The sequence below is a fragment of the Acanthisitta chloris genome, unplaced genomic scaffold (assembly GCF_000695815.1).
Source record: "Acanthisitta chloris isolate BGI_N310 unplaced genomic scaffold, ASM69581v1 scaffold3259, whole genome shotgun sequence".
NCBI classification, from domain to species: Eukaryota; Metazoa; Chordata; class Aves; order Passeriformes; family Acanthisittidae; genus Acanthisitta; species Acanthisitta chloris.
In genome coordinates this window covers 7,785-69,977 of record NW_008689598.1, presented here as the reverse complement: position 1 = coordinate 69,977, position 62,193 = coordinate 7,785, and the positions used below count along the sequence as shown (strand labels likewise).

General features: G+C 37.4%; 1 protein-coding gene across 1 annotated transcript; it reads left to right on the top strand.

The window, feature by feature from the left end:
• Window positions 1–2,745: 2,745 nt before the first annotated feature.
• MCTP1 (multiple C2 domains, transmembrane 1) lies at window positions 2,746–59,817 on the top strand (the record flags this gene model as incomplete). The annotated part of the gene is made up of 12 exons (XM_009081464.1): window positions 2,746–2,825; window positions 3,371–3,479; window positions 12,304–12,342; window positions 27,292–27,462; window positions 29,023–29,153; window positions 39,998–40,184; window positions 45,083–45,176; window positions 54,655–54,757; window positions 56,889–56,991; window positions 57,355–57,456; window positions 58,008–58,082; window positions 59,692–59,817. Coding segments are annotated over 12 exons (1,320 nt in total), but the record flags the coding sequence as incomplete, so codon positions are not given.
• Window positions 59,818–62,193: the final 2,376 nt, after the last annotated feature.

The window sequence follows — 62,193 nt, the reverse complement described above, 5'->3', positions numbered from 1 at the left end:
TGGCAAGTGACACCAGGAATCAGAAACAGAGTATGTTTGGAGGGTGTTCCTAACTGGTGGGGACATGATCTTCCTATCAGAAGAGGAAGCCCAGGAATACTGGTGACCAGGGGTTTCCTAACTGTAAATGATGCTCATGAACCCTGGACCTTCACCTAGAGAGCTGTCTATTGGGCAGGAGATTTCTCTCCCCTGGAGGGGGGAGATTCCATAAATATTCCCACCTCAAGTGTGAAAAATCTGTCAGAAAATATTGAAGTAATTTGTCTTCAAGTCATGCATGGCCAGTGGTTGGTGCCATGTCAGCTATGCCCCATGTTTTTGCTTGCTAACCCTGATTTTATGACTCTACTCATTCAAGGACTGCCAAACTACTTAAAAATGTATGCAGTTCAATTGCAAGATCAATTGCGAGATGCATTAATGCCCCAAGGAGGGGTCTCTGAAAGGCTTCAGGGAAAACCTTTGGCTTGGGGAGAGGTGGCCCAGGAATTAATTAATTTTGGGAGGAGAGTGGACATTAACCTTGATACGGGGAGACAAAAGTCTTTTGTTGGAAGAATGAACAAGAGAAAGAAAAACCACCTTCCTTATACAAAACGCCTTGGTCAGGGAAGGAGTTTAAATCTTGGCAAAATGCACTATGGACTGGTGGGAGAAAAGAGGAGATATCTAGGGAGCTGATGGATGGGTTACCCACTGCCACTCAAAAAACTGGTACACAACTGGCCAGAAAGACAAGGGTGTTCTGGCAATGTGTCCTGTTAAATTTGAACTATTGTAACAAGACTTCAGAAAGATTCTTTCTGTTGTCTATAAATTTGTCTACTGTAATGCTTATTACCTGTAAGAGTTGACCGGGGGAACCCCCTCCAAAAACACAGTTTGTATTTGGTATTAGAACTTTGAATATAAATGTGTACTTGTTGCAACTACAATAGGACCAACACCTCATATGTTTCTCAGTATCATACCCTGTAGATGGAATTAGCCTGCATACAGAGCCACAAATACTTATCCGACATATTACTGACACCTGTTATTGTAAAATGGCAAAATATGTAACACTTTTGGGGTTGTCTTGAGAGTGTTCAGATAGAAAACGTTATTCCTATCTGACACTGGAATACCAGACTGGATTGAAATGTGGTGTTGGAATTCCTCTACTGTGTTCTATCAAGTGTTTCATTTCAGTACCCCTCAGAGACAGATGCACCTAGGCATACCCAATTATTGAACAAGGGGTACACAGGATGCCCACCCTCACGGAGGGGGAATACTGTGCTACCATCTACAACAGCACAACTTCGATTGAAGAGGCCTGAGCTTCTGACCAGTTGCTGACCTATTCCAATCAATGCAACCACAGGACTGATTTGATGAATCAAACCTCAGACCCTGGATTTGTTCTATTTGGAAATCTTTGGGACACACAGGGTGGGGAAAGTGGTTGGCACAAATTGGAATTGGAACATTGTTTGAATGTCTGTTTCTAATGTTTTGTTTGCTGTTGTGATTAGCTGCTTACTATCTTGTGCTTCCTTCCTCTTTTCTCCCTCTGTCTACTATGGAAAGATCACCATAGCCGAAGATGAGCCCTATGCCAAACCAATAGGAAGGAATATTTGACCCATGGGGTGGTGTTGAGGACCAGATGTAAACACATTGTGTCTCAAACATTCTGACTGTGATGACAAGTAAGATGTGATCAGGACAGAGGGTCCTGTGGAGATGGGGCAGTGCTGTTCTGAGTCATCTTCCTGTTTCACCTGGAGATTCCTGCTCAGCTCCCCACCCAGCCTCCCCCAAATCAGTTCCTGGAGAAGGGCTCAAAGGGCTGCTGTGCACGTGTGAATGGAATGGCATGAAAAATCTAGTTTACATAACAGGCTGCACCACGTACCTATAAAAACGAGCAGATCGGGCCCCCTCACTCTCTCTTTTTCCCACTCTCTCTCTTTCCTCTCTTTGTCTTTCACTCTCACACTTTGCCCCAGTTTCAGAACATCCATGTGGCAGGACCAATGGGGGATCTAAGGACTGGTGATTTTATGTATTAGTTCTCTCTCTTTTTTGTCTTTAGTGCTCTCTCTTGCTGTGCTTTGCTTGGGCAAAGCATGGCTATCATATTTTACCCCCAAACGTTTCACTGACATTTGTTGCAGCAGTGGGGGGTTTGTGAAAAGTGGTGTTGTGGCTTGTGAGCAGCACCTCTGCTTGTATGTTGTGATTTGTGAACCTGCACGTTTAAGAGGTTCTTTGTAGGAATTGAGAAGTTACTGTACTGTACTGTATTGTATAAATTAAGGGCTTGTTATCCTCTGCCGTTGTGGAGGTCTGTTGTATAAGTTTAAGAGCTTGTTTAGCACCTTTTGGGTGTAAATATTGGATTGGTTGCCAGAGTTATGGTGACTATACAATAAAACCTAAAGTTCCCTGACACGTGGTCCTGTGTCTTTGTTCAACCAGAGGATAATTGGTAACAAACATCATGCCCCCCACAGGTGGATCATGACATGATGTTGTTCACATATGTAGTTGAAACAAGCTGTTTCTGCCTGCATTTTCTGACCAGAAAGTTTCAGGCTACTTTTTGGTAGTCCAGGTTTAAGAGGTGAGAAATGTGAAGCTATAAATATAAAAGCTATAAAAGGTGTTTCAAGAACCATTAATAATATCAGAAAAGCTCAAAAGGAACGATGATTTCTAATACTGAAAAATGCTTTTGTCTCTTGTACATCTTAGGTCTTTGACTATGACTTTGGACTTCAAGATGACTTCATTGGTTCGGCATTTTTGGATCTCACTTCATTGGAATTAAACAAGTATGGCACCAACAAGCCGATAGAATATTTCTATATTGGTATCCGCTAATGTCCTATTTGTGGAATTACAAGTAGAACATTATGTTGGAAAATAATTATGCAAACCCACACAGCATAAAACTAGGCAAGGAAGCCCACTTCTGGATAGGAAATTACTGTAATATGAATGTTAATATATTAACTGATTATGCACATTTTTGTAGTGTCTATGGAGAGGTTAGTTTTATAACCACTTTAGTCTTGTTTTTTTCTTCTTCTTTTTTTTCTTCACAGCATTACCACCTACTGTTTTACTTCTTTTTTTTTTTTTGTTTTTTACTCCATTAATGTTACAGTTCCTATTTAATTACTGCAGTTACATATAAGTGCTTACCACACAGTACATATGTTAGACAGGAATACTTAAAAGTAGAAATAGGGCAAATTTGTGACACTGTTTTTAAGTAGTTTCATATAAATGCAGATGCCCTTAATTCTCATGATTCAGAAATTTCATTATCTGAAAGCCTGAAATCAAAATACATGCATATCTTTTTCTCTCCTAGGAAAACAGATGTTACCTTGAGTCTGAAGGATCCTCACTACCCTGACCATGATTTGGGAAGTATATTCTTATCAGTTCTGTTGACTCCAAGAGAAGAACATCGAGACGTGGTAATTTTAAATATTTTATTAAGTGTCATCTCTCCTGTGATTGTTCTGTGGTTGAGTGAGTTAAAGCACAAGAGTAAATCACAAATTCTGAGATTAATTTGATTTTTCCAGTTTTTAAAATAACACTGAGCAGTGTTTCTGGTATAGTACAGCATACTTCATCTGAGTTGGATCCTCCTGGGATAGTATTGAGGGATCGAGGTGGAGCATAAATGTTTAGCAGTTTCAGATAAAGTCAGTTGCAGGTGAATGGTGCTGGTCAATCAGTGGTTAAGAATTTTGGCCCTAGTGCTGCTATATCTGGGTAAGAATATTTGAATCCTATTCCATGCTGAAAATAAAGTTGAAGAATGGTAATGTTTTGACTTTTTGACATCTGGTGATAGTTGATGTTTTTCAATCTCTTAGTTATATTTCTGTTACAAAATAGTGTGATTTTCTAGTTTTTTTGTAATTTCTTGATCTTAGTTTTCCAAGGTGTTTAGTTGTAAGTAAAAATAGTTTCTGGTTTTCTAGGTTCTCTTAGTTGTGACAAACTCTGTCTCTAGTTGGATGTATTTTACTAGATTTTTTGTGAGTTGACTTTTGACATGAGCAGTAGTAATAGTAGTACAACTCTGACAGAAATAGAAGAGATGACATTTCACTCAGAGGCTGTAAAATAATGTGGCTTCAGAGAGGCCATAGCAAACCAATTGAACCTTATGGCTAAAATTTGGCTTAAACAAGCTGATTTTGAACTAAAGGAGAAAACACTGTTAAGATCCTGCAGAAGTAGGGTAGCGGGTTCTTTTTTTAAAATGTTTGTCTCTTTCCATCACTGCACAGCTGCAAAACTCAGAAAGTCCACTCAGAAACTTTGTTCAGAAACTTTGTCCAGGCACACCTGGACACACATTCTCACACACTCACTGCCAGAATTCCAGAGTCTTCCAGAAAGAAGTTTGCACATGCCCAGAACTACCCTGGAAGGAGGTAGTGGGATGTTTACTGGAAGAACCAGGGTTATAAACCTCCAATTTTCAATGTGTACATGAGACCCAACCTCCGATGGACCAAGACTGTGTATGGCAAGCACAGACCAAGATCAGCCACATGTCTGGAGCCATGGGTGGTGATACCTTTCTATATCTTCTCCTAAGCAACTTTCTTGAGCAACTGAACTCTTCCTTGAGCAACTTTTTTTTTGTGAGCAACTGATATCATCTACCTTGTCTCTAGATTGGAGAGGCATGGATTTGATGGGTGGACCACTTGGTGGATAAAGAACTGGCGGACGGTGCCACACATAGAGTTGTGGTCAGTGGCTTGGTGCCCACGTGGAGGGGAGTGAGGAGTGGTGTCCCTCAGGGGTCGGTGCTGGGGCCGATACTGTTCAACATCTTTGCTGGTGACATGGTCAGTGGGATTGAGTGCACCCTCAGCAAGTTCACTGACAACACCAAGCTGTGTGGGGCAGTCAATATGCTGAAGGGAAGGGATGCCATCCAGAGGGACCTTGACAGGCCAATGCAAACCTCATGAAGTTTAACAAAATGAAGTACAAGGGCCATAGAAATCTCAGGCACACATACAGGCTGGGTGGGGAAGTAATTGAGACCAGCAGTGAGGAGTGGGGAGTGGACTTGGGACACTCCACTGGTCTTGGGAGTGCCAGTGGATGAGAAGCTCACCTTGAATTGGCGGTGTGCGCTAGCAGCCCAGAAAGCCAATCGTATCCTGGGCTGCATCAAAAGGAGTGTGGCCAGCAGATCAAAAGAGGTGGTTCTTCCTCTCTACTCTGCTCTTGCGAGACCCCACCTTGAATACTGCATGCAATTCTCGTGTCCTCAACATAAGAAGGGCATGGAACTGTTGGAGCAAGTCCAGAGGAGGCCATGAAGTTGATAAGAGGACTGGAGCACCTCCCCTGTGAAGACAGGCTGAGGAAGTTGAGGCTTTTCATCCTGGAGAAGAGAAGACTGCGTGGAGATCTCAGAGCAACTTTTCAATATCTGAAGGGCCTACAAGGGACCCAGAGAGGGACTCGTCGTTAGGAACTGCAATGATAGGACAAGGGGTGATGGGATCAAACTGAAGGAGGGGAAGTTTAGATAAGATATTAGAAAAAAGTGTTTTACTGTCAGGGTGGTGAGACATTGGAACAGGTTGCCCAGGGATGTGGTAGCTGCCCCGACCCTGGTGGTGTTCAAAGCCAGGCTGGATGAGGCCTTGAGCAACCTGATCTAGGGGGGAGGTGTCCCTTCCCATGTCAAGGAGGTTGGGATCTGCAAGGTCCATTCCAACCTCTAAAATTCTGTGATTCTATGATTCTTTATTTTTCTCTTTCCAATTTTCCTGTTGTAGGGTGTTCATACACCCTGGGACAGCTATACACCCCTTTTCCAATCCGTTGCTTTTTTTTCCTGTTACGGTTTCTGATCAGTAGTTCTAGTAAAATTTGTTGCTATAGTGTTTGTTTAGCATTATTTTACTTAAATCCACCCTGACGGATCTATTAACATCGAACCTGGCTGCCCTGCCTCAGAGGCATGCCTCAGAGGCAGGTAACAACAGAGGCAAAGAAAGAAGTATTAATCAGATGAAACTTTCCATGGATATGGTCAGCTACATCATTTTTGTAAGAACATGTATGTTCTGGTATGCTGCAGTGTGAGACATCATCCTGTTGCATACCTGAGGAATATGGGCATGTTGCAGTAGTGTTCTTTTTATGCTTTTCTCCCAGGTAATATTAAATAGCCTAATAAGTCAGTTACTGGAACTAGATGTTTGGTATTTGGTATGACAGAGGTGTAGAGTTTTGACAATAGGTTTCTCCTTTGTTAATTTTCCATATGACATTCTGTTAGCAGTTAATAAACATAATGGAATATGGTAGTAATGTGCAGGTAGCTTATTTAAACAGTGTATTTGTTCTTTAGCAATATGTTTGTCCAGACAACTCAGGATTCTGTCTGGCAAATCTGCACCACAAAAGTGTTTGTCACTTAGATGAAAAAACGTTTTTCATTTTGGGTTTTTTTTTGGTGCATTTGGGTAAGACCAGCATTTCTGAGTTAGCTGGTAATCGCCCTGTTATTTCAGGTGGCTTTGGCACTGTCCTGCCATAATCCTAAATCATACAGCAGAGAAATACTTTATTTTTATATGGTACACCCATTATGTGGATAGCGTGTTAGTTTCCATTTTTCATCATACAGAGGGGATAGCTACTGTGCTGATCCCTGTTGTCAGCTATTATCCAGAGAGTGGAATTTAGGCACTACATACCTTTCATGTGGGTGTTGGTGAATTTATGACTGAATGTCAAAAGGTTTCAAAGCACCATAGACTTGCAGGGTAGCAACTTTTTTCATGTTCAACTGACTGGTTGTAATGGGAGGAAGAATATGGTTTGTGTTATTACGTATTTCATGATTAGCTTTCGTATTTTAGTTTAGATCATGTGACCGAATGTTCTTCCTAGATGTACTCTTATATGGGACTTCATTCTGAAAACGCTAAAGATTCCAATTAAGAATCTGATTCCTAATCTGAAGCTTAATATTTATTGTTAGAAACCAGTCTCCCTGAGATACGGATCTCTGGGCAGTTCTGGCAAAGTTGCAGTGTAATCAGAGAATTCATATCACAATGCAGGGAAGATGACTTACAAAATTAATATTGAATTGCTGTATATGAATGTCTTATGGGTTTAATAATTCAAGGTTCAATTATCTTCTATCAATTACCACATGCACTTATTTATTTATTAGATTTTATTTACTCTCTAAGGAGAAGATATATTATAAAACATGTCATTTCCAATTAAGCTGTCATGTTTGGTTATTTTTGAAAGGCCTTGTAATAAGGATAATTTTAACAGAAATTAATATGGTTGAGATCAATAAATATTCAAACGTTATGTTAGAGAATCAAGACTAATTCCTGAAATGTGCATGATATAAAGTAGCAATTACAGGAACTCCTGCTTTCCCAGTCTATGTACCATACTGTTTGAATGATTGCTGCTCCCCCTCAACTTGGATATCTCTATATAGGTAATAATTCAAGTATAGTTGAAATATATAGATAAAAACTGGTAAGCACCTTTAAATATGCTTTAATGCCTACTCCATAGAAAACACAGATAAACTGTCTATTCACATCATGTGCATTTTCTTATTAAGTCGTTGCAAATTTGCTTAAATCATGTTTGTTTGATATACCTATATAGCTTACATTTCAAAATCAAATTTTCTTCTGAATATGTTTTACTTTGCTCAGGTGATAACTATTAAACTTCTTGCAATTAATAATTGCAAGTAATTAAGAATGAAGGTAATATTTTAGACCATTTGCATGTCACACATAAATGGTATAAAATGGTTAAAAGATCAAGTTGAAGAATTCAGGAATTAACTGCTAGTACTTAAATTGCAGGTGCTTTAATTGCATATATTTAAAATGAGAGTGTTATAAGTCCACGGGAGAAGTAAAAAAAAAAAAAGAAACAGCTTTAAAAAAAGAAGTATTAGTTTTCCTGTGTAGCCATAGAAGCCATGCTGTGTGTTGATCCTGTATTTTGGGCAGGTCTATAGCCATATTTCAAATTGTGCGCTGTTGAACAAGGCTTGCTCTTTGTGATGTGTAGTTTGGTAACTTTTTGATGTGGATTATGCTTTCCAAAGAGATCCTTTCACTGCCTGAACTGCAGCAACACTGTTTTAGAGGTCATAAATTGATGTGCAGGTAAAGGGAAAGTCTTTTGAGGATGTGTTTGTGTGGCTGGAGGACAAGTCATGTAGCAGAACATTTAATTGGCATATCAGAAGAATGTAGCTGTATGTTACGGGAAGATGCATCCTGTCACACTGCATAAGAAATATTGATGCTGCTGGAGGATAAAATGCTCCAAGTGGGAGTTCAAAGTTAAATGGGACAAAATTTGGGGCCTTGTATATTGCCACTTGTCTGTGAGACAGATACGATTTTTAAAATAAACAGTTAGTTTGACAGAGTAATAGATCACTTTGCTTTGGAACCTTGAGGTGTGAAAAGAGACGCAGAAAGATTTGTTCTACACAGGCACATTTTCTTCCTTTTCCTTCTGAAGAAATTCTGATGAAATTCAGACTTTCTGTGTGCTGACTGATGAGATATTCTTGAGAGTTATAGCTGGAAGGTCCTATTTCCCCAGATCAAAACATTACATCCTTGGATTCGGAGATCAATTAAGAATACTAACATATACATTATGAATGTGAACATATACATATGTTCCTATAACTGTATTACACATTGAAATTATATTACACTGACTAGGAGAGGAGACTATTTATTTTTGAGTCCTTGTGGACTGTGAAAAATAGTGCTTAAGTAGTTTTTGATTGTGTTTTTGCAAGAATATTGGGCACACTTTCAATTAAAGGAGATTCTGTATACTAGTTACATAAATAAGAACACAATTTTTTTATTTTTGTGGTATGTTTTATGTGAAGAAAATGCAGAAATAACCTGCAGTTATTGAATATTAGTGTTGAGTGTGGGCAGGTGAACAAATCAAAATTTCTAGCAAATTTTGTCTGTAAGTATCTTTGCCTTTTGGGACCTAGTGCTTGTTTTAAAGGCATAAAAATGTAAACATTTGAAGTAATAATGTTATAATGTCTCATTCAAACTATGCACATGAATAGAATCATGGCATATCTCAAGTTATTAGACATTCCATTTTTTTGATTTTTGACAAATGAAAGCAGTCTGATTTGTTCTGACTCTTGAACAGTCATAAATTGTCACTCAAAATTGGTTAATGAATCATTCTTATATGACTTTAAAAATTGAAATGTTTTTACTGTTTGTGAAAAGTGTAATCTATTTCCAGCCTAACACAAGTTGCTGTAGCGCTTGTTCCAAGAATTCATTTGCGTTTCCTCTGTGCTCTTAACAGCACTGGTCCTTTACATTACTGCAGCATTTTAATTACGTTGTTTTGAGAGGACAGATAACTTAGGTAACTAGTGTAAACTAAGAAGATTGAAAATAAGTAAGTATGGGAAAAGTATGTATATATAAAAATGTTAAGACCTGTGAGCTATAAAAATTCATTGATTTTAACCCTATTTATAATAAATAATGTGTTATAATATGCTTTCTGTATTTCTCATCAATTTATCCTTTTAATGACCAGCTTAAAAGAAGTCCAAACGGAATTATTTGATTCTTTTTTCTTCAACCTGCTCCAATAAAGCTTGTTTTGTTTATTTAGTTCTGACAGTGTTCTATTACTATTTCTCTCTGGATACATCTAGTACCACGCATGCCAGTGTACTGTTTGTAATTGCACGTACAGGCTTCCTGCAAATTCTGTTTGGTGTTGTAGTCATGGGTGCACAGTGCATGTCAGTTTTTCTGGCTCTTTTGCCAGCAGTGTTCAGTGCACAGATTTCACCACTGGAGAACTTGCAGTAACTGTAAGTTCTTCCGAGCAGCATGTCACATGTGTCTTCGCGACAACAGTTGTTTCCAACTTGGGTCTTACAGGTAATTCCTAGCTGCAGGGAATTACAAAGTTGATGGTTGGATAGGAACTGTTGCATTGGAACTAGCAGAGATTGGAGACTACTGCTAGCAGCCTGAGAAGCAAAGAAAATGGAGAAAAAAAGAAACATATGAGTGCTACTTGGATGTTATTATTTACTGAGATTAAAATTCAAGGCATTATTTTTTTTTCCTAAAATGCTCAGTCTCAAATGGTGCTTAGGTTTTTTTTGCTTCATATGAAAATACTGACAACATTAATATGCTGTCAGTTTATTGGATGTCTTAAATCTTATAATGCACTGTTACTTTTTATTTATTTGCTTTCTGTTTGTTTGTTTTCCAGAGGAATAATAACATTATAGAAAAGAAATTAAAAGGAGAGATAGACTCAGGGCATGGAATATTTTCAGATAAAAAGGTTCTGTGTAGATCATCCATCCTGATATGCCTTATGCTGTATATTTGGCTCAGGGGTATGATAGCTTTGTTTATTTCTTTCCTGCTGCTGCTGCTGCTGCTGTTGCTGTTGGTGCACTCTACAAGTATGGTCATATGTTTCTTAGCTACTACACAAACTGAACTCGCCAGCGCTGACAGAATCATAGAATCATAGGGTGGTTTGGGTTGAAAGGGACCTTAAAGATCATCTAGTTCCACTGCCTTCCACTAGGCCAGGTTGCTCAAGGCCACATCCAACCTGGCCTTGAACACTCCCAGGGATGGAGCATCCCCAGCTTCTCTGGCCAACCTGTCCCAGCTCCTCATCACCCTCACAGTGAAGAACTTTTTTCTGTTATCTAATCTAAACCTACATAGTTCATCCAGCTATTGGGCCATATTCTTTTTCTTGCTTGCAGCCTGAAGCAGGCTGCAGGCAGGTCTGAAGCCCCATGAAGGTGAGTTTGTGCTCTGACCTGTAGCTGTGTAGGATTCAGAAACGATGAGGAGTGGAGGAGCTCTGCTGTGTCGGACAGGTCCCAGGAACTTGGGTGTTTTCTCCATGACCTGCTGTGGGCCTCAGGCTACTTAATTCTTATGTACCTCTCCTGTAAAAATTACTTAAGTGACTTTCTCCAGCTTTATAAAATATTCAGTATATATTTAGTGTATATTTTCCAAGCCCACAGTGCTACAATTATCATTAATTACAATAGAGCCTGTAAGATTTAACTGTCCATAGCAACTTAAAACCTTTCCTCAGCAGATAGTTGTCCTTATTATCCCAAAAAGCTTTGTCTGTTTGGAGAATTTCTGGATATTTAAAAAATATAAACCCCACATATTGTCTCCCCTTTTAATTTTTTTCCCCACATAATAATTACATTTCTTAGCAAGGAAAATGTTTGCATTTCAAAATCTATATCCATCATCCAAAAAAGAAAGTGGTTTTGCAATAGTTAAGAAAACAGGAAAATTATGTTTGCTTTTCATTATAAAGTTTCAATAGAAATTAATAGCCTTTAATTAATTCTTGCTCCATGTCAATACAGGCTGCTAAATGTTATTAAGTTGTATTAATTAATTTCTCTGCATTTCCACAGAACTGCTTTAAGCAATAGTTATGTTCACAGATGAATAATTTTCCCCAACCTGCTTGACCAGGTTTTATTTAATGATTAAGAATCTGTGTCGGTGAGCACTTTGCCTCCCAGCAATTCAGAGCATGGTGTCTAGCAGTGCCAAAGTTTTACAGATTAATGGGACATGGCAACTGAGATTTGGTTTTTTTTAAGGAGTGAAGGTATGACTTTTTTCCCTACCTTATGTACATAATTATCAAACCAAAGAGCTATTTTTTACTGCTGTGAAACAAATCAGCAGTGGTAACCTTAAAGATTTTGTAATAGATTCATGTTATCAAAGGAGCCTTATGCAGGATTTCTCTTTTGTGGTTACACCTGTGAGTTAAAACAGTAGTGCTCCAAAAAAATTGTAGTATCTAAATGTTAAAACCCCCTACTATTCAAGTATCAGTCAGAATTGAAATCACTGTCAGTAATGGCACATTATTTTTTTTCATTTGCTTATCAATTCTGTCTTTTTGTCTTTCTTACAAATTCACATAATGCATTGTCTCCAGAAATAAGGCTTTCATACCATCCAGAAAAGTACGCCTGGATGTGCACAGTGCCATTACTTGACTGGATTTATTTTAGTCTTGCGTGTCTGTTGCTGGAGTGTATATGTTGCTGCTTCAGTTGTAGTGGTAGTTAAATGTTAATTGTGCTGTTGTAGACACTTGGCCTCCTTTTCTGTATTTCAGAGAAAAGATAATTAAAATGCTCTATTTTATTTTCAGACAACGCTAATGAGGAAGAGTTGGAAAAGATCAAGTAAGGTAACTTTTTTACTTTTAGCATGTGGTCTTCCGGAGCTTTTTTTTTTTAAGAACAACAATGATGTTTTACTAAACATGTCATCTAGGATGGAAAACTTCTGGCACAGGACTTATTCTCCTTCAAAATGTGTTTTAATGACATTGGGTTTTGTTTCATCAAATCAAAATCAACAGTAGAGCTGTTAATGTAATCATAAAACCTCTCAACTTTGATACAGCATTTTAACCTATCTTGAAGTCATCTAGTGACTTCATGTAAGTGGCAAACACATCCTGATTCCTTTTCTAAAACCTTTAATTTCTCATGTATAAGCAATTTCCTTTGTTAGTGTGAACAAAGAATTCATGCCAAAGGGTAACTTTCATTTTGTTTGTTACTTACGCCTCTTACTGCTTAGAGTTTTGTGGCTGGAGTTTTCACGGTGATGCTTCTCAAAGACAAATTTCCCATATCACTGGGTGTGTACAGGTGACAGTCATAGTCAGAATTCACAAGAGCAGAGTGCTTAAAGAATCATTCTTGGCCTCCACCTGTCATGGTTTAACCCCAGCCAGCCACCAACCAAGCACCATGCAGCTGCTAGCTCACCCCCCTGCCAGCAGGACTGGGGAGAGAATCAGAATGGTACAAGCTAAAAAACTTTGTGTTGAGATCTGTTTAACAGAGAAAGCAAAAGCTATGCACACAAGCAATGTAAACCAAGAAATTAATTCACTGCTTCCCATGAGCAGGCAGATGTTCAGTCATGTCCAGGAGAGCAGGGCCCCGCCATGTTACTTTGGAAGACAAACATCATCACTCCAGATGTCCCCCCTTCCTCCTTCTTCCTCCCACTTTATATACTGAGCATGATGCCATATGGTGTGGAATATCCCTTTGGTCAGTTTGGGTCACCTGTTCCAGCTGTGTCTCCTCCCAGCCTCTTAGGCACTCACAGCTTCCTTACCAGCGTGGCAGTATGAAAAGCAGTAAGGGCTTTGGCTCTATGTCAGCACGGCTCTGTAATAACAAAAACATCTCAGTATTATCAACCCTGTGTTCAGCACAAATCCAGAACATAGCCCGATACTGTAAAGAAAGTTAACTCTACCCCAGCCCAAACCAGCACACCACTTTATAGAGCTCTTTAGATACCTTTTCAAGTAAATTCAGTATCTGGCTTTTCGATGCATAGGAGTTATGGGAGTGATAAAAAAGGAGCAGTGTATGCTCTTTTCCACTGGGGAATGACAGAATTTGGATGCAGTGGAATACAACCCATTTTTAGCTTTTTTTTCTTTATGGGTCTCCAAAAAAATTAAGATAATATGTATAGTTTCACAGTAGTTTTCTGGCCACTCTTAACTAATGCTGCTGTTGTGTTTGCAAGTTTAAAGACTTCTTACTATTTGCATTGTTAAAAACAGAATTAAAATTTGTCAAAATCTTGAGCTGGTGTGGTAGATCTGGGTCTTTTGAGATATTACCAAGTGTTAAAATAAGAAAAAAATGTAATAGCTATGTGGGGCAATTCACTTATTTTGTAAAGTTATTTACTTTTCTAGCATATTGATGCATAAATTTAAATAGAAGGTTGTTAATAAACTGTTATTGCATATTGTGCCCACTGACAAATATTTGCACGCTCACCTGTAAAAGAAAAAGAGAACAATATTCATAATTCTTGGGTTATGGATTTTTTTTTACAGTCTGCTTCTGTGATGCAGGACAGTACTCAATCTCTGGTCCCTTTTTGAAATTTGTGAAGCAAAGATGCTTGGTGAAGTGTTGGTGTGTAGAATTTTGATTCTCATACAGTTTAACTTCCTGAAATATCTAAGATGCTCAAATTTATGAAGAGATAAGGAAGAGCTGTGAGGATGGTGAAGGGTAGAACTGTTTTGCATCATGAAAGCTATGTGTTAACTCATGATGTGCTAAATATATTGGATGACAGTTTGTCCCCATACTTCAAATGGCAAACTGACAAAACTATGAGCTTCAATAATCCTGAATGAATGGCACAACATGATAGCTGGAATTCTTCAGAGCTCTTCAATGAGTTACTTATCCTTGTTCTCCTTTGTTGCATTCATTTGATAACATTTCATTTAGTAGTTGTCATTCTTGCAAACTTGCATAGCAAAAGATTTGGCAAACAGTGAATGTATGATTTTTAATATTGTGTTTTTTCTACGGCTATCTCAGCTGAAGTAATAATTAACCTAGAGTTGTAATGCATGTATAATATCTACATACAGAAGTATCTCAGTTAAAACATAGGAGCTCATTTGCCTTGTGGGGCTGTTCCAGAGTTCCAGATCTTTGGTTTGCTGTCAGGAAACCAAATTCAAAGATCTTTTATTTACAAAAAATTCCATCAAAAGAGTTACTGTTCTCTGGGGTGCAAGGTAATCAATTAAATAAGATATCATTTGCTGATTAAAAAAAAAGAATGTCTAAAAATAAGTGCTTAATGCTATTAGGTAATAGAGAAAGTACCCTATTTGAGAGCGTTCTTCAGGAAACGTTACACTCCTGAGAGCTGAGAAAAAAGCAGAATAATAAAAAATTTTAAATGCATACTTGTAAAATTTCCTAGGCCTATTTTTTTAGCTCTATAGTGGCTTTGCAATGACAGTTCTAATAAATGAATTTGCTTTTACAGATTATGCCTCTAATCTTCACATTTTAAGGTCTATGTCCTTGAAGTCTACCTTTTCTGTAACGCAGGTAGCTTGAAGTTAAGGTATAAAAGTACAGACCATTATGGCATTCCTTGTGTTTATGGATTGCATTGTTGGTGCATAGTTCCTTGGGCATGTTTAGTAGTTGTTAAAAGAACAGTAACTAATCTCAATTACAAGGTTAACATGTTCATGTACTTGAAGACAAGTATTTTGGCCAAATTCTGAGTATCTACTTTAAATACTGCTCCCCTTTGAAGTTGAGGTGTTATGAAATAATCAGGTCAATGCAGCTGTGTATTTTATCTGTGTGTAAACCAGTGTTTTCAAACCCACTAGTGTTGTAAACACTTGTTGGTGGCATTGCAAAAATGAAACAACACTTATGCTTTTGGGGGGTTTTGTATGATTTTTTCCTTATGTGGCTGTTATTTTTTTTGTGTTTTAGTTGTCCTTGTCACATTTGCTTTATACCAGACGTACTCTTTGGCAAAAGTCAGGGGAGCTAGATCAATTCCTGTGCTCTCTAGGTTGGAGTACTCATCTTCCACTAAATCTAGCAAAAAATAAATTTGAACAATTTTGAAGTCAAGGGCTTGTTCTGTGGAAGGGAAATTCATACCTCCTGTCTTCCATGACCTGCTGGGTTATTGGGAAATAGCTGTTAATTTTAAAAAACCCAAAACATCTGCTGGGAAGATGCAATTTGCATCAGTTTTGAATTGATTGTTTTGTTTCATTCACCACAAGCTTGGCATTACATTGAAAGAAACTGGTGACTGGTGATTATGACTTGGCAGGTTGGGCTCTTTGGTACATGGTCTGGAAGAGGAAACATCTCCATTTCTACCACTGAATCTATACTAGGATCCATTACACGCTGAGTAAAGGTGGAAGCGAATTATTCAATGTTTCATGTATTATTATTTTTTATGATCCAAGTGTTTGCTCAACGACCTCAGTGTGCCTGTGCCTCATTTCCTGTGGTTTAGAGTTCAGTTTGTTAGGTATTATGTGGGTTAACGGAAATCAAAAGAGTCCTTTATGATCTAAATAATCAGTTATTCATTTTAACCAAATAGACTATCTATTTTTTTTTCTAAAAAAGCTGTTGGAAAAACCTTGATCTGTGCAAAATGGCTTTCCTCTCTGTGTATGCCTTTGAGTTCTTCTAGTTTCGTGTTTCTGCACCACAGTTTTCCCTTAGGGCAGATTTTCCTTTTTGCATTAATTCCTCTGATGAAGATGCAGACTTTCCTAATGGCTCTTATCCTTTGGGTTGAACAAAAGAAAATTCCTGCTTCTCTCTTGCTTTCTTAACTGTTTGGATACCAAATCTAATTTGGTAAAACAATTGTTGCAGTCCAGGCAAAAAAAGAGCACAGAACAGTCAACATTGCCTCTGACAGTGAGATGAATAGTGATAATTTCTGAAGTGATTTCCTTTACAGAATCCTTGAGATGCAAGCTCTCTGTATGATGAGAAATAAAACATTGCGATTTCCAACATGAGCCATTGCAGCCTATTTGGCAGCAGTTGCTTCTTACTTTATTTTTTAAAAAAAGAACCCACAGCCTGTATTTTTTTAGTGTTGTCAGGTTATTCTTTCTGCACTTGACAATTGTTTGCATTAACTCAATTGGAAGCCTTTCTTTGGATGCTTTCTCTCAAAGACAAATTTCATTTTATAGAGAACAGATTGACTTTCTCTGAAGAATCTGTGGACACTAGTAAACATTATAGGAAAAATCATCTGTTCCCTCTGCTTCTGTACAATTTGCTGTGTGATTACAGGAGGTTAATTCAGAAAAGCATAAGTGACAATGGCTTTAGGTGGTGCTGTTTATTTACAGGGTAATGTGCTCAGAGCTTGCTTTGGAAGTTTTATCCTTGCTATGCTGAGTGGGAGGAATGGAGGCAGAAAGGTGTGAGACAAGGACCTTCAGAAGATACCTGGAATGTCTCTGGAAGATGAGGCTGATGGCAGGACAGGTAGTATTTGTGGACAGACCAAACCTTGCCAGAATTTCAGATGTCTGGGATGTTTAAAAATCTGCCTGTGTGAAGGCTAGGTGTGAAAAAGACACAAAAAACTGCCTGAAAAGTTGTGTTCTTACCCTAAAATGGGAATAGTGACAGCTAAACTATGTTTATTAGGTGTTTGTTTAATCTGTCCTTAAAATTTTCAGTAATGGATATTTTACAGCCTCCCCAGAGAGCTGGTTCCAGTTCTTAAGTATCACTTCCATTAAAGGCTGTTTTTTCCCTAGTGTCTGACAGCATCTTCTATGGTGCAAATCAAGCTAATCTCTCCCCACAACACAGATGGATATGTTTTATTACAGTGATTAGGGCATAATTTATATACACATTTTAGAGTGAGTCTGAAAAAATGATCCTTTGAAATATATATGTGTGTATGTACCACTCAATTCAGAGGTAAGTTTTGGATGCTCAAATACTAATAATTAGGAGCATGTAAGAGGGAACAAAACATTTGGAATGAGGTTTTGTGGTGACCAGACAACATATTAGAATGAATAGTGAGAAGATGGGAGAAGTTAACAGGTCTGGTGGGTTGAACTGAGCCAGCACAAAGCCTTAATGCTGTGTGAACACTGATCAGCAGTAGCCAAAATGTGGTGTTATCAGCAGTGGCTTAGGCACAAATGTAAAGCATGTCTCGCCTTTCTGCTGTAGCATAGAGGGGCTTGACACAGTGTGGATTTACTGGACATTCACATAGAAAAAGAAGTGTGACAGATGAATGTATTTTGGTTTCATCTGAGAACCTTCATAAGCTTCATTGTGTTCCTAGACATGCAGGACAACGAATGATGTTATCTAAGATGAGAGCACCAAAGTCTTGCACCTGCTGAAAAGTGCTGGTGGTTTATATAGTGTACATAGAGCGTGCTAGTCAAGGGAGCAAAATACTAATTTTTAGCACAGTAATTGAGAGGAAAGTGCAGCACCCAAGTCTTCTTGTCCTAAGCTTTGAGGGTGGAAAACATTTGGAAATTAGGCTTAATTTAATCAGTCTCCCTGATTTAATCCTGTCTCCCTTCTCTGCTTACTTAATTGACAAGACAGGAGTATGAGAGTGATCAAGCTCAGTCTCTATTAATTTAGGTCTTCCATACTGAAGATTATATGGTATCAGTGTAATTTTTGCCTTATGGGAATCTGTTTGGGAACTTGGATAATAACCCTATTTTCAGTAGACTGTACTGATGTAGTGATCCTATACATACTCCATAGGGAGGATGGGTAACCTAAAACCGTAATACTGGCTGACCAAGCTGTTTATATTCATTTTTTTTAAGTTCTGATGAAAATGACATTGTCCCATATAGAGATTTGATGGTGTATCAGGAAAAATTCTGACCAGCTCAGCTGTGTGAGGTGCTGTGCATATAAATAGTTTATTTCAACAAATCCTGCACTCCTGGAGGTAAATTAATATACTTGATGCCTCTGCTCACAATTTGTATGCAAAGAAGTGTTTTCCTATGTGACTATAACTATTTAAACAAAGCTATTTCAATAAAAACAGTACGTTTTAGTCAAAATGTACTGAGAGCAAACTCTGTCAGATATGTCCATTTCACTGAAATTTGTTTTCATCTGAATAAAGGTCTACTTTTTTGCCTTCTCACATCTCTGGGTGAATTGCCATTAAATTGAGTTGAAACACAATCAGACATTAAACTTTCTACGGTTATGGCCCATTAAGAAAATGTCAGAAAAACCTTTGAGTGCTTTAATTTAAGGACAAACAGGAAACAAGTGGTTTGGCAACTTCAGCCAAACATAGTAGGGGAAAAAGTATACCTAAGATTTATCTGTTATGCCCTATCAAATATTATTCCAGTAAAATCTGGAGGAAAAGATAAGCTGTCAACTTTTCTTCTCTTATACCGTCTCTTCTGTTTCATATTATCAGTGGTAAGTTAGAACTGGGAGCACTAGAATGCACTACACTATGACAATACGCTTAATTTATCCTGTTGATATGTGATGAGCTGTTTCAGAGTGGCATTGATCAATTTTAACCAAAAGTTCATTCTTCCCAGAAATGAAGATAAATGAGGCTGTTTTTGCAGTAGGCTATGTGTAAACTAAGAGAAAAAAATATATTATTATCCCAAAATCATAGAATCATAGCATGGTTTGGATTGGAAGAGACCTTAAAGACCATCTAGTCCGACCCTCTTTCCAAGGACAGGGACATCTTTCACTAGACCAGATTGGTCAGAGCCCCATCCAATCTGGCCTTGAACACTTCCAGGGATGCGGCATCCCCAGAGTCTCTGGGCAGCCTGTTCCAGTGCCTCACCACCCTTACAGGGAAGAATTTCTTCTTCAAATCTGGTCTAACCCTACCCTTTGTCAGTTTGAAGCCATTCCCCCTTGTTCTATCATTCCATCCCCTTGTCAAATGTCTCTCTCTAGCTCTCCTGTAGCCCACTGTAGATACTGGAGAGTGCTCTAAGGTCTCCCAGAGCCCTGTGTTCTCCACACTGAACAGCCTCAACACTCTCAGTCTGTCTTCATGCAGGTACTCCAACCCTCTGAGCATCTTTGTGGCCTCCTCTGGGCCTGTGCCAACGGGCCCACATTGTTATATCGAGGGCCTCAGAGCTGGGTGCGGTACTCCGGGTGGGGTATCACCAGAGGAGAGGGAGGGAATTAACTTCCCTTGTCCTGCTCGCCACACTTCTCTTGATGCAGCCTAGGACACAGTTGACTTTCTGAGCTGCAACAACACATCAGTAGGTCAAGCTGAGCTTCTTATCCAGTGAAACACCCCCAAGTCCTTCTCCTCAGGACTGTTCTCAATACATTCTCTCTGCCCAAGCTGTATTTGTGCTTGGAATTGCCCTGACCGATGTGCAGGACCTTGTACTTGGCCCTGTTTCACTTAAAAGGTTTAGCTTTTCTAAAAATATGTGTTCCAGTTGCAGAAACTAAAAACTATGGCCTAGTAACTGATGCTTTTATACCCGACTCAAAATACTTAGTTTCTGTGACTCCTGATTTGTATTTTACTATTATCAAAAGCCTTATGGAGCATTTTTTGCAGTTTTGCAATTAAAGTGCTTTTCCAGTAGAATGAGATGCCTCTTGAGTAGAGAATAAAATTGGAAATAGTAAATTGTGGAATAAGTATTGCAAAGGTAAATATAAGCATAGATTTGTATATTTCTTAATTGAAGGAATTTACAATCAGTTCAATCTTTCAACCAGAATCTTTCAGCCAAAGCTCTGTGGAATTTTGGATAGATGGTAGAATTACTGCATTTGGGATTAATGAAGAATATTTTAAGACTGAAAATACTCTGGTTTTGTAAGACATGAGGTTCTAGATGTCAGTTTATCAGCTGTGCATAGTGCTGGAAGGAGAGCTGCTAAGTAACAGAATAGAAGTAAAACACTTCAGAATAGATATGCTTGTCTACTAGACATTTGGTTATAAAAATTATGCAAATATTTGGTAAGGCTTATATTTGCATTAATTGTATGAGTGATAACAGCTGACCCAGTTAGCAGCCAAAACAGCAGAGTCATATTTCAGCATGGGGTTTTCTGGGTTCAAGTCTGCAATTCCAAAAGCACAGGAAGTTTACACTAAGTCTCGGTGTCTGCTGTCCCTCCATGTGTCATATTCACATCAGTGTTAGGACTGTGGTGACACTAGTCATCATGGGCAATAACAGGATCAGAAGGAGACCTGTTGGCTTTCACATATTGCAGCCACAGTTTCCCAGAGGAATTAATGGAAGAGAGGCAACAGAGAAGCTTAGGACTGTACTGGCACAGCCTCTGTGACAACTCTTCTGCACACTGTTGTCCCATATAAATATTTCCACCCTTTTTCAGAAAATGCAAGTCATAGTGAGTGTCATAGCCTCCATCATACTACATTTGAGCTTCAGGAAGTGCGCTTAAGTATAATGCAAAATGATTCAATTTAGAAAGTCATAAAAATATGTGAAATGCTGCAAAAGTATCAGCTCTCATTACAAATATTGTAAAAAATTGTACAAATGCCGCAACATTGCTCTGCAGTGTCAGTATTGAGTTGTTAGAGCAAATGCCCTAAACCAGATTTAACATGCCAGAAAACACACAGGGCACAGGGCAGTGTAAAAAATTACAGAAATTTAGATTGGCTGCACCTAAAATTAAAATATCCTAAAGCGTAAAATATAGTTGACAGAAAATTAAGGGAAGTGTTCCTTCAAATTGCAGTAATTATGAGTACCAATCCATTTACAGAACTTGCTTAGTCACAATGAGCAAACATTAAGAAGGATCATTATGATCCCATTGAGGGCATTTTTGTAGCTCAATGTCTATGTGTTGATGACTTCTGCAAGGTGTCATACTTTGTGTAGTTTCTAATAGAGGAAAATCATTGCAAATGCATATGACTGTCTCTTGATTTTTCCATTGTGTGGTACATAGAACTAGCAGCTGTATCTATTGACATTCTCAATCTTTAATTTTACGTATTTTATCCAAGCTGTGCAAGCATCCTACAAACTGGAGAGAAGAATTCTGTTTACTTGAATTTAAGCAGTCATTTACAATACTGGCTTTGATTCACTTTGCTGTATTTGTACATCTGTTCTCTGTTCAGTGACGAAGAGAAGTATCATTATTTCCTACATTCTTTCATTAATTTCTTGATTGATACTTTATTTAAAGCTTCCAAGCCTAAGTTATTCTTTAGATAGGGATGCCTCTGCAGGACATATAGTGCGTTACTGATTTGCTTTTTACAGCTATTTTTAAAAATAAGTTTCTGGTATGCACGCTGTTCTTTTTCTGTTTATTGATCAGCTATTCCTGAACAATAGATTTTGTGTTCAAGGATCCAGAGAAGGAATGCGCCCTAGTGGTTTGTGTAACAAGGAGATGTAGTAAAAGCAGAGTCTGTTTACACAAGCACATGCCAGCGAGAGAGGTGGTGCTTTGCAGGGCATGCGGGCTGATCAATGAAGAGGTGAGGTCAGGCTAGGGAGGGGACAGAGCGTGGGGATTCTCCAGCTCAGTAAAAACTAAAGTTTCAAGGTCACTTAGATAGAATACACAATGATAAATGTAAATACTTAAGGGATTTTCGAAAGTACCTACTAAATGCATGTCTTTTGATGAAAGTAGCAGTGTGGTCTTGATGAACCAGGATAAATGCCCAGATTCTGGCCTTGATCTGGTTTCCTGACCAGTAATGTTACCCAGTAATACCTGAACACATGCAGAACATGATAGAAGATCATCTTTCAGCTCTGACATTGCATTTGGCTGACTACATTAATTGTATCTAGTAGAGGATATGGTTCTATGTCAGAAGATTGTCTGCTGTTGGCACCCCTAGCCCACCCACTACTCCACATTTAGAATGAAAAAGTGCAACAGAAATAAAGGCTAAGTTAACCACATAAAAAAATGCTGGGTTTGAGTGCTGTTTATCGTAGAAGCATTAAAGTCGTGTATGGATATGAAAATATGTCGGGTTTTTTTTCACAGGCAGCTCTGAGCATCCTTTGACATGAAAGATGCCTTTTAAGAAGTCTAATTTTAATTTATATTTGGGAAAAGATTGAGGAAAAGCTTCACTTCCTGTAGGCTACAACTTTCCCATCCTGGCTCTCCCTCTTTGGGGAGTTTACAACATGTATGGTGGGAGTCATCATGCCTGTATCCTGCATATCAATGCACAAAAATGTGAATAATAATCCACTGTTGGTTGTAGCCTGAGATCTTGACCTTTCGTCTTTCCAAATTGTATATGAATTATGTAACTTCCCACCTATTCATGGAGAAATGAAAAGCTGTGCAGTTTCTTCTTGGTCTTTTTGTGTTTGTGGCAGAAGAGTGTATCTGAGCTGCAACACACATGACGTGCTTGCTGAGGGAAAGAAGTTACTTAGAATTAGCCTTGAGAAACAGTCCTTCATAGGAGAAACTGAGAAAGACACATTCTCATTTCATTTTATTCTTTCGCTTTCCCTTTTGACTTTGTAGTCACTGTTGGCTGGATTTTACTGATATACCTAAAAATGCACCTGCCACGACCTACCTGTAGGGCCATGATGTTCATTATCAATTCTTGTCAGGCTGAACAAAGACAGAGGACCACGTGTCAGGGAACTTTAGGTTTTATTGTACTGTTGTCGTAACTCTAGCAACTAACCCAATATTTACATCTGAAAGATGTTAGCAAACAAGTTCTTAAATTTGCCTTCCACAAGAGTGGAGAATAACAAGCCTTTAATTTGTACAGTACAGTACAGTAACTTCTCAATTCCTACAACAAACCTCTTAAAGTTGCAGGCTCAGAAGCCGTAACACACAGCCAAGGTTGCTGACTAACAAGCCACAACATGCCAGTATTCAAAGGTGCTGCTCACAAGCCACACGACCACTTTTCACAGTCTCCCCACTGCCACAACAAACTTCAGCAAAGAGATCGGGGGTGAAGTAGTGGACAAAAGCCATGCTTTGTCCAAGCAAAGCACAGGAAGAGAGAGATAAAGACAGAAAAGGGAGAGAGCTAATACAGAAAATCACCAGTCCTTAGATCTCATGTTGATCCTGACATGTGGATGCTCTGGACTTGGGGAAAGCATGAGAGCGAAAGACAAAAAGAGGAAAGATTGGAGAGAAGGGGGAAGAGAGAGGGAACATGATCAGTCATGTAACCTGGTGCAGCCTCTTACATAAGCTAGGTTTCTTGTGCTGTTCTGTTCACGTGTGCACAGCAGCCCTTGGAGCCTCCTCCAGGGAGTGATTTGGGACGGTTGGGGTGGAGAGCTGAGCAGGCGTCTCTAGATAATGCAGGACCTTGCCTCAGAATAGCACTGCCCCACCTCCACAGGACCCTCTTCTCCTATCACATCTTACCTGTCATCGCAGTCAGAATGTTTGAGACAGAACATGTTATGTCTGGTCCTCTACATACTACCTCTACAATACCTAGAAATGTACCTGTGTCACACTTTGAAATTAAATTCATAAGGCAAGACCTCTAAAATTTTAAATCAGACTTGCTTTCTGATTTTTTCATCTATTAGTTTTTTGTCAAATTTGACTTGAAATCTAAACTTTTTTTTTTTAATTTTATTTATTTCCTACAAGAACCCTTATATGAAATGAGAAGTTATGTCAGTATCTGTTATTTGACTGGAAGCAAAGCATGTTGGGTGCTGTTCAGTCTTGCTTGGAAACAAGAAAAATGCCAGCTGGAAGTTGTGTTGCTGGAGAAGGCCACGTTGCCAGTGCCTTTCATGTCCAGGAAATCTCAGTAGTTTTAGCTCCAGCAATCTGTACCCTGTCTCTTTCAGTCTCCTTTTTGCTGTCCCATGATCTATGTATTACTGATAAAGACAGGGAGAAAACAGCACTGCTGCCACCTTGAGGAAGAAACAGGCATAACCAACCCACACCACTTCCAGCAGCTGACTGCTTTTCTTCCAGCGTGTTTAGACATAGGCTCTGCAGCTTCACTGTCAGTCCAGATGCCACGGTGCCCTGCAAGGTGCTTTGGTTGTCATTGACTGTGAGATGTCAGGAGGGCTTCCTCCAGCAGCATGTAAACAGTTGCTTTCAGGGCTCCTGCCTGACTCTTGGAAACTGTCTGATCTGTCTTTTCATTTTGCATCCCAGTCTTGGTCATTTAAATCTTGCCTTGCCACTGTATATGTAAGTTACCCCTGTCGATGAAACTCCCTACTAATTGTAAAAAATAAGCATGCTTTATAAGGTTATTTTCCATGATAGTGTCCTGGAAATCATATGGATTCCTTCTTGGCTCTCAAAAAAAACCCCAAGAACTCTGTATTCTTTGCAAAATCAGTCTCAACCACTGCTACTATCCCAGGTTAAAATATTTTCCTAAACATGCCTGGTCTGTTCTTCTTTCTGTATTTCTTTCCACCTTATGTTCAGGGCAGAGTCAATGTTAATTGTTTACTATCCAGTCTTTGGCTCTAAGCCTTCTAAGAAGCTGGAACAAAAAAATAAAACATCTACCACTTCTTCATGCATCAAATCTTTGGCGATGTGGTCTGTTTGACCCCAATGAAAGGGCGAGGGCGAGGGGGAGAGTGGGAGATAAAGTGTTCTTAAGCTGTAAATGAAATATCATCTGGCAACTGATTTTCCCACTTGTGCGCTAGTTTTTGTCGAGTGTCTGCTTTCTGATGTCTCATTGCTTCTTCATGTCACAGGTTAAGTTAAAGGTTATTCCACAGTTCCTTGTTTGCCTTTATAGAAACAGTAAGGTTGTGAGAAGTTTCTCTGCAGTCAAATGATTTGCTTCAGCAAAAGAAATCTTTAATAAATAGAGTGAAATATTTTGGGAGTAACCATACTTCTTGGAATGACTAGCCATTAGAAAACACCCACACATGCCATTAAAATATCTGAAATACTACAAAAAAGTGTGTTAATCAGATTTACTCCAACCCCAGTCCTCCTTGGATAACACTGCTCTCAGGAAGCCAGTAAGCGCAGATGATAATCTAGTGATTCTACTCTAGTCTACTTTCTATCATTGTCTCTGGGTAATAAAGTTAAATTCCTGCCTTGGGCACCTGCATATCTGTAACCATCCAGCTGTGTTTACACTCTGAAAGACTTAAACCAAATTTGCACTGAAAACCTCTTACAGAGGTGTGGAAGGTCTGCAAGTGATGAAGCAGGCCTGCATATGTGGAGGGTTGCTGAGTCCATAAAGCCTTTGTTGCTCAAACTACATTGCATAATAAAGAAATATGTATATTTGATATATTTACAGCAGAGTATACTGATAACAGGAATTCAATAGTTAAAGCTGAGAGTAGGATAGGGAATAGTCAAGTAGAGAGCACCTGAATAAACAGAAGGTAAAAGGCTGATTAATAAGGCATTGTTTTAGTTTATTAACAATGAAAAGGGTAGAACTTAGGGCATTATTTTAGCTTAGGTAGCATAAACACAATGGAAAAACGAGATCCAGCTGGACTCAGGACCTGGCAGCCGAAGAGCAAGACCAAAGAGCATGCACCAAACTCAAAGGTGAAAAAATCAATCAGATGAAAACTTCCTCCTGACAACCCCCAGACGACCACCAGACACCACTGGACTAATGCCAATTGGGAGGAGGCAAGGGAGGAGTGTATGATAATGTTTTCTGAGAACTAATTGTAATAATAACCACCTATTCCTGGGAATCCCTGGTTGCACAAGTTTGGTGGAGCGATCCCCCTTGTGCCCGGCGCTGAATAAACAAACACCTGCTACTCAGAGATACAAGTCTGTGAGTAGTTCTTTTCCAGCTTTTCTTGGCATCAGTACATACAGACTTGCTTTTTTGATTCCTAGAAAGAATAATTTGTGAGAACCTTGAACAAATTAAATTTCAGAATAGAAGGGAGAACCTTCGGTAACATTGGACATCAGATGCACCCAATACATGTTTGCCTTACTCAGGAGTGCAAAGGTGATTCCCTATTTCTGGTACCTTGTTCCCCCTGTATCTCAGAGCAAATTGGTGATGATCTTAAGTTACTTGTGTTTGTAGTCTCATGCTCTCCCATCCCCAGTGGAGTTCATTGATGAAAGCTGTAGCCATCTGGTTTGTGTGCATAATTTTTTTTTAATTCCCCGAAATCAGGAGCTGGCAGTTCATAGTCCACATGTTTCTGCACAGTTCTGAATGGAGGTTTTGCAAAATCTTTTTTGAAACTCTTGAACCTATCTGCTGGTATTTATATATTTATATATTTCTGAGAATGCCACATTGTTTTAGAGGCAGAGACAGTTATCATGTACACATGAGTTTATTGACTTATTTTTCCTTGGTCCATGCTTCTCATGATGAGTTTATGTTATTTGAATGGAAGCTTCATAGCCTCACTGTTTTTTTATGTTTGTACAAGTTCATTCAATCATATGCTAGTAATGGAAGAGACTTTGTAACATTTGTATTCTATCAGCAGAGGAAGGAGTGAAGCAGAAAAAAAATATTTTTTTTAGTGAACATTTCTATAAGTAGCATTGTTCTGCTTGCTTCTGCAAAAGCAGCACATGACATTACCTGCATAATTGTCGCTGTTTTATTTCTCTCCAAGTAATTCCTTGCAATACAGTTTACATATGTACTGTCAGAGAACTACAAAATGGTGTAAAGTAGTTGTTTTACATTCATAGTTACATGAAATTGAAGTTCAATATGCGGGGCAACTTTTTGGAAACGTGTTAACTAAATCTATGCTTTTGTTTCCCTAAATTTTCAGACCCAGAGCTTACATATCTCAGACCTGCACAGAAAGACTCAGCTATGGAGAGGGATAGTTAGTGTCATCTTAATTGAAGGTCGTGAACTTAAGGCGATGGATGCAAATGGCTTAAGTGATCCTTATGTGAAGTTCCGTTTGGGGCATCAGAAATACAAGAGCAAGGTAATTTTACCTGTGACTGAAAATTGTTTTGAATTGTTTTGTTCCTGTTAGGGATTTTTTTAGCTTGTATGACTTTCAGTAGTGATTGATTGTTGTATTAATTAGCTGTTAGAGCACCTGAAGCTTTGTTTAGATGTTTCTTTTTGTTTCATTATAAGCAGTAGTAATACATGGGGGAAAACGTAACACTAAAAACTGTGGACATGCAGGGAGGCACACTTGATATTCCATACAGACTGTGTTGGCTTTTATTTCCTGTTAGGGGTCGTTCATGGCAGGGAAGAGATGCAGAGTGATTCTAACAAATATCTTCCTGTCTTGATGCATGTTGCCTCTTTTGCATGTTGGCTCCTTTGCATTATCTTATCCTCAAACCATGTCGTACTTAAAGTCTCACCTTCCTCTTTGTGTCCTCACAGCAAGTTTCATCAAAATTCTCTTTATGATGAGCTTCACAGGTAGAGAGAATTGATCAGGGAGAAAATTACTGTTGAGACTCGCTTGGATTTCTTGCTATTATTTTTTATTCCCCTGATCCCTAATGTTTTGAAAATTGCTCTTCATGGAAGATGCTGGGACTGCCAGTGATGCACATGACCTTCCTCTCTCTATGGCTGTGACAGCTGCTGTGGTTTTCACAACCAGACAAAGGGTTAATTGAGGAGAAGGGCAGGAACATTCAGTTGCCATATTTTCAGACCTGTGAGCTTTCATTAGGGCTTCTTAATCTGGAATTAGAAGAGATAAAATTTCATGCTTTTGTGAATTTAAGATTTTCATGGGATTTCTGCATATTTTTCCTCACTCAATTTTCCACTTTTTTAAAAGCCGGTAGAACTGGTGGATGTAAGAAGTGGGTTTGCATAATAGGGAAAGTACTAGGCAGTTTCCATTCTTGCTCAGGACATGTGTGATTACTGTGAACACTGCTTTTTCATTATGGTGGAAAAATCTGCAAGCTTTCTGTTCTGCACAGTGTGGTCAGAAGTATATGGACTGAAATCCATTGAAGACAGAAGTAACTGTACTGAAAATGATTGAGAAAGGTACTTTTGTGAGTTTCAAAAGAAAGGATGTAAAATACAGTTTTGGAAAAAGAATTTTTATTCCATAAAAAGTAAACCTTAGTGTCATTCTCCCAGTATTACTGCTGCTGGAGAAAAAAAGGACATGATACATTTGTTTGCTTAAATACTTAGATTCACCATCTACTTGTCATGGCAGGTGCTTTGTTTTTCTTTGTGCTCAGATACATAACTTTACAGCTGTCACTTAAGAGGCTTTCTGCAGAGAAATGGCTCTATTCCCAGGGCAAATCCATTTTCAGGAGACTTTTGAAGGTGACAGGTTGCAGGATTTTGGAGGTTGATGTTACATCAGAAAGGCATGAGGGAACTGGCCAGTATTCTTTCCTAGTTATTGTTTTTTGGTTATTGCTGCTTACAATTGTGATACTGCAGACAGAAAAATCTTCCTGAGCATACTCTAAAGATCAAATTTACAATTAAAGAAAGTGTATGCCTGCACAATGCAATGACTTTCTTTTTGCCCTCCTTTCAGATTGTACCAAAAAGTTTGAATCCTCAGTGGAGGGAGCAGTTTGATTTTCATCTCTATGAAGAACGAGGTGGAATTATTGATATTACTGTGTGGGACAAAGATGCTGGCAGAAAGGATGATTTTATTGGCAGGTTTGTGCAATTACAGCCTTCTTGTTCCCTGGAGATGAGAGCGGATGATTAAAAAGAGCCTTGCGTTTGAATCTAGTTCTTATGAACATTTGTTCTTGGTTTTATTGGGGTTTTTCTAAGTTTGGGGAGGATTTTCTGCAGTATACCAGTACAGTTTGCTGCATCGATGTAGTTCTTTGCTTTGAAGATATAAGATAACTTTAATTTGCCAGTAGGTGGCAGCTTTTACCAATTGATGAATTGAGGTTTTAAAAATAAAAATCCCCCGTTTAAAGCAGGTATCAAGATGTAGGAGGTTTCATAGAGCAACATCCAGCTTGGAGGAGAAATAACTCTTTTGACTTGTGATAGATGCGTAAGATTAAATTTATGTACCAGTCTGTTCGGTAAATGAAAATAGAGTGCTGAAGGACTGCACACATCTTTTGGGGCAAAGAAATAAGATCATTCACCTAACTGATAGTCAGGAAAAGCAAATCTGCCTTAGCATTCAAGAAATCATGCATTTTTGTGTCTATGCTCCATTTTACAGAGAAGGAAGTGGCATTAACTGTTAGCTAATGGGGAAAAAACAGTCTTGTGCTTACAGATACTGCAAAGTAGGTGCTATTTGGAAAGCTTGGATATTTGTTTACATCATAGTTTCATTGATATCCATATAGTCATAATAATAGTATCAAGAATTAATAGCTATTAATGCTGTATGTTTTGGTTGTTTGTGATAGTATTGGTGGTAGGTTCGTTTTTTTCTAGGACATCGATACTATTAAGTAGCAGAATTACCTTTCTTTATGTGGTTAAATTAAGGAATGGAAATCCCACAGAACAAACCGTGTACTTCTGTTGTCAATGTTGCAATATTTCTACTGGCCTTTTCCTCCCTCTTATTCTGTTTAGGGTAATGGCTTTGATGAGTTGAATAATATTCTGTGTTTATTTCCTAGTATAAATTGTGCAAACTCACAATTTGTACACAGTCTGTGGCAAGCAAACAACTTTAATACCAACAAAAACTTTTCAAAAGTATGCACAGTAGGATTTTTTTTAATTATGAAACTCTATGGATGTGATGATTATTTGAATTTTCTACTGTATTTTTCCTTTGCTTAATTTCAGTTGGTGCATATGGTAACAATAACTATTTTTCTGAAGTAATGTAATCATTTAGTCCTATGTTGCCATGTTCTAACACCTTGGGAAATTATTCCTATTTTCTTAATTTTAACCTTCTTATCCAAAAGATAGTGACATTCAAAGTTTTCATGTATGATTTTTCAGAACACCATCCTCAAAGTAGCACTGGCTGAAATCTTGTCGGCCTTGATTTTTGTGACCTCTCTGCCATCAGTGTATATATAATCTCTCTTTAGTTTCTTCTTTCAGACAGTCTCTCATTTCACCTTCTTTTGGTGCTGTATCTCTGGATAATGCAACCTGCAAACAAATTACTCTCCATGAAGATTTCCATGAAAAACTGTCGTTTGTCAAGCTCAACCTGAATACAAAAATAGGTCTTAATATTCTCCTTCTGTGATATTCTTTTCCAGTCACTGGATAAAAATCACTAACACCTGACAGCTCCACTTAACACTGACCTCTCTTCCCCAGTTTCTCCTTTCAAAGCTGCCTCAAAAAACTGGAAATGCTTTGGTGCACACACTACAGACCTCCTCTACGTGTGTGTTGTGATAAGTGTATACTAATTTTTAAAAGCACGACTGAGTTGTGCTCCATGACTAAGGCTCTGTGGCTCTCAATGCACATGTAATAAATTGAGTATTTTGATTCAGTTTCCAGAAGTGATAATGAGGGTGTGGGAGGGAAACAAAAGACTTCCTGGTTGCATTCCAGCATTGCTCAAGAATGAAGAGTAATCCCTTTCATTTTCCTTCTTACTTGAATAATGTGCAAGCAGCAGCTGTAATATTATAGAAGAATATTTTTATTAAATGCTAATGAAAACAATTGTTTCTTGAAGATGTCCTGCCTGGCCAAAGTATGGTTAGGGAGAAGCCACACTTGATTGAAGAAATCCCACTCATTGAGGGAAAGAACAGACTAAATTGAGAAAACAGAAGAAAGGGTGTCCCAGGTGGAAGGCTGAAGGGACAAATTCCAGGATCTTTGTGGAAAATTGCCCAGGAAAACTGTGTTCTTATTGTCTTGAGCTCAGTTACTTGTGAATTATATTTCAAAGTACAATGTCATAGCCTCTCCTGGAATACTCTGTCTCAGCTGCACTTTTGTGAAATAAAAAAAGTGGGAAATCAGGGGCATAGAATTCCATGGGCCTTGTATATATCATTGTACTCATTAAGCTGGAGCATGTTGAGCGCCAGGGTAAAAGCTAGGAATGTGATACGGCGGCAATGGTATGTGTGCTCAGATTGCAAAGATTTGGATTTGCAATACATTTCTGAAGGCAGGAAGATGCAAGAAATGTGATGGAGGGGGCAGAAGACATGGAAGTGAGATTCTGGCTTTAGGGTGGCATAACAGGAGGACAGAAGTGGAAAGGGTGGCCTGTAAGAGGGAGGAAGGTGTTAAGAGTGTAAGAGCGGCAGCATGGAATCCTAGTACAGAAAAGAAGGAAATGTCTGTCAATGAAGTAGCATAAAGTTCCATTGTCATCTTGGTGCCCAGGCACATTCAGCATGGTAGTCCCTGAAATGAAATGCTGACTGGCTGGTTCCCATTCATAACTTTGAGCACTATCTGTTTATAAAATTTATTTGAGCCTCAGTGTGCATTCTCCATGAGAGTTTAAAGGTTGCAGCACCTTGTGAACTTCCATCTTAGAATACTCTAAAAAAAACCAAAACCCTAGAACCAATTCAATGTTTATTTTGAGACTTCAAAGGCTGGAGAAAAGACCTCATACAAAAGCTTTGAGGAAAATATATTTCCAGTCATGTGCGGATTTGTGTGAGAAAACACCAGTCTTGACCAGAACTGAGCTTAATTTTACGAGAGGTGCAATTTTGGTATTCTTCTGAATATAAATTTTTGAAAAAACAACCAACATACTGGGAGCAAAGATATGAGATCTAGAAGTTCTTCTTATGGAAAGCACCAGCAGCTAAAGCCACATGGGCAGCCGCCTTGCATTCAAATAAGCATGTAGACTTGTGTAAGCAGTATTAGTCATTGTTTTGTCTGGTAAGTAGTAATATGCACGTGTATATATATATTGTTCAGTCTGAATTAATTCAATATTCACATGTTTTTGCTATGAGCAAATAATTTATGTTCTATATTGAGTCAATATGCTCATGTAATTAAAAACATATACCGCAGTAAGTTTATGGAGATAATACTAGGATCAAAATGAAGGTGAAGTGATTTTAATCTGCGTGTAATTATTTAACTTTCTTATCGTTTACATTTTTGAAGGCAATTCTGACTGTCACCTTTACGATAATCAGTTTATAAATCCTCATGATTGTTACACCTTTATGCATAGCTGTAATCCAAACAAATTGGCTGCTGACAGCTGCAATAAATTGCCAAGAATGAGTGCTGTCAGAGAACAAGTTGTTTCTGTGAACATACAGGATAAGTAAATCCCATGTCATGCAGTTTTATTCAGCTGAAGTTATTTGCAATCCAGTGCAGCAGGATTTATAGCATTATTTATTGGTATGAAAAATGCATGTTTATCTTTAAAATGACATTGACTTCTCTTCATATTTTGTGCCAGGAAATTTCTGTTCATTTCATTTATACCTATTTTCATAAGTATATATAGATACTACTGTATATTTTGCCATCTGATGCAAATTAAAAACAAAGGACCTTGTGTATAGTATATTCATTAAAGCTATGTAGTGATTTTATCTGTAGCAAGCTGAAATTTCGCATAATCTCTCTAAATATTGTTGTGAAAATTCAGATTGATTTTGCGAGCATCCATATCATGGATGTTATGAAATACAAAAGTTAAAATATTGAAAATTAAGTGTTTAGGTTTTTAACACCTAATATGCTATGCCTTGTCTGTTTAGTCTTTTCATAGTAACAAAGCCGTAGAGAGTTTTTTGGGTATACATAAATACAAGCAATATGTGATTCTATGATTAATCTGAAAGCACAGGGATATGCTATCAAAGTTCTAAACTAAGGGGAGATTTTATTTTTAAAAATATAAAAGGATTAAATATTTATGTTTTTTCATTTTTTCCCACTGACATTTATATAATTTCACTATGGGACATTAAGCATTATTATAGACAACTGGGTGGTGCTGTAAAGCTCTGTATGGGTACTCCAACATGTGTGTAAAGTTGGGTGAAGGACACTAAATATGTTACTTCAAATGTTTCTTCGCAGATTTTTCTCTAGAGGTGTTGTGGATATTTCAATTTATACTAAAATGCTGGCAATTTTCTTTTTACAATATTGCGGCCCAAGAAGAAGGTATTGAATAAGTTGTGAAAGTCCATGCTAATGTTGAAATTGCCAAATCTTGAAGTTTCTTGACTTTGCAAAACTCTGTAGGCAAGATGGCTTCCTCTGGAATTTTAGATGCTACTTTATGTTGCTGGTCTTTCAATTTTTTTTTATGTGGTAGTTTGAAATTTTCTTCATGTTGAAGTAACTTTGGAAGGATGTATTATAATAATAATGTAAACACAATGATCAATATGCTGTTGTAATTTGGGATTTGAACTGTGTGCGCAATTCTGTGCAACACGGAGAAGCACACAAGCAACAGCCTGTCTGTATAATCGTTTGTTCATTATACATGATGACTAAAGTTAAATTATTGCCAATGCGTTTCTTAATGTGAAATAAAGATTTTGCCTGGAACATTACAGTCTAAAAATGTTACTGCCAGGCCTGCCTCTGGAAAATTCTGGGATATGCTGGACCATCTCCATTTCTGATTGCTGACAAAAAAAGCTAAATGTAAATACTATGTCTCAAAATTTGTCCTTCAGGTATTCCACACCATTTTTGTTCTTATCTCTGCACATCTTTACAAATGCAGAGGCCCTTGTGTTCTGCTAGAAATCTAAAAAAGTTTCAGGTTTGGCTCAGTAACTTTCCCTTACCAGATATTTTATTATTTACAGCTCTTACTGACGGTTGTTACTGTCACGTTCTGTTGCAAAATTAATAGTGTTCCCCAATGTATTCTGAAATACAGAATACTGCACACAAGATGGGCTGTTTATGAATCCTTTTTCTGACTCTCTTGTCTTCTGACCCTATGTCTTCCTGCATATGGAAATATACTCCTTGAAGAGCACCAAAATAAGAGGAAGGGAGGAGGAAATATGGAATGCCTGTCTAGACATGAGGAGCATGACAGTGTGTTGGGAATGGTGAGGGATGCAGATAAGGTATTGTGGTGATTTCTGAAAGGCACAGATTGGAGCTGTGTGAAAGCTCTTGCAAAGTTTGTTGGACCTGCTAGTCAGGAGAGAACTATGTAAGGAAACATAATGCACATCAAAACAATAGACTGGTTTAGCAGATGAAAGTGTTAATTTTGCTGCAAAGAAATTGCACTGCTGATGGCACTAACAGCCTGTAGTGTATGGCTGTGCCATGGGGACAGCCTAGGAAATATCACATCATAAACCATTTGTACATATTTCTTTCTGCCCATACAATTTCAAAAGTAAATCTGTAGTTTTATAGTGAAGAACTATGTTAAGGAAGAAGTTAATTGGTCGTTTCAAAATCTGTCAGCAGGATTTTGTGCCATGGACTGTATTCTGTATTTCTTTTAGCAAGCGATAAACAGTTATTCCGTATTCAGGCACTGCTTGGTGACTGGTGAGATTGTCCTGTATTTCATAAAGCTCTCGTATGTCCTTTACCATAACTGACTTACCCCAAACTGCAGGGCATTTCCTGCATTCCTTGTGTTGCTACACGGCAACTGGCAGCACTGTTTCCCAGGTCCTGCTGAGCTCTGCCCTCCCAGCTTTCCAGGGATCCTCCCCAGCTTCTCAAGCTCACCACCACTCTTGTCAGTCAATATCCCACTCAGCTGACTTATTCTCCAACTCCTTTGGGAGATTTCCTGGTTTTCAGTCTACCACCTCTCTTGACCACCTATCACAAGCATTGTGTGGAGTCTGACATTTTATTTCTTTCTCATTTTCTTTACAGTTTAAAATGTCACACTGATTCTTCCAAGAAGTTCACATTACTGCAGTCCTGTTTTTCTGAGCTGTGTCATTTTCTGCCAGTGCTTTGTAGAATTTCCCCTCTCCTTTTGTTTCTTGGTTTTACTGGAACATTTTACTCTGCTCATAAAGGATATGGAGTCTCACAAATTGTAGCAGTTCATGCCTCGCTGCTTCTGATGTGTGTCCAGCTCAGTTCTAATTGTGGAATCACACAGTTTCCTCTCGTTGGCATCCTTTGGAGCAGCATAGACCTGGATCATAGTGGAGTTGAAAGGCTGTGTTCCTGAACAAGTCATGATGGTAATTAAGTTCCCTAGTTTGTAGTCAAGTGGTGCTTTTCTGTCCCTATCACTTAGGATTGTGCCAGTTCCTCTTTTATGCTTTATTTTGTCATGTGAGAAAATGATCTCGGTATCTGCTGTCTCTCCCTTGCCTGGCCACCTGGCTTTTAAGAGGCCTTCTGTGTCATGTGGCTACCTTTGTAATTCATTCATTAGCAAGGATATTTCACCAGGGTGCCAACACAGTCTTACATTCCTGGTTCTGTTAGAAATAGAGAGGGGAGGTGATTTTTACCTGTTAGACATGCTGATAATAAAATGCTACATATAGCTCTGCCTTCCACACTTAAAAAAGGATGCGGGAGAATTTCACTGGATCAGAAAAGTTACAAAAAGTCATTTGAGGGCTGTAGGAGATGTATTCCTAGGAAATGTATAGGGAGCTGAAGGTGTTTAGCATATCAAAAGGAAGATCAAGAAGCGATATGATTGTAGTGTATGAGTACCTTCACTAGAAGAAAATATGAAGCACTAAAGGCTTTTTCAGCTGGGTAAAGAAAGGCATAAAAAGAACCAAAACCCAGATATATTCAAATTAAAAGTAAATCTGAAATGCATTTCTAACAGTTTGGCCGATTAAACATATTGAACACAGTTTCAGAGAAGTGGTAATCTACCCTTGAATCTTCAAATCTTGCTTCATGGGAGCTTCTCTTTCTAAGCAATTTATCTGTGATAACTTTGCCACATGGGGTTGATCCACTTGGGTGTTTTTTTCTCCCTTCTGATCTTTCAAGGCCTGTAAATCCAGATACACATTGTGCCTGGTAATCTTCATGTGCAGAGCTGATCCAGGGGGACAAGCCCCTATGGTTCTTTCCAAGAGATCAGCTGTCCAGGGGGATGGTTCCACTGCCCTGCCCACTACTTGTAGTGCTGGCACCAGTGCACTGAAGAGGCCATACAGCATGGAAGATGCAGAAATAATGCAACTGCTCTAAAAACTATGGTTCTCTGCAGTGTGATTTACAGCCATGCTTGGAAATGTGTCTATGGAGTTAACAGCAATTTTTTTCCAGAATTCTTCAGGTTGACCTCTTTACAGGTGAAGAAGGTTTTTTGCTTTCAGCCGCAGCATGCAGATAATAATTTCTTAAGTAACTACTGTCCAAGGTTACTATTATCTCATGCTTTCAATATGACAGCTGCTGTTCATATGCAACTTACGCTCTTCTCAAAATGATGGTATTTTTTCCTGGTCCTAAATGCGAGAAAGCAAGACAAAAATGTCTTGCTCATTCTGCACCACTTTGTGGTAACATTCAAGTTAACCTTCATCCTCAAGGCATCGTTGTCCTCCATGGAAACAGTTGTAGGTGCCATATGTCTTTTAAGAGAACATCTTAACTGATAAAAGTCAGCACTGCTAAAGCTTTAAAGCTTGGAATACTTGTGTGTACTCTCAGTAAAATGAAAAGAGGTACTGTCAACTTGAACTTTCCAAAGATATACATTTGGAAAACAGGTATTTTCCAAATAGATAGTTCAGAAGTATTTTGTTAACTTCAGTCCTTCTAAGGAGATGTAATGCAAAAAGGAATTTTGTAGTTTTCCTATTAGGATAGGATTAGTGTTTAGGCAATGCCTTGATAAAACCAGACTTCCTTCTGGTTTTTAGGTCCCATGCAAAGATCTGCTGAGGACAAAGTAGATCTACCTAAAAATTAAATTTTTTTTTAAAGGAATAATTTTTAGGAAGAAAAAATGAGAGCAAAATTGATTTTTTTATTGTGGTAAATTCAACCACTAATGGAAACAAAGTTGCAATTTTCCTTAGTGTCTGTAAATTGGAAATTCTAATCATTTGAAGTGCTGCAGATACACTTACCCCATGCTGGATGTTCCTAGAGCCTTGCCCCCTTCAAGTTAGGCACATGCACGCTGCATCTCCTGTGAGGCCAGGGGAGAGCACCTGGCATAGAGTGAAAAATGTGCTTTCATCTGACCATGTGCACATAGAGACACTCTTAACCTGGACTTCCATAAAGCACAATGGTGACACTCCTTAATGGAATAACGCTAGATTTATATCAAATTATCTAAGGGCCCTTCAGAGGATATTTTTCCTTTAAAATGCTTAAGGCTTTCATTGGAAAAAAGGTTTCCAGATCACTCCCTACCCTTTGTATGATTTTAGGAAATAACAAGCTGGTGACCGGCCGTTCATGAGATTTATCAAGCAGACAATAGAGACATATTTCTCAGGTAATCTATTCTAGATGTGGTGCTATTAGGAGTAGTTCATAGCTGTAGGAAAGGTGCACAGGTAAAATCCAATTGTCAGTGGCTTCTTTTAGGCTAAATAAAAAAATAACATGGACTGCTAATGTTGCAAAAGTGTTGTAACTTCAAGATTTGGAGAAATTCGATCTTGCAGCTGTGATGTAGACCCTGTAATTTTACATTCATTGCATTTTTCTAATGGATGTAGGTGGGTTTTTTTTCTTGTGGGAGGTAGATTTTGTTGCCTATTTTTTGAATGAGTTTAGGCTGATTCTCTAAATTTAAATTGGCTGAAGTCTCAATATTGAACCTTATTTTTGAGGGGTACCTGTTTTGAAATAAGCTATCAAAGAATATTTAGCACTGGGGGTATTTTGAACCTACTCCAGCTTTGAAAGCTTGATTACAATCTTTGTTATCTTAAGGAGAGCTTTATATTCCTTGCTGCATCCTAAATAAAAATTTGACAGTCTATGTACATGTACGAAACTTGTATTAACTATCAACCTACACTGTCAGCAGCAGCTTTTTTTTTCTTGCTTTTGTTAATTTAATTTCTCTCTTATCATCCAAAGAGTTAGAAATGGAAAGTAAACATTAAGCTCAGAATACTATGTCAGTTTGAATTTTTTTTCATTGTAAGATAATTGGACCTTGTAACTGTATGAGCTTTGCAGTAGTTTAGGCAGCTGCACAACAGACAGTAAATGTTTTTCAAAAATTGAAAGACAATTTTCCTGTAGCAAATCTGATCTGCCTGTGATAGCACAATGCTCATTTTATGAGGCTGCATTTGTTCTCATAATTGTCTATTTCCTGTCCTTAAATGCCTATTTATTCATGTCTGCACCTTTTTCTCTTCTTTATTGGCCCTGCAGTGACCACATTGTCTTTCTCTTCAAAATGAATTGACATTTTATGAAAAGAGTTTGCTAGATACTTGGTTTAGTGAGGATGGTATATCGTACATATGCTTGTCACATTAAATAAGCAGTGTTGAAAATAGATTATTCAGTGGCTAAACTTTTTATAGACTATATGAATTTATTTTATTTCACTATTATTACTGTTTTTGTTTAGAGTAATGAGTTGGCAAAACTCATTTTGGGATGCTATAAGTATTCCAAAGAGTACTTTTTCACAGGTACAGGCTGGCATTACATTTGCCACAGACACTATATTTCTATACATGCTCAGAGTTGCTATCCAGGAGAGTCGAAACTTGTGCATTATACAAATTGAAACATTAAAACTTCTAAGCTGTGCACAGACTGATTACTAACCCTAAGGAATTACTGCTTTATTGAAAAGGTTAATTGTCAGCTCTTTGATAGCAGTGATACAGTTTTTTCTTGAATGCTTTGCCTTTTATTTCTAAAGATGTTGCAAAGCTGTTTCTGCTGTCTGGCACATTTGGAGTCATTCCTCATTAGTTCAGTGTGTGGTACAGCCACAGTTATTCAGAAGGGGATAAAGCAGGGCGGATTGGCTTCAGCCACGCTGCGCCGTTAGAAGCAGTCCCTGCTCATTACAACGTGAGACATCTTATTATATAGGGGGTTGTGGCATCGGATTTTATCCTGGGTGCCTGCATGAAGCTTTGACCCTGAGCCACACACAGCTTACTGCGAGGGAGCTGAGCCTTTCAGGTTGTGCTCAAGTCAAGTTTTTCTATGCTCAGTCATCTTAATGCCATCACAATTAAGTCCACAGTTTTGTTATTTTTTTTTAAAAAGGGACTTTTACTGTTGTTAGATGAATGGTCTAAAAAATGTTCACATCAAAACTCACAGGTTTGTGTTTATATAAGAGGTGTAATTAAAGGTGAAATTTGCATCAGAAGCTGGATTTTAAAAAAGTCTCTTTGACTATGTTTGAGTAAGGAATATTGGCTAATCCTGTCTCTAGTGTCTCTACATTTTTTTTAATATTTATTCTTCACTTCAAAACAGGCTGTATAGCTTTAAAAAAAGTCAAATGAGCATCAAGGGTTAAAGCTGAAAAGTAATTTAGAAATTTTTTCAGAATATTGGAGGGAGTTTCTACTTGCTTTTTTTGTTAATCTTAATGCAAGTAAGCAAATATGCTCTTGTTTGACATGAGGAAAACCACATGCTGATGGAGAATGTGTTTCTAGGTGCCAGGTTGACCTGTCGACCCTGAGTAAAGAACAAACCCACAAGTTGGAGATGCCGCTGGAGGAGGGAGAGGGATGCCTGGTGTTGCTGGTCACTCTCACGGCCTCAGCTGCAGTCACTATGTCTGACCTCTCTGTCAACTCCCTGGAGGATGAGAAGGAGCGAGAGGAGATACTGAAGAGATATGTATGGAGTTCTCTTTTGCCCTTTCTTTGCAAAATGTTTGCCTACATAAAAAATAGCTATCATAGGGGAAAAAATCTAAATATATGTCTCATATTCTTACCATGCTTGGCCAATGAAAATCATCTAAACTTGCTATTAATGTGGAAATAGTTATAGTTGGTACAATTAACATCAAGAAGGCTACAAATCCACTTCAGTAAATAAGGTATTTTTTTTGTATGATAGTTCAGTTGTTTGATAAGGTGTCACATAAGGAAGTTAATCTTACTGCCTTGCAAGTAATTTTTACCAAGCAGATAGTAACTAAGGGGTAACCCAGTGATTGCAGTTTCTAGTGATTGTTTATGGCAAATAGTTTGAGGTGCCGATATTTTTCAGCATTTTTTGAGCATCTATTAAAAGGTAATAAAACTTTTTTTCTTCATATTTGAGGCCGGAGCAGTATTCTGTATTATCAAAACAATGGTTTTAAACAAGATTTCTCTTTCAAAATATTCTGGAGCAAATAATTTTCATTTCAAGGATCCTCACATTGCACAGAATCTGTGTAGTTTTACAAAAGCAACAGAGAGGGGAGCTCTTACTCCAGAATTTGCTAATACCTAAATCACTAAAAGTAACTGTCTCACTACACACAGAGAAAGAAAGAAAAAAAATGCTATTTCCACTTAAAATTACAAAGCTTTTATTGTACGATGTTGCCAGGTGTTTAGAAAGGCTTCTCTAGACACTCAGCCATTAAACCAAGCTCTGACTAACAAAGAGCTGCTTAATTTATTTTTAAGATTTTAAAATATTCCTATTCTGTGACTGACATCCTTTCAATAACTGAATTTAATAAAGATGTACCTTATCAGGCTGTGCAGATAACATGAAGTGCTAGTACCAATGCTATACAATATTATTCAAACAGATTAGCAGGATGTGCGCTTCAGCAAATTTATTCTGGCTATCTGCAATGAATCAGCTGTCTGCTAATGCTTGTACAACTCATACACCAGTGGTGTTATCATAAACACAGTTTAATAGAGGTGACTTAGTGAGGCTGAATATAATATTCCTGAACGAACTGAAAGCTAAGGTATTGTGCATCTCCTTTAAAAAATAATTACAATTAAGACAGTTATTGCACACTTTGGAATCCATCAGTACACTCTGTGGTTGTCAGAACAGATCTCTATAAATAGAATAGATGTCTGATGGATATGTTTTTGAGGTGACATAGTTCTTGCTACCAAGAGCAGCAATACCATATTGTGGTGGATTATTGTATGGCAGACAAGTGATACTGATGGTTTTGATTATTTCAGTAGGAGTATAGGAACATGTTACGAATGCGTACTATTAATCAGTTTAACTAAATTCTCACTTTTTTTGTCCCCAGTGTAAAGCATAATTATGTGGCATAAGATTGACTTTTTTATTCCTGCTTCTTGCATATCCATGGTGCATGTCTTTTCCTGTATATGCATTGCTGTATGCATTTGGAAACATTTATATTTTAGGAATATTGCAGAGGTGTGAATTTCTCATGTGTTTTTGACAATTGTGGTATCTACCTAGCTTTTTGATAACATCTACTGGTTTTATTAAAATAATCAGCAGAAGAAAGAAATTGCCACGTAATTGAAGTAGTTTATTTTTGCTGATACTCAGTTTGTCGTTGGTATTCATATCTCCCCTTCAGAACAAAAACGACATATGCAATTTAGCAAGATGTACAGTTCACCATTGAGTGTCTGTATTTAGGAATTTATTTTTTATCCTCTTTTAAAAAATCTAGCTTCCATTCGAGAAATGTATTTTGTACCCTTTCTGCATCCAAAAACAGTTAATGAGCTGACCTTGCCATCACATCAAATAGCCTTGGAAAATGACTCTATTACTGTCATTTAACCATTTGTAGCTGAACATCAGAGCCTTACAAATTAAACGGGCATTACTGTTTGAACCATTATTTTACCACAATTGTCTGAAAAGATTCGTTCCTTTTGGGGTGAGGAGGGGGGTGCATTAATGGGTACAGACCAAGAGAGATTGTATGACCTTTTCAGAATGGGTGTGCTGAACCCATGGTCCTCCTTGTCACAGTTTAAAAACCAGAAGAGCTAGTTTAGAGAAGTTGTTAGCATTCCATTTTTATTATGACATTTCACAGTCATCCGATTTAATGTCCCTTGACCAGATTGTCCACTGTGAGACGATGGGCTTGAAATGTTATTTAGAGCATTGATAAAAGGTGAGCAGTTCTAAGATGACAGCGAGTCATAAGGCTGGTGGTGTGACATTAATTTTCTCCATAACAGAGATGGAATAAGACGTCATGGTGACAAGCTGTCAATCAGTACTGGCCCCTCAGTGTATCTCGGTACTATAGGATGGGGTATTGCTTCTCCCATAATAGAGCTGAACTGAGATGCTCTCCCTGACAGCTGCTACAGCCATACAGAAAATATATTATACAGCCTTTCATTAAAAAAATAAAGAGGACTCATCTCCAGAGCATTTCCATCTTTTCCCATCTATTGAGGGCTGAAAAGATTCCCAGCAAATCATGGATTCCTCTGCTCTGAAAATTTCAGGCTTCAGGAATAATGCAGATTTTGAGATCTTCAACAATAATCACAAATAAGAGACAATATTGTCTGATAACACAGAGCATATGATTACTTAAAGTTACATATTTAAAGTAATGCATTAACATAATTTGCTTCATCCAGAGCCTCTGCTGTGGCGTTGTAGACATTTTCAGCAGTCTCCATATCAGGATGTGCACTAAATGAATCTAAGCCATCTGACTTGCTGGAATTAAAAGTTCAAAAATAATTATTCTGCAGGATTCTAACAGAGGTGGCAAAGTGAAATACTGCACTGGGGCTTTTTGAAGAGTGAGCTTACCAAGATGAAATTTGGAAAAAGGGGACTGTATGGCATCATAGGAAGGGGAGGCAGTCACTTGTCTTACTCTGTGTTTTGTTTTAGCTTGGTGTTTGTTTTGGTCATTGGGAAACTTGGGTAGAATGTGAAAACGGTTTTGTAAATCCTTTCGCTTTCATCATGGTATAAGAACAGAATTATCTCTGTTGTGGTACCAGTATGGTATGAAGCTTCCAAACCCTGATCATTATTATAATAAATGAGGGATGGTGCCAAGAAGCTTTTGAATTAAAGTACTGCTATCTGTAACACCATCTCTGCCACCCTTAGCTTGTAAGCACATAAGCGAGGGATTGAGTGTGTACTGATTAAAGTTGACCATCAGTATTTTGAACACATGTTTAAGAGGATTAACTTATTAAAATCGTAAAAAATTAGTGACCATTATCCTGAGATAGCATGCAGGCGTGTATTTGTAAGTATGTAGCATGTGGGTTTCTACATGTAACGAGATTTCTCGGTTCAGTATAGCATGGTTGTACTTTCACTGTAAAGAGTAAATGGTCAGTTGGGGCTTGTGAAATTAGTATCAGTGTGATTTAACTCTTAGAACTGTCTTATTAATAAAAAGACCGGGATGCATAAGATGTCTAACATCTTAATAGGTTAGTGATGCATAAACATAGTGTTTTTGCAAGCTGACATTTAATGTTTTGCTTAAGTAGCCACTGTGGTTTTAGATCCAGTGATGTTATTTATTCTGGTTTTCCATAGCAGTCTATTTTATCTATATAATAAATTAAAGAATTGTTGATATGGTGTTTTGTTGTATGTTTACTTTTTGTAGAAGTCTGGACATTGTCATAGGCAGTGGAAAAGGTTTCACTACATTAAAATTTTAGAAAAGACCACCAGCATTAAATGCATTAGTCCAGATTTTAAAATACTTCAAAATAATGGTATGTGCTAGTATGTATGACCAGTGCAAAAAACAATCGAATATTAGGCCACATATATATGATATTAAATGGATTTACAAATCCAACTTTATTCTTCTCTTTTGAAGTTCCTGCTCTAGGTTATATAAAAACTGAATGATAAAGCCAGGTTAGTTATTAATTGATTTCAGATTTAAAGTTGCATTCAATGTCCTATCATTTGAAACTCTGCAAATTTTAAATTGTATTCAGAATTAGAGACTGAGAGTTCTGGCATGTCACACTTAATTACTGCTTTACACCCAGTTTATTAGTTTTAGTTACTTGAAAAAGAGCAGCAACAGAACACACTTGTCAATCGACTTTCTAAATCCATGTTGGATGAATAAATGTGTTAGTTTACTCTTAAGGATTTTTTTCCTATTTTTAATGTTTGTAGATATTGAGGAAATTTGTGCTAAAAATGTATAGGTTTATGGTAAGAGGTTTCTGCCATGGAATTGGAAACATTTTATAATTCCTTTTAAAATCCTTTTTGCATGTAATTATTATGAAAATTATTAAGTTGTTATCCTCTTTTGATTTATTTGCAAGCTTTTCTAGGCATGTATGCTATATGCAAACGTGCATATCAAAGTCAACTACAACAAAAACTATATTGGCCCAAAGTCACTGTTCAAGGTATTACTGGAGACATCAAATGGAAAATATAAACATAGATCTCAAAAATAATTCAGGGAAAAGGATTGCTTCATTGTTTGTATTAATTTTGTTAATGCACTTCTATAATTTCAAATTTTGAAGTACATGTGCTATTAGGGTATTAATTCACTAGAATTAGTGTTATATTTAATAATTCATATTCTAATTTTTCCTTTGTAACTTTAATCGATAAGTTAAGGTTGAAAAATATGGAAAGAAATGCTGACAACTGCACATTCTTCAGAGAATGACATTTAAAAATCTGAGTATGTCGACAGAATTACCGTAATTTATATCTGGGCTAGGGAGGAGATTATTATTATTGCTTTTGATTTGTCTTTTTTGCAATCCAGAATTATTTTTCTTTTTATTATTTTTTAGAGTCCAATGATGATGTTCCATAACATCAATGATGTGGGATTTCTTCAGGTGAAGGTCATCAGGGCAGAAGCATTGATGGCAGCTGATGTCACAGGCAAGGATTCATTTAGTTTCTGTGACAGTAAATACTGTAGTGAGATTGGGCCTTTTAAGAAGTGGTTAAAAGTGTTTAAAACAGAAGTTGAAATATACATTTTTCTCCATCAGAGGTCCTGTAAAAATTACATAGAAATATCTTATTTCCTTTCAGTAGATGAAACTATACAAAATTATCAACATTTAAGCTGAATTACAAGGGACAAGGCAAATGAAAGGTGCTAGACTTAGATACAACTTCTAAGTTGTTGCCAAAAGAACCAGTTGATATCTGTCAGATATTTAGCAAAGCTGCTGTCAGTTTCAGACATTTCAAATAAATGCAGTTTGTGGTAGCTACTGCTTATTTTTTTAAGAAGGGAAATAGGGATTTATGTATTTATTTATTTTCTACTTTACATGACACAAGCTGAATGGTTAATTTGACATTTTGCTTTTCAAAATAAAGAAAAGGTATTTCAGCCATAATGACCATATTTCTCCAGAAATATCCAAGTTATCTCCTCTAAGTACAGTCACCTTCATACTGCACAAGTTGAATGGAGCAAAATGAGCTCCGTCTGTGTCCAAAAATAGCCATCTCTGCTTTAAAAAAAAAATAAAGAAAAAGAAGAAAGAAAAAAGAAATAAAAGGAAACTAGACTTACCTGGTTTAACTGCAGTTACAATATAAATGTTCTGTTACAGGAGCAGATATAGCTATGTAGCAACCTATTCACTTTTTCATAGTTTTTTTTATAATTAGTGTGACTACCAATATTTCAGATACAGTAACAGTGCAAACATTTTATTGCTGAAACTGCTCATCCAGTTCGTGGCACACAAAATAGCAGCTTCTATTTTCGGAGAGGTTGGAGAAAGGCTTCTAAAGATTTCTCACTCTGCATTGACCTTATAATCCAATGTGGTCTGAACAGAGAGAGAGATTAAGTTATTCAGGGGCAAATGGGATAATTCAGTACCTGACCTCCTTGTTCAGTCTTCAACTTTTCCAAATCAACATGTTATTTGTGCTGGTTGAACAAATTTATTGGAAATACATTTGATTCAATTAAAGATGTACAGAGCTACAAAAATTTACAGATGTTGCATTTATGTCAGCAGTCAGGAAGATGGGGAAGGACACTTGATATTTTCCCGTGTCCTGTATACTCTGTCTGTTAATAAGAAAAGGTATTATACAGCAGATACATTTTCTAAGATGGCTGTGCATTCCAGACATGACAGAAATCATTGTATATTTTGGACAAAAGTACCTGGTATTTTGAAAAGAGGACAAACGGGGTTTATTAGCAATTGTAGTAATTTATAGCTATTTTTAGGAGCTTGTGGGTATGTACAGATCTTTCGTTTAAAGTTAAACCTTGAATAATAATATTGAGAAATAAAGTAGCTATTTGGTGATTGTAGATAAATCACATTTGCTAAAATTGTGTAAAAACTTGACCAACCGCCTTTATTCAACTAAACAATACTTATTAGTCGGTGCAGAGAGTGCTGTCATCGGTGTTGTTACTTACACCACTAAGGATTGCTTCTGTGAGTAAAAGCTAAGGACTACTTCACTGTTCTTACTGTGTTGCTTTTTCAGAGTTAATCTTTTGTGCCTGAGTCTGAAATGTAGTCAGAACACCTGTATAATGTCTGTGTGGTTTGCTCTGCTTCCTGTCTGCTGAACATATCCCATTTCACTTCCAGGAATCTTGTCATGTGAAGTAATAAATCAAAATTTAATAGTTTGGGCTGAGTGGATATTTAAAATCCTTAATATTCCATCATTAAGCATAAGCATAGACAGAAAAAGATTTCTGTAATCTTTTAAGTAGTCATCAATCTTACTGCTGTTGCAAGGATTTCTTTTCCCCTTTCAAAATGCGAAATTTTTCTTTTGTTACCATACATTCATTGAGCAGCATTGTAATATTGTATTAACTCTGAGAGAATAAAGAGCAATTGAGACTCCTGTTGAATGAATGAGTAAAAAGCACAAATTACCTTTTAATTAAACGCTCAATTCTTCTCCTTTCCACAGAAAGCTCATAGCCTTGTTCAGCTGAATGCTACTACAGTAGGTCACTTCAGTTAAGCCCTTAATAAACTGTTGATAGTCAAGGGCAGTTTTTTCTCTCCCGTTTCAATAGCCTAGTGTTGGATGATGCGTGTCAAATCTTTAAGGTTAATGCAGATTTTTTTTAAAAAAGAGATGATTAAGGGTAGTGATTCAGGCCTTAGTGTACAACCCACCTCACATACACATGCATTGAATAAGGTGCCAGGGAGTGCTGAAATTTCAATTAAGTTATGGGCAGGGATGCAAGTGTGCACTACCAGTTTTGAAATGGGGTGCTGCTGGAGCATGCCATACCTGGGTATTAAATATACGCCAGGAAAGAATGAAGTCAGACTTTGTTCAAGTGACTTTGTTCAGGTGACTCAGGCACTCATTCCGCTTACAAGGAGGTCTAGGAAAGGAAGGACCACTGAGGGGTTGAGAGGTTCCCACTGATGCTCGAAAGGTCACCTTGATGCACCAGGGCATGTCGAAGAATTGCTGAGTCTGTGAGGATTTCCCCGATTAAAAACAGTGTCTTTCCATGGTAAAAACACAGGGATTCCACCAATGCAAAATTATGTTCTGTTGGAAACTGTGTTCATAGCACATACACCTTCCAGGAAATTGCCTATTTTTTAATATGATTTTTAAAACTGTAATCTAACATATGGAAAGGCATTGAGCATGGCATTTACTTATTCCTCATTTTTCTGAGAAGAAAGGTTCTATTCAATCTTCTATTCAATGCATCACTGTTTTTTCCCTAAATCCTCAGCTACAAGGAGTCATATTTTCCTGTTTTGCCATGTCTTTTCTCACTTGTGGTTGCTCTGGCAAACCTTCTCAAGGGTTTGGTTGCTTGTGGAGCCCTTGCAGATTATGATCTGTGCTTACAGTGAGATTCTTTGAAATGAAGAAATATTTGGATGGTACAGTAAAACCTAAAGCATAATGGACTCATCATGACAGTTGACTTCTGACATTAATACATACAGTTTTCACCTAACCCATCTGAAATTTGGAAAGTAGTAGACCCTCCACTGTGACATCGTGCCAGTTTAGGCAATAATCAGGTAAGTATATTCCTTCTGTAGCAGCGGGGTCAGGCATAGGTGGGTTGTACTGGAAGGCTGCTGGCTTTGCAGGCAGTGCCTGTGTCTCTTTTACTGTGGCAGACACATACCTCCTTTTCTTTGTGTCATGAAATAAAATTCAAAATCTCTGCCTTATGACTGATGAGAAGCAAGTAGGGTGGGAAAAGATGTGCCACAGTTTGATCAGTTTCAGCAAAAGTGCTATTTTCTTGCGGAATAACAGTCAGCAACTCAGATTCATTAGCAGAGCAAAACCCAAGCTCCGTAAGACGGCCTGCCTAGAAAATAGTTTGTTTTGCTGTATTTGGGCTTTAATTAAGATGTGTTCAATTCTAGCCCCCTGGCTCCCCTCACCCCCTGCCCCCACCCCTCTTGCTGTGTCACAGACCGGCGATCAGACGCTTTCAGATGGTCCAGCCCATGACTTTGACCTTCTGCACAGTCTGGCGTTCCCTGGGGAACCGTTCAGCTCATGAGGTCTGATTTCACACTTCCAGGATGCCTCGGCTCTCATAACAATGACAGGGAGACAAAGCCCTTTAGAGTGGGCCGCATGGGGACTTGTTTAAATTGGAAACTAGAGAGGAGTCAAGGAACAAGGTTACAGGCTACAGAATAGTGCTTTTAATAAAGAGCTCACAGCTCTGGTTCAGCTCAAAGAGGGCTACCTCTGTACAATTAATTGAGACATTTATCTGGAGCATCTTAGGCCTCCACTTTCTCACAGAACTATGTGATAAATATCAGCTAAGAGGCAAATGAGATGTGCATGAAATGAATTTTTAACACTTTGATTACTGTGTCTCCAGTCCTCATTAGAAGTAAATTTATTTGTATTTCTGACCTCATTATAAATCAATTGTCTGCGTCTTTTTCTGAGTACTGTGATTTCAGAACCTGGTGTATCAGACAGATTTTACTAAAGAGCTCAGTGATGTTTAGGTTTGCAGCGAAAAGCTTTTCAGGCTTCTCCTCTAAAGAACAGAAACCAAGCATACAAAATGAGGCAGATTTTTGTTTTCTTCTTATTTTTTTCAGTTTTATGTCTGGAATTCAACCTCTCTTCTAAGAAAATTCCATGTTAAAATTTTGATTAAAGTACTTGAAAGTAGGATGAAGACACCGACATGGGTAATAGTGCAGAATATAAATTACTTTTCTAAAATCTCTTCTACTTAAACTGTACTAACATCACATGTGCAAAAAATGGTCTTTGAAATTGTTCTTCAAATGCTAGGAAATGTCACACTGATGTACACAAACATTAAATTCACAAAGGTATGGAAGCCCTTGCATGTAAAATTGAAGGAATAAATTCAGAGTCCCTTTGGAAATATGGTACCAAAAGTAATTTGCTCTGTCAATTAGTACAACTAGATTTCAATATACACTTGAATCATCTCCACAAAGTACAGAAATGTAGTAGATGGGCAGTAGTCTGCAGTCGATAAAATCTCACAAGGTCGTATCATATAGGTCACCTGAAGACTTTGGTCCAATATCATGTTCTGCAAAACTACTGTTTTATTAAGTACCTGTTCTAGGACAGTAATGACAAAATTAGGATTTAAATAGTATTTTTAAAAGATATTTTATTAAAAGATTTTTTTATCTTAACCATAGCATTTACAGTTAAATTTACAGTGAAAGAATGATTTGTGGTTATTTTTTTTCCTAGAAATATTCAGTGGAGATGACTTTAACTCAATTATGACACTACACTGAATGGTCGTGTGAGATACCTCAAGCATTCATGATATCAGTCTGTCACAACATGTTTGCAGCAGCACGGTTAGAACTAAATTATAATTTCCACTTTAAAGATGGAAAACTAAGAAAGGTTAACTGACTTGGCTAAGGCCAACAGAGCAAGTCCTTGTCAAAGCTGGCATTTGGCTTGGGTCCTGTATTTAATCCATTAGATAAGGCAGCTTCTCATGCTAGTGAGCCATTCCTTCTCCTAGCCAAAGGTCAGACTGATTGCTCTGATGCAAGCAGCTGGCTGGCAGGGAGCTTGGAACATTAGCGACATTAGCATCTGCATAAGTCGCACTGCCCCCTCAGTCATGCCCAGTCTGCTCTCCAGAATCTGGCTGTCTTATCTTCCCAAAAAATAAAGGCCATTTTTGCTGTGGGGACTTGGGTCCCTAATGGATAGGCATGGCTAGAGGTAGGAGAGAACCGTAATAGCCTATGAAATATTCAAACAATATTCTAGCTTTCATAACCATAGTCAAGTTGGTTGAACTTTGTGAACTTGACTGTTAAAAGAAGAAATGGGATTGAAATCTCTTATTAAGTTTTTTTTTACTGTCCAAGACATTTTTAGTAGTCTTTGTGATTCCAGTTCAGTTTTGATAATGTAGTTTCAATAATGCAAAAGTTCATGTAATATTTAGTTTAGAGTAAATTTAGCAGTTTACTTAAAATTGGTTCTTGGTTTAGCTAATGCTGAAGTTGACTTTCTATCTGTTTATATAACTTTATGAACTGATCAGTGGCAGATAAATGTTAAGTGCCAGTCTATGTTTAGCCTGGCTCCTTTTTTTGAGAATTGTTTGAAAAGGCCGAAGTAGGAGAGTATTTGTGTCCCTGTACTGAAGCAATGTAAGTTTTCTATAGTCATGGTAGAAGTATCTGTGCAGGGTTCATTGGTATCTAGCCCAGTGCTATCTGCTGTCCCTTGTGAGTTTATACTTAGAAAGCACAGTAAGTTTTTCAGGGGACAGGTAGGTTTACCATATGCTTCTTCACTTGCATCTACTCTGAAGAGCAATTACGTCAATAGTAGTTCCTAGTAAGACTTCATGGCAGCCCTAAGAAAGAAAGAGTCATTCTACAGAGATTGATCATCTTTCTGATTTTTCATTTTCTTTCCTACAGGCTGAAATTTCAATGATTGAATGCAGAAAAGCATGATGTTTATTATTGTACACAAGTATTTTCCTCCTCTCGAAACTAGAGAATCATCTTACTGCTTAAAATATGGATGTTTCTGTATATTTGTTTACTAAAGTCTCCTTTTTTACAATATTAGCTGAAAAAATATGCAGATGACATGCAGTTTTCTGGAGACAAAAGCATGTATTTAATGGAGTTTTCTAATAAAAGGATATCATAGTAGAACTTGTACTAAACGTGGCAAGCAAGAAATGCAAATTTAAGATTTCATAGCTTTTCATCAGAGACAACTCTACTTTCTATACAAGTAAAGCTAGGAAGTGAGTGCAAAAGTGCAGTTAGGTTGAAGTCCCTCTTTGGAAGAACTGCTATGCCCTAAAATGAATTTTTTGCTAGGAAAACAGTCTGCCAAGAATCAAAAATGTATATTAGATGATTTCAGCCTCAGGGACCATTGAAGAACAGATCTATATAACTTGTCCAGAAATACGAATTGCTTTATATTCCAGTTACAGCTCTAGCATTCAGGTAAAGTTCATAATGATACAAACAAAAGATCCTTGCATCTGAATTGGTCACATGCCATTGGCGTCTCTTGTGAAAAAGCAGTACTTTAGTAGTTGAATTTGAGATGAATGTTGTATTTCAAATACCCAGCTTGGTTACAAGTGTTTTAGCATACGGAAGAAGTGCCAATAAGCAGTGATGGAGGGATTTGCATATGGGAACTTCATTCCTTCTTATATGGTAAATCCAGTATTCCTTAGCAGAGATTTTCAGAGCTGGGAAGCTTCTCTTTAGCCATGATATTTGGACCTTCCCTTGAACTGTTTCACAATATTGCATTTTATCAAATTTGAACTGCTTTCGAATGATAGAGGGGAGGAGGCATTAAATGTTGACTGTGAGTGAGGGATTTTTTCATTTCTGAAAACCATTTGTCTTTAGCTTGATTGAGGAGCTCTGTGATGTATGTTATGTGTTATTTAGCTTTCCTGAATTGATTGGTATCTATATAAATCTATAAGGAGAGTCATTGTAAAGGCACATGCCAACAGGTGCAGAAAATAAATAAACGTAGTAAATACCTTCTCATTGCTTAGAGAAGATGGCTTGTATATGCTGCGGTGCATTTTCTTGTGTCTATTATTGATTACTAAGCTCAACTCACATTGTACCACCATAAGCAAGAATGATTGATAATACTTTAAAAATGAGATAAACTAGCTTACCTGCTGTGCCAGCACTGCCTTTTTATGTTAAGTATCTTCTGGGTGTTTCTTTTTCAAATACTGAAACCTAAAGAACTCAATATAAATTGTTTAAGTTTCCTACCACCTTTTAGCCTTGTGAAGTAGGAGAACATTGAGAGGTGTGATATATCCATCTCTGCTGACTAATGAATTGTATAATTTTTCAAGATAATGGAAAACATTCATCAGTATATTGTTTGCTAGAGAAGGTAAACATCAATTAACTGTAATTCACAATGTGTTTAAAATAATTATTCTTTATCATACAAGTTAATAATATACACATTAACCTCTGATGTAGTCAGAATCAATACTGCACTTTGGGAGATGGGATCCCTGGACAGCTTTGTCTAAGTATTGCTTTCTTTGCCACATGTGTAAGGTAAGAAACAAATTATGTGCCTCCCTAATATCATTAATGTAGCCCCATTAATGTAGCTATTCAATTTATAGCTTCTTGTAATGCATGACAAAGTATTACAGAGTTATTGAAGACATTGTGAAATACAGTTGCTCAGTGTGCTCAGTTTGATTGTGGAAGGCCAATGCCAATATTCAATACCTTTCAAACACATTGCTGCCCAAAGTACAGAAACAGGACTACTATGCTGTAGTATGCAAATCAGTTGTTAATTTCCATCAGACAAAGTTCCCTTGGGTTCAGGGAGCAGCAATTTATTCTTCAACTTTCTACTTATGTATTTGTATTTTTACATGAAAATAATGTGTACACTTGTATTCTGTGCCAAAGGCAAAGTTTGCTTCCCTCAGTTACTGGAGAAAATAAAAATAGGTATGAAGTATAGCATCACTCTGTTTTGGCCAGCATTTATAGCAGTTGTCATTACTGTCATAATTTGAAATATGGGTTAAAGAATTTACTCCACAATGTGATTTCTTTCCTTTGTTGCCCCTTTATTGCAGCTGTCTTCCCACCATGCTCCTTATGTTTTCATTACAAGTCTTTTCATCATAGCTGTTCCTCAGGTCTACCTCACACCACCTTTTTACCCTTCCAGGAAATTTCAGGATTGCCCTGAAACCCTGGAGATATCAATCTTGTCTTCTTTTGCTTCCTCCCTATTTGGAGACCTTCTGTTTTACACAGCCAAGCTTTTGTTAAGCATCAGATTCAGGTTTCTACTTTTCTTTTTATCCTTTCCAAAAACAAACCTTGAAAAAGCTTAGTGTAAGTTTCATGTTTTACCCCCTAAACTTGCAGTCAGGATGATTTTTCTTGCTCTTTGCTTGTTATCTAAGCACTGCTCACCTGCAGTCCTGTGCTATAAGCTGTTTATTTCACATTTAAGGACACACATGCACACACACACACACTTGCTTTCCCTATTCCTTTTCTTTAGATAAAAAAGAAAAATCAACCTCCGTTTCCATTATCCAGCTTCCATTATCTACATATTACATTTTCAAAGCAGCATCTTCATACTTTTTCCTGTGATGGATTTCATGCTGTGGGACCTTCTTGTAAATATATGCAAAGCTACTTCATTGTGCTTTAATGTATACAAAAATCACAACCATGTTTGACCTTCTGCTGTGCTGAGACTACAGCCCATCATTCCAGCTGATATCATCTCATTGTTTAATTGCTCTTGCCACTTTCTCTGGTGTTAGGCTTTTATATGAGACTCTCTTTAAGGCTTTTTGATTTTGGGGAGAGGAATTTTACAGTGTAAAACATGTAGGGCATAATAATCTTTGGATAAGTCTCATAGGTGCTAAGTTATTACAAATAATATGGAAGAATACATTTCCTTCATATCAAAATGCTCTAATTATGTTATCATTACAGTCAATGGAGGATTGGCACCATTAAAGTAAAGTTCTCTTAGCTGTCTCAGAAGGGTTCTTAGCACCCTTTAAGAACATGCTGGTTTTTCAGCAGAAAAGTCTGTATAGTGATCTTTTTTCTTTTTTTCTTTTTAAGACAAAAACATGGGTTTTTTTTCAAAGAGTGTTAATAGATTACGGAGATGAGCAGCCTATTATGAATATCTTGAATATAATGCACCCCATAGGACTTCCTTGAATTAATTCTTGAGGGAATTACAGTGCAGCTTAGGAAAAGAGAAAAAGAAAACAAATACTTGTTATTTAAACCTTGCTCATTGTGTGTTTGCTTAGTTCATAAATTTCGTTCCAAATTTTTTCTTATAGGAAAAAGTGACCCATTTTGTGTACTTGAATTGAACAATGACAGACTGCTGACACATACTGTTTACAAGAACCTCAATCCAGAATGGAACAAAATCTTCACATTGTAGGTGTTTGGATTTGGGGTGGGGGATGAGGGGAAGGCAGCAGGTGTTTGGAGTGGGGGAGGAGGCAGGACGTTTTTTTGAGGGGGGAGGGTCTTGGAAAGGAATAAAAGATACTTGCTGGCAATTCTGAAAAAAAATAGTGATCACATAATGATATTTCTAAACTAAATATCTGAATATTTTTGTGAGGATTAAAAACATGAAAAAAGATGAGAGAACAGGTGTCATTTTAAAGGTTAAAAAGCCAGGTCTGTTTGTTGGAAACCAGGTATGAGAAACGTTAAGCATTCCAGACTCCTGCCAGGTTCAGTGAGAGTTTCAAGGCCCAAATCCTGTGTGTTGTATTTGACCCTGAGGTTTTGAGTGAGAGAAAAAAATATTGTGATTAGAACCTTCATTAAAATGTGGTTGCTAACTTTAAAAAACATTCAATGACTATATAAAGGTAGATATTCTAAATGCCTTCATAATTCTCTGAATTACGATCAAATACTTTTCACTTCTTTTCATTTACCAACTGCACATCTCACAATACCATCTAGTATCATACTAGTACAATGCAGCAGTTGGATAAAATGCAGTCTGAAACATTTAGTTCATCACAAAGTGATGTGATTGGCGTTTTTTATCTGTTATTTTGAAGCCAGTAAAAGACTTTCACAAAATAGATGTCTTCCACAACCACAAACCAAAAAACAAATGTCCTTGTTGCTTGCTGTGCTCAGTTGCAGCCTTGTCCTCCCTTCTTCTCTGCATCTGACTCCAATGTGACAGCAATAAGTAGAAAAAACTGATCACTGCAGGTCTTGCTGCTGCAGAACTAGTAGAAGCTTTAGCTTTGTGTACACTTACTTCACTTCATTGTAAACAAAAATGCTATATTTTGCCTGTGATCTCAAAACTCAGTCTGATTTTAATTTTGGGGGTTTTTTTAACCTCTAAATTTGTCATTCATTTATTTGGCATCCACAGCAGTGAGCTCTCAGGAATGAACTCAGAACAAAAGAAAAAGTCTCATAATAGTTGTACTTTTCAATAGCTTATTATTGTACTTCTCATTTCTGTGTCTGCAAAACCATGCTAAATTCTTCATTTATTTCTTTTTAATTATATACTAATACAGCCAATAACCAGTCATCATCGTCTTCTGCTCGACAGTGTTCTCTGCATAAGGATTTGCCTGCATTTGTAGAGGACAAAAGACTAATCAGGAATCAAATAGAAAACATCTAAAGGGCTTCAAGGCCTTTCTTTGATGTATATTTGCATTGAGTATTTTATTTATCCTCAGATTTGTTAATTAATTTTTGGGCTAGCAATTGCTAATCTGGAGGTGTATATTTTACTGAAGTTAAACTGCATTGCTTAAATTCATATTTCCGGGATCAGCCATTTGATCAAAGATGAGTTCTCTCAAATAGTTCTTTTTCTCCAAATAAGGAATTTGGATTTTTCACTGGAGACTTTACAATTTACAATGATATTGCTTGTGCATGGCTGTGGAATGTTTAATAGCTTGCAGGCTTTTCTGCCTCAGTAGTAGTTGAGAAATGTGTTGTTCCACATTGCTTGTTCTTTATTTGTTATAATAACTGTTGTATATTTTTAATTAAGCAAAGATTTCAGAATTAAAGATCTTGTTCTCCATGCAAGGTTATTGTCTTGCAACTCAAAATTATTTCCATTTACAAACCTACAGATTTTACAGTATTTGCAGTAAGAATTGCCACAATGGTAGCAGTGTTTAAGGGATAGCCTTTTAAAGCTCTCAGTCCTCCTTCTGGTGGCTATAAATGCCCCTAGTGCTGCTCCTTGCAGATCATGCAGTGCAAACCCCAGGTAGGAGGTTTAAAGCAACATTCTTCAGAAAATTTCTGCTTGAGAGCAGAACAGCCGTGAGGCAAATAGAGAAGAAGAGAGAGAGATAGAGAGAGAGAGAGAGAGAGAGAATGAGCAATCACTGCAGCCCTTTCAAAGCATTTTGGTTATAGTCAGGGATGCCTCATTTACTTAGGTCCTCCATTGCTTGGAAAAATAGATGGGTATCTGTGCTAACCTTTTCAACTTTTGTCCTTGGTACCTGCTGGTGTAGGTGACTTCTTTTTTCTGTGTGTGCTTCTCCCTTTGTAGCAATATAAAGGATATCCACTCAGTTCTTGAAGTGACAGTTTACGACGAAGACCGCGATCGAAGTGCTGACTTTCTAGGCAAAGTTGCTATACCATTGCTGTCTGTAAGTTTCATTCACTTTATGTTTTTTGCCCCTGACATTCCACTCTGAATTTTTTCTTGCTGAAGGGGGGCAAAAAGAGAAAAAAAAAAAAAGATTTGCAGCTCTGTGTCTGTCATTTCTCAACCAAGGTCTGTAATAAGAACACTAAAATTTTAACATACTCTATTCACGGCCATGTTGAATCCCATGATAGTTAATTTTTCCTGACAGACTCGATCCTGGTAATGAACAGGTACTTGTCAGACTTGCCACAGTTGTTTTGGGTTCTCTGTCAGTTTCAGCAGCTGGGGGTCAGGGGTCACCGGGGGGGGGTTATTCAGCGGAGACTGTGAGACAGACGGCTGTCATGTCCTTTTCCTGCAGATTCAAAATGGTGAACAGAAAGCCTACGTCTTGAAAAACAAGCAGCTGACAGGGCCAACAAAGGGGGTCATCTATCTTGAAATAGATGTGATTTTTAATGCTGTAAGTCTTAACTTTGGCTTTTTTGTACTGCTAAAGAGTTCAGTTTCATGAAAGCTTTTGTTCCTGATGTGTAGAGAATTTCTGTCATTCCTCATTTTCTCTAAACCTTGATGTATACTGCAGAATACTCTTCTGCCACTGTCTGGCACACGCCAACAAAGGGGGTCATCTATCTTGAAATAGATGTGATTTTTAATGCTGTAAGTCTTAACTTTGGCTTTTTTGTACTGCTAAAGAGTTCAGTTTCATGAAAGCTTTTGTTCCTGATGTGTAGAGAATTTCTGTCATTCCTCATTTTCTCTAAACCTTGATGTATACTGCAGAATACTCTTCTGCCACTGTCTGGCACACCCACTCTTTTTGTCTACCACTGCTCTGCTACCACTGCTGCTGCAAATGTACAGAGCAGCAACTCATGTCTCTGCGTACACTTACGTGTTACGGGCTTGGCAGCCATGACTTTGAAACTTAGTAATTTTTGCAAATTGAAGCATGTGTTAGTAGTAAGGAGCAAGTAAGTTTGAAATGCTGATGCAAATTTTAATGCACAGGTGAAAGCGAGCATACGAACCTTAATGCCCAAAGAACAGAAGTACATTGAGGAGGAAGACAGACTGTCTAAACAGGTAAAGAGTAAAGAAACACTAATCCCTTCCGAAATCCTTAATATCAGGTGTGCACATCCAAATATCTGGTATCATATTGCTGAGGGTAAAGAATAACATTTTCATTACATGTTTACAAAAGAATATGATAGGCTGGAGAAGGCAGAAACAAAATACATGGGTTTATTGTGTCTCTTCTATAAATTCTAGCTTGATTTTCATAAAATACATGAATAAGAACACAGTTGAAACCATCAGGTTCCACACATATCAGATTATCACACAGGTGCATGTAATCTAAGTCTTGCATAAATTTTTGCTGTTAACCTTGACCCGAAGGTTCTCTATTTGTTGCAGGGTAAAGAGTCTTTCAACATTCTTTTAACCAAATTTTAAGTAAGTTAATTGAGTAAGGTTTTTATCAAAGATGAAAGTAGGCTAAAACTCTTTATAACTTTGGAGAGTCCCGGGGGTAGAAAATGTCTGGTTTCTTTCTTTTTTCTCTGGAAATTTTTGCTACATGCAATTTAAATGTTTTGGTAAAAAATATTTAGGCACATTTTTCTCCACTTAAACTGCTTTTGATTCAGTTCTTTGTGTTCTACAAATGATGTATTTTATATGGAGAGAACTGGGCTTTTGGTTGGACTGTGGGAACAAGATTTCTGTTGTTTGCAGTGAGAAGGCAGAGGTCTCGGAACTGTTTTTCACTTTGCTGAAAGTTTATAGACTTGAGTGTAGTTTAAATTATTTGCTGAATGAATTTTTTAGCAGTTTTTGATGTAGTTCATAAAATAACATTTCAAGAGGCGAAATATTTCTTTCCTTATTGTTGGGAGTAATGTGGTTACTAAAGCTGCATTTTGCACTACTATTCCAGCAAAGAAGCAGCAAGCCCTTTTACTTGGGATTCATTCTTCTCCCCACTTTCATAACAGCAAATGGCATTGTGACTTTTGCAGATGGCAGGAGGAGTAAATTTTAAATACCTATCATTTTCTCTGCTATTCAGTATGCAAATCATTCACTGGTTTGTTCACTTTTTCTAGTCAAGTGTATTGCAGTTTTAGAGGATTTATTTTCCTGAATCAAAACCTAGAGCTGTTATGACTCATGTCTATGTAGTTTGAAAGTATGCAGTTAAAGTTACTTTGGCAAATACTTAAAAGCAGGCTTTCAAAATACATCACAGCAGACAAATTTGTTACAAATGAAGGAAAAAATAAATGTGAAGGATGCAGATGATCTTAATTAGGCTAGAGAAGTAATTTTTCATGGTTTTGAGTTAGTGTCCTGCAGCATCTATATATTAAGAAAGGCCAAAATTTGTTAAGAAAAGCTCAGTAAAACTGTGAAATCTAATTAACAAAGTAATTTGTGAATTTTTGCAAGTGGCTTTTTAATGTTGAGCCATTTGTGTACCATTTAGAATTAAATTCAACAAATATCAATTGACATAACTAACAGTTTCTCCTAAGTTTCAGATTTTAAACTAGCTTGCCTAATTTGTGGGCTAGAGAGCTTGGTATTTTCTCAATCTTCACCCAAATTAAAAATCACAGTAATCATGAGTCTCTTCTGAAATGTTTTGGAGGTTTGTGACATTTGCATTCTTTAATCTTTTTAACAGCTACTGTTAAGGAACTTTATCCGGATGAAGAATTGTGTCATGGCACTCATAACTGCCGCCTGTTATGTTAGCAGTTGCTTTGACTGGGATTCTCCCCCAAGAAGTCTTGCTGCTTTTCTGGTATGATCTTCCTTATGATCTTTTTTAGTCAACCTGGTGTGTTTGTGTTCTAGACTGAGAGACAATACAGTGTAGGTGTGAAGTTTATTTTTTCTTCTTAATTTATTTAAAGCTTTGCACTATATGTGCAGGTACTGTAAATTATGTTTATTCAGTTTTTAAAGAAGTAATTGAGTATAAAATATCACATAAACAAGATTGAGTGGGGATTTTTAAATTTATATCTGTATATATATGTGAGTGATCCAAATAAAAAAAATGGGGTCAGTGAACTATGAATAATGTATCTTGAGCTTCTCACAAAGTACTTCCATTAAAATTTGTTTGGTCTCCTTGTTTATCCCTTATTTACTCTTAAATGTGTTTTTTAATATTTCTGTATTTATTTACATATAATTAATGTAAAATTAGTGTTATTCTGTCCTCCATGTATCAATACATGTTACACTTGTAACTTTTTCAGAAGTACAAAGCTCTGCACCCAAATAGTTGCTTCTGTACTAAGCGGTAGTGTTCCTGTATAAAACACCAAGCAAACAAGATCAACTTTAAAAACATTAGTGTAAACAACCAGTACCTTTTAGGCAGCAAACTCTGGTCATAGTTCAGTTTTTGGTGAATTCATTTTTAGCAATTTAAATGAAACGGCTATTTCTCCATGAGGATTAGTTTCATTAATGTTAACCTTTATTTTCCTGTTAAATCTTGAAAATTCCAAGCATAATTGTAAATTACATTGTGCTTCCCAGACAAATACATTTTTATCTTCAAAATCATAAAAGCTACAAACAAGACCAGAATCCCCTTTTTCTTCTCCATGATGAAGTCCACCAGGACTTATAATGTATGCATGGACACACTTTCTGGAATATCTGGATTTATTAGGTCGGTTGAAATACTGAGCCTATGAGCCTCTCTACCATGAATATGAACAGGGAATGATTTTGGTCTAACTCTGAATAATTGTAGAGGGAGTCTAGTGACAGTACTCCTTGCTTGAGTGCCTGAAGGTCAGGTGCCTCAAATTTGGAGTGATCAAACCAGGCATTGCAGCTGGCTTTGCAGTAAAATGGGATAGCTATGTGTATCACTATGTCATGCTGTTTTGCAGGACATTTCCTCAAGCAGGACTCCATTTGTACTATGTTACTTGCTAACCAACCTTTTGCCTGCCAAGGGATGGCAGCACATTGTCGGTCCTTGGTTGCAATTCTCATAAGGAGTGCAGGAGATACATATGCTATTCAAAGAGTCAGAGGGTTTATACTTTTACTGATGTCTGTAGTAACAACCAAGTGCAAAGATATAAATATATACCTGCTACTGATTACTGTAGGGAGGCAATCTCTCATTTCAGTTAAAAATTATAAACATTCTAATGTTCAAATGCTATTACGGCTCCAGGGAGTAAGTGCTCATCTCTCTTAAGTCTGATTTTAATATGGGGATGGAACCTGTTACCAGTGGAAGACAGGAAAATGGAAAGACATCCTATTCTTTGGGGCAAATGAAATTATTTTTTGCCCATGGAACACTGCTGTGGCCATGGAAGAAGTTGTGTTCCTGTTAAACTGTAATTGTTTCTGGTCATGGAAATTGCGGTGTGATAATAAGTGATTGGAAATACATAAAATGTGGAATTTGAGCAGAGAGGTCTATAATCAGTAGACATCATTATTGTAGTTACAGCATAGAAACATGTTCCTGATTTTATTTTTATATATATATTCACGTTTTACATAGCTATCTTTATAGAGAGAGATATATATCAGAAGACTGATTTTCTTAGTTTTGTTGCAGAGTTTGTTTTGCTGTGTAGTAGTTGCATTAGTTATGGATATACTACATTTATATCAGTGCTGTGACTGCACAGACATATTCCTGCTCTGCATCCAAAGTGTGCATCCTGTGCTTTTCAACCTGATGTTATTCCCTCCAAGGATCCTCCCTCTGTCAGGCAAAAAATGTTTTTGCTAGCCAAGTCACATATATGTGAATTTCTATCATGATCAATAAGCTTTGGATTTAGATGATTTCTGGACTTTCATAGGCCCTTGAAGTCTCAAGAGCAGTCCACTTGCACATGTAATGCTGAATTATGCTTGCACTAAGGTTACATTTGAATTTAATAGAGTGTATAAAATAAATGTACTTGTATGTATCATTTTAATCTCTTCACTATTATACAAATCATATCTCCTCTTGAAGTTGTCTCCCAGAGGTTAGAGAATGTCACAGTGAAATGTCAGTGCCAGAAAGGAGATGAGAAATAGGCTGTTCTGGAGTTTTCCAGCTCTGTAGGCAGACTAATATATAATGTACAAGAAGTAAACTTTAAAAGTGACTGTTTCTTCTATCCTGTTGAAGACATACCTTTGTGGT